Below are 71,714 nucleotides of genomic sequence, written 5' to 3'. Positions count from 1 at the left end.
ACAGAGCATGAACGGGGGAGGGGCAGAGAGAGAGGGAGACACAGAATCGGAAACAGGCTCCAGGCTCCGAGCCATCAGCCCAGAGCCCGACGCGGGGCTCGAACTCACAGACGGCGAGATCGTGACCTGGCTGAAGTCGGACACTTAACCGACTGCACCACCCAGGCGCCCCCACAGTATTATTGTTAATAGGCAAAAAAAAAAAAAAAAAAAAAAGTGTGCATAGGGGAGGGGCAAGGTATCTTAAATGTCCAAAAATAATAGATTAAATAAAGTTTTATGTAGTCATATAGTAGAGTACTATGTAGTACTTAAAAATATTTTTATAGTGGGGCACCTGGGTGGCTCCATTGGTTAAAGGTCAGACTCTTGATTGTGGCTCAGGTCATGGTCTCACAGTTTGTGGGATCAAGTCCTGCATCGGGCTATGTGCTGTCAGCCTGCTTGGGATTCTCTCTTTCCTTCTCTCTATTCCCCATTCATGTTCTCTCTCTCTCTCTCTCTCTCTCTCTATCTCTATCTCTCTCTCTCCCAAAATAAATAAACATTAAACATTTTTTTTAATGTTTATTTATTTTTGAGAGAGAGACAGAGCGTGAGCAGGGGAGGGGCAGAGAGAGAGGGAAAGAGAGAATCCCAAGCAGGCTCCAGGCTCCAGACTCCAAGCTGTCAGCACAGAGCCCGACGCGGGGCTCGAACCCACGAAACACGAGATCATGACCTGAGCCGAAGTCGGACGCTTAACCGACTGAACCACCCAGGTGCCCCTAAATAAACATTTTAAAATAAATAAATTAATAAAATATTTTATAGAAAAATACTAGCATGGGAAAATGTTCACCCTAACATATTAATGTGAAAAAAGTAAATATATTATGAAACAGTATATACAGCATATCCCCAAAGTGTGTGTGTGGGTTCATGTATGTAAAAGGCTAAAGGACATACATCATAATGTTAACCTCAGTTATCTCTGATCACAGAGTAACTGACAACTATAAACTTCTCCTTTGTGCCTCTCTATATAAAATCCAAATTCTTTGGAATTAATACGTATTGCTTTCAGAATCGGGAAAACAAGTTTTATTTAAGAAACACTTTTCTGTTATATATACCCAGTTAGAAATGAAATACAACGTATTTAAACTAAAGTCTGCTGCTACATTAGGCAGAGGCGCAGAAGTTTCGTTTCCTTTTTCTTTGAATGAAACAAGTCTGCTAATAATACAAGTCTGTTATGGAACAAAGCCTGCTAATAATAACATCTGGGGTAGGCGTGGGTAGGAAGTTAGAGAGAGAAAAAGAGAAAAGAGCTACTAAGAATCGGAAGAGGTGCAAACAGTGCAAAGGGGGGGGGGTTGAAATGCCAGTTTAAGCCACAAAGATGCACACACACACACACACACACACACACACACACGGGGGAGGGGGAGACAGGAGACAGAGAGAGAAACAGAAAGAACAAAGAGAGAGAGCACTTTGGCCAGCAGGTCTGAGGAAGGCCTTCCTCCTACGTGTTCATGCCTCCCTCCAGCAGAATCGCCTTGCGACATTGTGGGACGAGCCTAGCTCTGCCCAGACACACGCCACACTTAACCGCTACCAGCAGAGTCTCTCCGTTAGGTTAAGAGGCACTTCCTAAAGCGAGAATTCGCCTTGTCCCTTTTAAAAATGGGAAGCCACTTGGACCAGTGAGCTGACAAGCCCCCTACACTTTCATGCGAATTAGTCGCATCAATATATTTCGGTGTGCCGCAGAAGAGACATGGAGTTATAAGAAAAAAACAAAAAGAAAATGGTATCAGGATTCCTGGGCCTGAGAGAATCTACAGGAAGCTTACACTTCCCCTAGAATGAGTTAACTTATGAGACAGCTGACTTGGAGGCATGCGGATTCGCTGACTTACGAGACAAGGACCAAAGTGGAAAGATGCAGAAACATGGTGGGGGGGGGGGGGGCGTGGAGGGACTCGGACAGAGGGCTGTGGTAGTGAAAATATTTCCGGGAAATCTTTGAGACTCCTCCCTTCACAAGACGGAGGGTTGACTGCCTGGCTCTTGGGTGGGGGCAGGATGCGGTTACTTGCTTCCGAGGAATAGGATCAGGCAAAAACGGCAGGGGATTTCAGGGAGCAGGTTGCAAAAGGCACAGTGACGTCCTTCCTCCCCTCCCCTCTTGCTCTCTCTCTCTCCCTCTTCCTCTGTGCCCTGCCCCACTCACTCTCTGTCTCTGGTCACTTGCTCTGACGACAGCCAGCTATCATGCCATAAGGACACTCGAGCAGTCCTCAGAGAGGCCCACATAGCAAGCCAACCGCATGTCAGTGAGACTTTTTGGAAGCGGTCTCCCACCCCGGTCAAGCCTTCGGATGACTGTAGCCCTGGTCGACAAACGGACACACCACAGGCCACGCCTAGGTTCCTAAGCCTTGGAAACTATGTGATCGCTTATTTGTTGTTTCAAACAGCTACCGTCCGGGATGTATTTTTGCACAGCTAGATAACGAATACAAGAGAAAGAAGGGAGAAAACACGAAGACTGGGTAGGCACTGGACTGTATGCTTTTAGCCTGATTTCAGGTTCACTTCCTCCCCCCACCCCCCAACATCTTTTGCCCGTGTTTGAGGAAAAGGCCGAAGGGGAAAAGAAAGACCGCGAACTGGGGCACCTGGGTGGCTCAGTCAGTTAAGCGTCTGACTTCTTCGGCTCAGGTCATGATCTCATGGGTCGTGGGTCCGAGCCTGGTATTGGGATCTCAGCTGTCAGCATAGAGCCTGCTTTGGATCCTCTGTCTCCCTCACTTGTGCTCGCTCTCTTTCTTTCTATGAAAAATAAATAAACATTTTTTTTTTTTTTTAAATACAGTGTGGGGCGCCTGGGTGGCTCAGTCAGTAGGGCGTCCGACTTCAGCTCAGGTCATGATCTCTCAGTCTGTGAGTTCAAGCCCCGCGTCGGGCTCTGTGCTAACAGCTCGGAGCCCGGAGCCTGCTTCGGATTCTGTGTCTCCCTCTCTCTCTGCCCCTCCCCTGCTCATGGTCTGTCTCTCTCTGTCTCAAAAATAAAAAACAGTGAGCTGTCACAGGGAGGCACGGGGAGGTGTGAGGAATGCACTCCTTGCTTCAAAAAGGTCTCCATAGCAGTAGAAAGGTAAGCATGCTTTATTTTCTAGGTCAGAAGTCAAATGCGGTGTCTCTTTGGAGACAGAGACACTCCCAGGACACTGGGGAGAGAAAACTCACAGAAGAACCCAGCATCCAGCCTGCTGGTGACCACTCTTCCTACCACAGCACGTTGAGGCACCCACAGCCCCACCCATTCATCTCCTGGATCTCAGACACTCTCCCGACCCACCCCTGCTCAGGCCTACAGACCCCATCGTGTGTATTTCAGTTCAAGATGCTACCGAGGAGTAACGAGGAAGATGAACATGAACGCCAGCAGGGAATCCAGCCAGCACATGACTGCCCACCCCAGCACAGTACATCAAGACTGGTCCTTCTGCCTGTCAGTCCCAGATCGAGTGTCTGTAAGTCCTGGAAGTAATCATCTGCAACAGACATGCAAGGACTTGTGCTATTACCCCTTATGCTACAACAAAGCTTCCCTAAAGACCAGCTCCCTTGTTCTAACAGCCCTGTCGCTTTCACAAACGACTACAGTCTGCATCCCTCTGCTCTTTTCCTTCAAGCTTCAGAAACTAAATTAGGACCCGGCTTCAATAGCTAGTGCGTTTAGGTAATCAAAATGATCTGGTAAGCCCATTGATTTCTGACCGTTCAGGTTTTACAAACAGAAAGTCCAGAGACATTGTGCTCTAGGAGTTCAGGGTAAGAGCCTGGAAATTGGTGAGTACGTGGGGCTCCCTAACCTCCATTTGTGAAGAGGGCAGAAACCAAACCCCGGGGGTTTGGGGACAACGCTGTCCTCCTGTCCAGGCGGTGGGGCTTCCTTCCTTCTCCACGGTGGAAATCAGTCCTGCCTGATCAACCACTCAGGCAAGTCTAGAAGCAAGATCCAGGAAATGGGAGTGGAAACTAAATCTACACCAAAGAGCATTGTTAAAGTTTTAGTATATCCATTCCAAAGACAGGAAAAAATGTAGTGATTACCTATGCTGTGCCCGGCATTGCTGGGTGTTGGGGCTGCCGAAAAAGCACCTGGGGTTTCTGCCCTTAAGGAACTGGCTGTCAGCTCATGATAAACCATACAGGAATACAAAAAGCACTGAAAAGAGTGACTGCAACCACCCGCTTTGTAGAGCAGATGCATTTGAAGGATGAGTAGGAGTTCGCCAGGAGTCAAAAAGGGGCTTTGAAGGATGAGTAGGAGTTTGCCAGGAGTCAAAAAGGGGCTTTGAAGGATGAGTAGGAGTTCGCCAGGAGTCAAAAAAGGGCTTTGAAGGATGAGTAGGAGTTCGCCAGGAGTCAAAAAAGGGCTTTGAAGGATGAGTAGGAGTTCGCCAGGAGTCAAAAAAGGGCTTTGAAGGATGAGTAGGAGTTCGCCAGGAGTCAAAAAAGGGCTTTGAAGGATGAGTAGGAGTTCGCCAGGAGTCAAAAAGGGGCTTTGAAGGATGAGTAGGAGTTCGCCAGGAGTCAAAAAGGGGCTTTGAAGGATGAGTAGGAGTTCGCCAGGAGTCAAAAAGGGGCTTTGAAGGATGAGTAGGAGTTCGCCAGGAGTCAAAAAGGGGCTTTGAAGGATGAGTAGGAGTTTGCCAGGAGTCAAAAAAGGGCTTTGAAGGATGAGTAGGAGTTCGCCAGGAGTCAAAAAAGGGCTTTGAAGGATGAGTAGGAGTTTGCCCGGAATCAAAAGGGGAACAAAACCATGGAGAGGCCAACAGGTGTAGCATGTTTAGGGGATTTTGGAGCAGAGTGACCAGAATATAATGAGATATGACGAGGTTGGAAAGGAAAGGGTCAGAGTTTGAAAGCTTTTATGTACCATACTAAGTTTATGTTTTACCCTTTTTGACAGCCTGGCATTTAGTCTGCTCATAAAATAAAGATCTTAACTAAAGCCTTGGTTCTAAGCTTTATCAGACCTCTTAAGAATGAAAAGTGGCTTTCTTATTTCTTTCCCTTCCTTTCTCTTATTTTTAACCTTTAGTGAATACTTTACCCACCATGATTTCTTGTTCTCTCTTACCCTGACGTGCAGCTGCCTAACAATAGAATAATTCATTTCTTTATTTCTCAATATTGACCTTTGGAAGGTTTTTAGGTTTTTTAAAAATCTGAATACTTTCGGCTATTGTTATTCAGGGAAAGCCGGAGGGCACTCCAAGCACAGCGGAGAGGTCAGCTTCCGGAAGACAAAGGGGGCTTGTTAGATCTAATCATGGGCTCCCCACCAAGAGCACTGGGAGCAAGAGAAAAAATGCAGAGGCAGAAACTGAACTGAATTCTATGTGCACAGGAGGAGTGAGTTCTAGGGCACGGTATCCATGAACTATCTCCCACAATAAATAATGCAATGCTTCAGAATCTCCTTCCCCCTCTTCCTATTTGTTCCAGGTGGCTTCAAATAGGAGCAATATCCTAAAGCCTCCAAATGTCATCTCCCCGACCCTAGCTCCCTTGACGCATACATCCACCTGCCTGCTCAACAGCCCCACGCACACTTTACAGACCTTCCTCCCTCAGGTGGCAGATTGTATTTTCTGAAGAGAGAACCACAATATCTCCCAGCCCATACGCTCTTCTACTATGTGATGTTGACCCCTCCCCTTGAAACTAGACTGGTCTTTGTGACTCCCTCAAGCAATAGAGAACAGGAGAAATGGGCTCTGAGACTCCCCAGGCTAGGGCATAAAAAACGTCATGCACTTTCACCTTGTTTTTGGAAGGCTCACCCTTGGATCTCATCCACCAGGCTGTGAGGAGACCACCAGCCACACGGACAAGTGAGGTGCGGGAGTTCTGGCTGACGGTCCCAGCCGAGAGCCCAGCCCGGCCACACGGGATTGACGAACCCCAGAGCGTTCCAGCCAGCATCTGGGTGCCCCAACTCACGCCACCTGCACCTACTAAGTCCCCACCGAGCTCTGTCCAAACCACAGGTTTGTGAGAACTAATGATGACCGATGTTTGAAGCTACTAAGCTTGGGATGGTTTGTCACTCGGCAATAGACACAGTTACTGGGCCTACTCCTCCCGCCATCTTCCCTCTCTCAGATAGTAGAGCCCCTATCTACCCCACTGCTCAGGTCAAAAAAACCCAGATTCATTTCTCTCTCACATCCCACATCTCATCTATCAGTAAATCCAGTCGATTCTGCCTTCAAAAGATATCCAGAAGCCATCCACTTCCATCGTCTTCCATCCAAGCCTCCATCATCTCTCAGGGTTGTTGCAATGGCTCCCCAACCTCTCCCCCTGCCTCCAGGCCTTGCCCCGCTGTGGCCTAGTCTCCCCATAGCCATTAGCAGTCTCAGAGCCTCTTGGGGCTAATTCACTCAGAAGAGAGCCAGTCTCTTCTCAGTGGCCTACAAGAGCCCATACGCTGCCCTCCACCCTTTGCTGAATCACGAATGCATGGTCCTCACCGCCCCAGCCTCCTGCTGCTGTCCCCCAATGTCCAGCACACTCCCACCGCAAGGTCTTTGCCTTTGCTCGTATCTCCTTATGGAAGGTTCCTGCCACATATCCAAAGGCTTGCTCCTTTCCTCTCCCTTCAGATCTCTGCTCAGAATGTCTCCTTATCAAAACCAGCCATGATCACTCTCCCCCAAAATGGGGACCGCCACCTCCCTGGCCCCTCCCCAGCACTCTGGACTCTGGGTCACCACCTGTGCTTCGATGGCATCCATCACTCCTGACATAGCACATATTAATTTGTTCACGTTCCGTCTCCTCCCATGAGCAAGTCTGCTTCACGAGGCCAGGGACTTTGCTTCGTTTACTGCCGCATTCCCAGGAACCACGCCAGAACCTGGCATTAATGGGCATGCTGTGAAAACTTACTACTCAGACTTACTAATTTACTAATATTTACTAATTGGAATGCTATGAATATTTACTAATCATGCTATGAATATTTACTGATGGAGGAATGAATGAATGAATGAATGAGTGAATGCATGATTTTGAAACTAGCCCCAACGGACACTATTGACACAGAGGTGAGTGAATTAGAAGAGCCTACCTTTGTGTCTGCTAATTTGCTCCCCTGGCTTAGATTTAAAAAAAAAAAAAAAAACAGCACAACAGAATCTGACTTCTTTAAAAGAAAATCCACCAACAAGCTGACAGGGAAAATACCAACGGGTTGTCTTCACTGCTGGACATACTCTGCTATTGAGTAAAACATTTAGAAAGTACCCTGCATCATCCACCTCTGGGCTTCCTGACATTCTTTGAAGACATTAGAGCTAAATAATAATAGTAATAATAATAATAATAAGCACCCAAGTCAACTATTTCACTGAACTGAACATTTATAAATATAACCTTGATAGAAGATGCCTTCAAGGTAAAACAGTGCATACCAAAGTCGCCTGGACTTTCTGCTGCTCTAGAAACCATTTCCTATGTTAGGTGCAGACTATGTGTGACTTTATCTGTATTAAGAAAGAGAAGTCACAAATTACAACGAGACCTTACCTTATTGCGGTCCTTATTATTTTGACACCTGGAAAAATGTTTAATTTTATTTTTTAACGTTTATTTATTTTCGAGACAGAGAGAGACAGAGCATGAACAGGGGAGGGGCAGAGGGAGAGGGAGACACAGAATCTGAAACAGGCTCCAGGCTCTGAGCTGTCAGCACAGAGCCCGACGCGGGGCTCGAACTCACGGACCGCGAGATCGTGACCTGAGCCGAAGTCGGACGCTCAACCGACCGAGTCACCCAGGCGCCCCTAGAAAAATTTTTAAATCACATAAGCGATTCATACACCTTACACAAAAATTGGAAAACATAAATAAAAAGCGAAAAGAAAAACAGTTCAAAATCCCGCTCCCCCCGGAAATCACAATTATTACCATGTTGATGCACCTGTTTTTACCATATACATATTTGTACACACATATTTACATTTTTCTTATTAAAATGGAACCATATCGAAACAACTGCTTGTTTCCTTAACATGCAGGCAGGTTTCCCAGATGAGTGGGGCCTTCACAAGTTCTCCAAGGGGGGTTTCACTTTTCCCATATGAAGCATAGTATGTTTCGGGAAAACAAGCCAGTACATAGGCTCAGGGCATCTGGATCCTGGTCGCCAGTCGGCAGAGTCTTAGATGATCGGACATCTGGTAAAGACACTGTAATTTTCGGAACCTCAGTAACAGGGAGTAGCAGGGAGTTACATAATATTATTTGTGTTTTACAAAGATCTCTGTGGACCATGACCTTAGAACCTCTTGAAATTCGATCTAGGATAGTAGTCTGTGTCCTTGTATGTGTGCTTTACTGGAGGAGGGTCCCCTAGTCCTCTTTAGAGCTCAGGGGGCCTGAGGCACAAAAAAGGGTCAAGGACCACTGCTGAAGGCAAGAACGTGGTGAGCGGAGCAGGCGGGGGCGGGGGTTGGAGGAATGAGGAGATGGAATATCATGAAAATACTCGAGGTGACCCATGGAGAGGACCACATGGTAAGTTAGGACTGAGGCCTCCTGCCAACAGCCAGATGAGAGCGCCATCTTGGAAGTGGGTCCCCTCCACCCCCGGTCCCAGCCAGCTTCTTGAGTGCATCCTCATAAAAAACCCCAAACCAGAAGCACCCAGTTAAATTGCTCCAGATTCTTGACCCACAGACACTGTGTGAAATAAGAAACGCCCATTGTTTGAAGACGGTACACTTTGGGGTAATTTGTTACAGACTAACCATTTTCTGATCCGTCTCATGCATTCCAGCTCCATTCCTGGGCATCACTGCCTTTGGCTCATTTGAGAATCAAGTTTTCACGATATTCTCCTTCCTGATATTCTCTTTAAAAAAAAAAAAAAAATCAGATTGGCTTGCATACAACACACGGTGCTCACTCCAACAAGTGCCCTTCTCAATGCCCATCGCCCATTTTCCCCTCTCTCCCCACCCACCCTCAGTTTGTTCTCTGTATTTAAGAGTCATCCTTGATATTCCACATGTGGACCCAGGAAAACGAACTGCAGGGCCTAGATCTCAGCCACCGCACTATACTACCTCTTGCTACATAATAACATCACATTTTCACAGTGCTCTACCGTGAACAAAATGTGCTTACATACGTGATCACCCTTCACCCTCACAGGAACCTTGGGGTAGGGGAACTCTTACTTTTGCATGTTTCCATTGGCGATTGATAAAATGGAGGCTCAGAGACACTGGAGTGATTTGTCCACGGTCACACAAGTTGTTAAGTGGTAGCTGGGGTCCTGACTCAGAATCCCAGACTCTCTCTGCATTAGCTCGCTGAGGCCGTCATAACAGCGAAGCACAAATAAATGTCAAACGGGCAGACACTTACTCTCTCACAGCTCTAGAGGCAAAATCAAAGTGTCCACCCAGTTGGTTCCTTCCGGAAGCTCTGAGGGAGATCTGTTCCTTGTCCCTGCCCGAGCTTCTGGTGAGGCTGACAATCTTGCGTGTTCCTTGGCTCAGAGCTGCGTCACTTCAGTCTCTGCCTCCCTTCTCACGTAGCCTTCTCCTCCCCTGTGTCCCTCTCCTCTTATAGAAGGACAGCAGCCATATTGGATTTAAGAGCCCACTCTCCTGGCCTGATCTTAACTTACTTCTTAATTATATGCGCAAAGACCCTAGTTTCAAATAAGCTCACGTCCACAGGTATCAGGGGTTAGGACTTCAACATATCTTTTCTGGGGAGGTCACAAATTAGCCCACACCACTTTCACGAATTACATTCTTGCCTAATAGACAATCCACGGAGAACCATCAGACCAGGCCTAAAGCAGAAGTAATCCTTGCTGCTGAGGTCTTGCGTTGCCAGAGCCAAGGTTCCTGGAGAGTACATCGAAGTACCCACAAGGGGGCACCACTTGACCAAGAAAGTAACAAAAATACCTGCGCTCTTATTAAATCCCTCGCTGAATTTGTTCCTCAACTTTTTTTTGTTTCCTACGTTTATTTATTTTGAGAGTGTGTGCATGAGCGGGGGAAAGGGCAGAGAGGTGGAGGCGGGGAGGAAATCCCAAGCAGGACCTGCCATCAACACGGAGCCCGCCACCAGACCATGACGCGAGCCGAAATCAAGAGTTGGACGCCCAACCGACTGAGCCACCCAGGCGCCCCATCTTAATTCTGTTCCTTAGATCAGGATCTTCAAATAGGCCAGCCCAGGGGCGCCTGGGTGGCGCAGTCGGTTAAGCGTCCGACTTCAGCCAGGTCACGATCTCGTGCTCCGTGAGTTCGAGCCCCGCCGCGTCAGGCTCTGGGCTGATGGCTCGGAGCCTGGAGCCTGTTTCCGGTTCTGTGTCTCCCTCTCTCTCTGCCCCTCCCCCGTTCATGCTCTGTCTCTCTCTGTCCCAAAAATAAATTAAAAAAAAAAAAAAAAACGTTGAAAAAAAAAATTTCAAATAGGCCAGCCCAGAGAGATTCAAAGATTTCCTGATTTCCCAACGATGATTTCCAAGTAGCTTCAAAACTCACTGCTCCCGTCGTGTAGCAGTGGACCTGCCCTGTGCTGGTAGATTTTTCAGGAAGAGAGAAGTAGCTCCTCAGGGTCCTTACCACGGGGCACCCTCTGGGGGTTCCAGAAAAGCTCAATTAGAGGGGCAAGAATCTCCCACTGAATCCAAGATTCAAGTGAAATCACTCGTGAAAAAATAAGTTGAAGAGTATGATGGCCACCCTTCCAGGGACGGACCAACCTTGCCTCTCTGAGCTAATTTTCAATGCTAAGCAAATCTGTCCACGAAAAGTCTGCATGAGGCCACCACTTCCTTGTGGACCCCATCACTCCACCCCTTCTTCCATTCAGACGTATGCTCCAGCCACCTTGTTCCCACAGAGCCCCTCAAGTTCCGAAACCACTTCTCCTGCAAACAAAATTTCCATTCCTTTAAGCTCGGTAGTGAGGAAAGACGCCTCTTGACTCAAACACAGTGTGAAGCCTTCTAGGCTCAGCAAACAAAGGAGGCTGGAAGGAAAACCCATAGAAAGAGCCTCGGTAAAAACCATCTCTGATTCCTAGCCCTAAGTGATTCACCTGTTCCTTGGTACTCTGGCACTTAGCCTCCACACAGCCTTAACATGGACTGGTCTGAAATGGTTTAAAGGCTCCATATATTTTCCACAGTCAGCTCTGCTGTTTACAGGTGGTAACAGCATTCATTTGTTCATTCATTCATTCATTCATTCGTTCATTCAATTCCACAAATACTTTGAGGCACCTAAAATGTGCCTGGCACTAGGGCAGGTGCTAGAGGGGGGGAAAGAGTGAGAACAATGAAGGTCAAGTCTCTGCACTCAGAGAGTTTACATTCTAGTGTCAGAGGCAAACTCCTTGCCCGGTGAATCCGGAACTCTTGCTAAATTATGGGGGCAAGCAGAGGAAAAGAAAGAAAGAAACCAGATTGAGCTCTTAAGGAGATTCACCATCTCAACAGAGGATCGAGGGTAAGTCTTTGAGTCAAGATCCTCCTTAGGAAGGATCAGTCGGTAAAGTGTCCAACTCTTGATCTTGGCTCAGGTCACGATCTCGCGGTCCGTGAGTTCGAGCCCCGCGTCGGGCTCTATGCTGCCAGCTCAGAGCCTGGAGCATGCTTCAGATTCTGTGTCTCCCTCTCTCTCTCTGCCCTTCCCCCCACTCATGCTCTGTCTCTGTCTCTCTCTCAGGAAGGAATAAACATTTTTTTTAATTTTTTTAAAAAAAGAAGCAGCAGCACACTTCACCCAGCTGTTGGATGGAAATGGTATTGACTGCTGTTTGGGCTCAGAGAGCAGCAAACACAAAGGAGATTAAAAGAGGGAGAAGGACAGTCTGTCAAGATGTCTGCAGTCAGGGGAAACAGTGGTTAGTCTCCGCAACGGGAAATCCCTACCCAATCTCATACGACATATTTTCTCATGTGACAGCCAGTAATCCTCTATCAAAGCTTCCTACGTCAGCCCAGAAGGCATTGCAAAGGGACGTGGAAGAAGTTTGTGGGTGATATAAAGGTTCTATATCAAGGGGCGCCTGGGTGGCTCAGTCGGTTAAGCAGCCGACTTCGGCTCAGGTCACGATCTCGCGGTCCGTGAGTTCGAGCCCTGCGTCAGGCTCTGGGCTGATGGCTCAGAGCCTGGAGCCTGCTTCCGATTCTGTGTCTCCCTCTCTCTCTCTGCCCCTCCCCCGCTCATGCTCTGTCTCTCTGTCTCAAAAATAAATAAAAACGTTAAAAAAATTAAAAAAAATAAAGGTTCTATATCAAGATTGTTTTGTCTTTTGTCACACAACTACGTATAATTTGTCAAAACTTACGGAATTGTATAGTTAAAATTGTTGAATTTTATTGTATATAAATTATACCTCAATAAAGCTGATTAAAGTAAACAAATCAGCTCATAACATAAAATTCTGGCTAAACGTATTTGGTAATCAGGAGGAAAATCCAAAAACAAAACCAAAAACCACTCATTTTGCAATCTTTTTTTGAAAAAAAGATTTTTAACATTTATTTCTTTTTGAGAGACAGAGTGAAACAGAGCATGGGTGGGGGAGGAGGGGGGGTGGGGGGGGGACACAGAATCTGAAGCAGGCTCCAGGCTCTGAGCTGTCAGCATAGAGCCCAACATGGGGCTTGAACTCACGGTCCACGAGATCATGACCTGAGCCGAAGTCGGATGCTTAACTGACTGGGCCGCTCAGACGCCCCTACAATCTTTTTAACAAGAAACCAGACTGGAAATAGGCCAGTTGATTCAAAATGTGTAGAAAAGTTTAGATCTAAAGATTTAGAAAAGAAATGGAAAAATAAAACAAAGATAATTGTAGTTTTAACAGAAAATGGGAAGAAAACACATGTATTCTAGTATCCTCAGTCGGATAGTTAATCTGAGCTCTAAAACATGATTAAAAGAGGGGTGCCTGGGTGGCTCAAGTCGGTTGAGCGTCCGACTCTGGCTCAGGTCATGATCTCACATTCCGTGAGTTCGAGTCCTGCTTCGGGCTCTGTGCTGGCAGCTCAGAGCCTGGAGCCTGCTTCCTATTCTGTGTCTCCCTCTCTCCGCCCCTCCCCTGCTCATGTGCTCGCTCTCTCTCTCTCTCTCTCTCTCTCTCTCTGTGTTAAAAACAAATAAACATTTAAAAAAGTTTTAAAACATGATTAAAAGAAAAGAAGAACCAGAAAACCCTCTTTACTGAATGCAGAACAAAAATCAAAAGGACTCAGGAAAAAAAATCTCAGAGTACCAATGTTGTTAAATGCAGAAATAAGCAGAGAAGCATTCCCATTAGAACTAAGATTTGCTGGTAACTTTCCAATTAAAAGGTGAAGGTGAGGGACTATTAGATCACCGAACTAAGCACTGTGCCCACAGCTCTAGCCTCTACCCTTCATACTGTTACACGGAACATTTGCAGTATATTCTTGTTGGGTAAACACAAGTCTGTTTGCCTTTAGAAACAGGTTCAGAGACTTGAGTGGAGTACTGGAGAATTGGATGTGACCTTCAGGGTTCATGTTCTAGCTTAGAGCTAGCTTGAGCTTATGCTTAATTTATAGAGGTGCTCAGGGAATTTTTTTCTCCAGGAAACACGTTCCCACTCCTGTCTCCGTCTTTATTTAGCATCATAGTGCAGTTAAAAAAAAAAAAAAAAAAAAAAAAAAAAAAACCCTGGCCTGGAGCCATCCTCGACTATACAAGGAGGGTGAGGAAAACCACCTTGTCAGGAGACGGTCAGGGAAGTTACATAAAGCATCCAGTACAGGGCAAGACCCCAAGGGCACTATTTTCCATAGGTTCCCTTCCATTGAACAGTTTGATGCCTTGCGAAGTCACGCTTGTTTGGGATGTTTTGATACTGCATTTTCTTCCCTGTTACACACTGTCGATGAAAAGGAGAGGTGTCTACTTTAGTGTGGGTTTAGAAAAAAATCCAAACAAACACACTAGCCCTGAGAATTGGGGCAAACTATATAATGCACCTGGACCTTTGTTTCCTCATCTACAAAATAGGATAACATCTCATGAGTCTGTAGGAAGAAGCAGGTTTTGCCATAATACATGTGAAGCAGGAGAATCTCAAGCAGGCTCCGTGCTGTCAGCACAGAATCCAACGTGGGGCTTGAACTCACGAAACTGTGAGATGGTGACCGGAGCTGAAATCAAGAGTTGGGTGCTTAACCAGCTGAGATACCCAGGTGCCCCGCCAAATGCTATTTTAGGCACGAGGACAGACCTGAGAATAAGAGAGATACAACCCCTTCTCTTATAGACCGTGCCATCCAGAGGTAGAGTAGACAACATACTAATAAATGATATATGTGTTAGGTGGTGGTAAATGCTATGAGGGGGCACCCGAAGTAAGGAGTGTATGAAATGGTGCGCGGGGGGGGGGGGGCAGGGGAAGAGGGATCACTGTTTTATATCTGAAAGGGAAGGCCTCACTGATGAAGTGCCATAAAAGCAGAAAACATAAAGGCCACGAGGGCACAAGCCATGTAGAGATCTGGGACAAGCGCATTCCGGGCAAAGGAAAGGGCACATGCAAAGGCCCTGAGGCCAAAATCTTCTTGGTGGGTTCAAAACACAAGAAGGCCTATGTGATCAGAGATGAGAGAGTAAGTGTGAGAGTGGAAGGGGAGAAGTTGGGAGACCGTAGACGATCTTTCAAGCCAGGGTAGGCAAGATGAAGGGCTTTGAGCAGAGTGGCAGGATGGAACTTATATTTCCCTTCCCTCCTTCTCCACCCACCCACCTGCCCCCAACCCTGGCTGCCTTTAAAGTGGTATTGTTCTTCTTGCTTTTGTTTTTGTTTACTTACAGTCACTAGGATCGCTCTGGCAGCTGTGTAGAGAACCGACTGCCAGGAGACAAGGACCGAAGCAGGAAGGCCAGTTAGGAGCATAATGCAGAGAGAGGTGACGCAGGCTTGGACCAAGAGGGAACGACCCAGGGGTAAAGTGGCCTGGTTCTGGATGTCTTGAAGGCAGAAAACTTGCTAATGGACCAAACGGAGGCATGAGTGACAGTGAGGAGTCGAGGAGGAAATCAAGATTTTGTCCGGCACAAACTGCCACTTAACTGAGATAGGAAAGATTGCACAAGTTCGGTTGGGGAATTTGGATGTTTGCTTTTTATTCTTTTAGCGTGAAGAAGCCTAACAAACGTTCAAGTGAAGGTAGCAAATGAACAACTGTATGTAGGAGCCCAGGCAAGAGAGAACTTCAGGAAGCATCAACTTTAGATGGTATTTAAGGCCTTTGCAGCTGGATGAGATCCACTAATGAGTAAGTGAATTGGACACGGGAGGAGAAGGTAGCACTCCCTGAGCTCGGGAGACGGTGCTGGGAGGCCACGGAAGCTGAGAGGTAGCTAGGGTCGTCAGGGCCCAGTAAGGGAAGGAGGGAGCTGTGCAGAGGCACAGCACCAGAGATTTGAAAGGGTTCCCTTCCAGCCCTCACCTACTGATGGGTGCAGGCACCTGGGGGAAGTACCCAGGGCCAGGTAGAATCACCTCTAGGGGCGCCTGGGTGGCTCAGTTGGGTAAGTGTCTGACTCTTGATTTCAGCTCAGGTCATGATCTAGTGGTTTGTGAGGTGGGGCTCTGGGCTGACAGTTCTCTGCCCCTCCTGCACTTGCTCGCTCTTTCTTTCTTTCTTTCTTTCTTTCTCTCTGCCTCTCTCAAAATAAATAAAGATTTAAAAAAAAGGATCCCCTCTAATTTTTACATCAATCCCCAGCACACACACAAAGCCCAGAAGAATTCCTAATCCTTATATATTATACATACAATTAAACAAAGTAAACTCCTCAATGTCTGGCACCTGATCAAAAATTACCTGGCACGTAAAACAGGAAGACACCACCTACAACAATCAAGGGGAACTGTGTCAGAAATTCCTCAGATGATAACATTGGTAGAAAATGACGTTAAGAGCATTATTATAACACATTCTATATGCTCAAGAAGCTAAAGGAGAAAATGAGAATAAGTACTGAACATGATAGGCATATATGCAAATGGAACTTCTGAAAATGAAATTACAACGTCTGAAAGGGAAAACACACTGGGTAGGATTAACAGAGTAAATATCGCAGAAAAGATTAGCGGACTTAAAGACATGGCAATGGAAGTGATCTAAAATGACACGGAGAAAGAGAAAAGGTTGGCAAAAAATGAACAGAGCATCAGTTACCTGTGGGACAAATTCACATGGCCCGGTATATGTACGATGGAGTCACCCAAAGAGAAGAGAGGGAGGGGCAGAAGAGACATTTGAAGAAATAATGGCTGAAAAAAACAAACCAACGAGCCCCGCGTCGGGCTCTGTGCTGACAGCTCAGAGCCTGGAGCCTGCTTCCGATTCTGTGTCTCCCTCTCCCTCTTTGCCTCCCCTGCTCATGGTCTGTCTCTTTCTGTCTCTCAATAAGAAATAAGTGTTAAAAATTAAAAAAAAAAAAAGATAGCATCTTTCAAAAAGGCAGAGATTTAAAAAAAAAAAAACCCAATGCATACAAAGGAATAAAGAATGGCCATAGACTTATCAGAAACAATATAAGCCAGAAAACACTGTTAGAAGGTAAAAAAAAAAAAAAAAAACTTCTGAGAAATCTAAACTTAAGAAAAACATCACTCAAAATAGAAGTGAAATAAAGATATTTTTAGATATATGAAAGCAGAAAGAATTCATCCCCAGCAGACCTGCCCTTCAGGATCTGCAAAGAGAATTACTTCCAGCAGAAAGGAAATGATACCACATGGAATCTGAATCGACACAAGGGATGGAAGAGTGCTACACATAGTAACTAGGTGGATACATTGAAGTATTTATTTAAATCGATTGAGGACAGGGGCGCCTGGGGGGCGCAGTCGGTTAAGCGTCCGACTTCAGCCAGGTCACGATCTCGCGGTCCGGGAGTTCGAGCCCCGCGTCGGGCTCTGGGCTGATGGCTCAGAGCCTGGAGCCTGTTTCCGATTCTGTGTCTCCCTCTCTCTCTGCCCCTCCCCCGTTCATGCTCTGTCTCTCTCTGTCCCAAAAATAAATCAACGTTGAAAAAAAAAAAAATTTAAATCGATTGAGGACAGAATTTTCTGGAAATTCTGGTATATATGTGTATGCGTGTTTTATAGATCTCATACACACACATGCAATGCACACAGACACACGCACACACAGGAACATTATTCATTCTCGAAAAGGAAGGAAATTCTGGCACATGCTAGAACACGGATGAACCCTAAGGACATTATGTTAAGTGAAAGAAACCAGCCACAAAAGGACACTGTTTGACTCCATTCATACGCGGTACCGGGTTCTTACACTCTGCATAAAATGGCATGGCACTTGAAGGTGGACTGTGACAAGTGAAAAACCCGTACCATGAACCCTAAAACAGCCGCTGAGATAACCTTCCCAGAAGGTATTCCTAATCAGCGACAAAGAAGATAAAATGGAATCGTAGAAAATGTCTCCACTGAAAAGGCCCACAGTAGTGACATCCCAGGGGCACAGGCAGAGCTAGACAGCTATACCAAAAATCATCACTTGTGTACTTCAAATGCACTTCAACAAAGTTGTTTCAAACCGAAGCAGACTGAGCTGCCTCGACAGGTACAAAGCCCTGTGGTGGTCATCACATCTTTCCAAATACACCCTCTTCTCCTTTCCTTCTGGGACATACGATGTGGTACTCCCCACCCTCTTCGAAGTCAGGTGTGGGAACGTCACTTGCTCTGGCCCATGAAATATAAACGGAAACGATTCTATCCATTCCCGATGGAATCTTCATGAACGGATGCACAATCGGTGCTGGTTCCTTCTCCTGCCTGGCTAATGGTGGGAGCGTGTGTTTATACGAGACTTGGGTCAGCCTGGGTCTATGAGTGCTCACACGGAGCTGAGTCTCTGCCACCATGAGTGGGGCAGGTGGTCTGAGAGATGAACGCCATTGTGTCAGTCATAGGCGTGTTGGGAGATCTTTGTTACTGCAGATAATTTAGCCCATCCTGACTGCATATTCCCGAACAACAGGCGTGTCCAATGAGAGATGTGGTAGTCTCGTTCGGCCCTGGAGAGCAAACTGGTCTAGGGGCCTCTGAGGTCTCTTTCAACCTGAAGAGTTATAGGTCACAGGTGTCACCAGCCTGGGTGTTTAACTGAGGCCACCTTTTCAAGCCTCTACCTACCTGGGCAGAACCTGGGTCCTTCTTTTTGTTGTTGTTGTTTTTTTAATTTTATTTGAGAGAGCATGCAAGCAGGGGAGGCAGGGGAGAGGGGCAGAGGGAAAGAGAGAGCGAATCTTAAGCAGGCTCCACGCTCACCACGGAGCCTGACAAGGGGCTCGATCTCACGACCATGAGCCCATGACTTGAGCCAAAATCAAGAGTCAGACGCTTAACCGACTAAGCCACCCAGGTGCCCTTCTTAAAGTAACACCGAGGTATTTCTGAGTCTGCAAGGACCCAGACATAAGGTGGCTCATGTTCTTCAACTCCAGCCATCAAGGAAAGTCACCAAACCACACCGGCTGTAACCAATGCTCTCCACCAAGCCTAGCCCCACCAAGGATGCCATTTCCTTTCATTCCCAATGCCATCACTTTCTGGGCCATCAAGTCTATGCTGGATTCTCATTCCTAAGCCTTTTTAGGGCTCCACGCCATGGGACTGGACCACTGGTCTCGGTCCAACCCTTGCCTAGGAGTCTAAAAGGCCCCTTCAGTCATTGTCCATCTGTGCTCACTGTTTCCTACAGAGACCACTGTCCCTACCCCTGTGGTCCTCTGCTGGTCCTGGAGAACATGAATCCTTGTGAGGCCGGCAGCCCCCTGAGATTCCTAATTGCTCATCTCATGTGAAGCATTGCCAGGGAGCAAGAAGGAAAGTAAAGGAGGCGTTGGAGGAGCGGATCTTCTGGAAGAAATCCTTCTCCCTTCATTTCCTGTGGACATATCCCCAGTGTGCTGAGGCTTTTGGAAACTTACTTTTACTCCATCACAAACCCCCGCCCCCCCCGAAAAGAAAGGAGAAAATAACTGGAGAAAACACTAATTTTGCAATAAGTTCTCCTGCCACAATCAACAGCACCTCAAAATCAAAGGTGGTCTCGAAGAAATTTTAGGAGAAATTTGGTTTCTCTCAAAGATCCACAGTTACTGAGATGCAAAGAATCTTCCACACTGCTGTTCCAAAAATGTGGCTCCTTCAAGCCTCAGCTGTTGCATATTTCCTTTTCTAATTGTGATATGTGCCTTTGTATTTGCAAACTAGATTTCTTTGGGTAGTTTTTCCAAAACAAAGAGTTTTCCCCAAAGGTCTAAGTCTTCATGTCCACAGAACAGATAACTTCTCTCAGCTTTGAAACAGCAGCTTAATTTTTTTATGTCTACCACTCTGTCCAGGTTTCAGAGATCTCGAGGTCCAGTTTTAATCAATAACCCAAGCAATCACTGTAACTCGGTGATTTCTTTCTTATCCACAAAAGCTCCTGGCAGGAAGAAATCTTAGATTTAAAGAATGGGACCCCTGTCTTTCGTTGGAAATAGTTTCCATCAGATTAGCCTGCTATACTCAGGAGTGTAAATCCGAATTAACACGCAGAAAACCAAATTAAGAAAGCCACAAAGTATCTCAGCCACCGAACAAGAAATATATGCAAAATAATTCTAGATTATAGTCCTCACAATATTTCAGCATGGGGCTTCTCTGTGATTTAGAAGCAAGGATATCTATTTGCTATTAAGACCAGAGAGAAGAGTAAAATGTAGAGCCAAATGGCCATTGGGGAAGAGGGGAAAGTTCTCAAAGTCTGATGCCAATTTATGAGGAGGATGGAGCCAAACGGACTCGAAAAAAACGTATTTACTAGCCTTTTCCCCACAGTGCACGTTACTTGCGAGCTTAGCCAAGGCATATTTTAGTATCCTACTACACCTTTTGAATAAGGTTGGGTCTTAGGACACAGGATGTGACTCTGGTCGTGCTCAGTCGAAGCAAACTCCCAGCCAAAATTCTCTTCCTAATAAACATTTGCCTCTGCACTTCCAGCAGAAGGGGATTCTGAATTCAGCTTTGCGCCTTAAATCGGAATACCCAGCCACCGAATCCTAACCTAAGCTGAGGTCCGGGAGATGCTTCTCGGCTGCCCGTAAGCCAGATTCCCCCAACATGGGACGCAGAAGGGCCAATGTCTACAGTCTTCGGGGGACTCTCTCCAGCACCAGGGCACCTTAAGTTCTGACCGTTTTCTCCAGACACCAGCTTAGCCCCACAGGAGAGGGCCTGGCAGGTCTGCGTAAAGCTCAGTTTCCCGGCTAAGCCAGCCTCCTCGGCCACAGGGGCTGGTCTTCCAGCTGGACGACTGGGGCTACCGCCTCCTAGTTACCCATTAACCACGTTCCCCGGTTGACCAGAATAGATTAAAGAAGTCTTTTCCTGCCTGAGAGCCGCTAACGACGACGACGACAAAGTCTTTACCGCGGAGGGCCAATGCGGCAGGACTGTCTTCCCACTGCAGGCATTTTGCCGTCCCTGCCCAGGAGCTAGACCCCACTGTCCCCAACACTCGGTCACCCCACAAGCCTGCGGATCGCAGGCCCCTCCCCACCCCTGCAACCCGACCTCGGCCAGCCGCAACCCTCCGTCCGCGCCCTGCCCCACCCCGGTGCTCCCACTCCAGCCCCCCGCCCCCGCCTCCCGGCGCTCCCCGGCCCCGCCCCTGGCCCGGGCCCCGGCCTCCCCGCGCCAGCTGCCCCCCGCCCCCGCCGCGGTCTGCGTGCGCACGCGCGACCACGGAAGGGCCGGGCCTCGCGCCCCCTTTCCTCCTCCTCCTCTTCCTCCTCGTCCTCCTCCTCCTCCTCCTCCTCCTCCCAGTCCCCGTCCGGGCCCGGCGGGGGGCGGAGGCCGTGCGCCTGCGCGGAGCCCGCAGTCCGGCAGGGCCGCAGCCGCGGGGTGGCCGGCCGTTGCCGTGGGGACCGCGGGCCCCTCCCTCCTCCGCTCCCCTGCCGCTCGCCGTTCCCACCGAGGCGCGGAGGACGACCCCGGCCCCCCACGCCCGCCGGCCCGGCCGGAGCTGCAGCCGGTGACCCGGCGAGAGGCGGTGCCGCTCCCAAGATGTCGCAGACGGCCATGTCCGAAACCTACGGTACGAGGCGGCCGGGCGAGGCGGGCGGGTGCGCGCGGGGCCGCGGGTCTCGGGGGCGCGTCTGGGCCGCGGGAGGTCGGGGGCGCGGGGGCGCGGGCCCGGCCGTGCGCCGCCCGTTTACGTGATCTGCTTTCTCAAGTTTCCTCCGGCCTTTTCTACGCGCTCACACGCGGAGGGTTTGCCAATTATCAGTAGCTCCGGGTCTGGAAAGCCAGTTGAAGACTTTCCTCTGCGATGTTGGCCCCGGCGAGGGGCCGTGAAGGACTTAGGGCGACGCCTGTATTTCAGTGTGTTCTTCGAATATTCCAGCATGACCTTTCCTGGGTTGGAATTCCTTTCTTTGCCCTGGGATTACAGTGAGAAGTAATCGATAGACTAACCCGTGTCTTCGTGCGGAGACCTCTTGCCTCATTTATTTCTCCCTTTCTCCGTCTCTCGGGTGTTTAGTCCTTTCTGGGTTGCATTATGGCTGTTTATAAATGTGCCTTTTTAAAATCCTAAACACCCTGGGAGCAGAGCCCTATCTGCTTAATCTTTGCTGCCCCTGTAGCACCCACACCTGGATGCTATAAGGGAATCATTTTTTTTGAGTAATCGAAAGCCTTCCCAATTCATCTACTGTGTTGTTGTGCTTTGTTTTAGTCCTGCGTGGTAAAAATAACTAATATCGTACGCGTCTCCTTTGCATCAGGCTCGAGATGTTTACCAGTCTCTGATTACTTGTTCGGAATTGTGCGTTCTCAGATTAAGACTTTGATTGGGAGTGTTACAATCCCAGGGAGAGGTTCAAGTTCAAAAGTATGTACCCGGACTCAGATCACTTGTGGTGGCCCGCTGCTCCTTCAACAGACACGCGTGGAATGGCAGGGTGGAGCCAGCAGGGTGCTGCAAATACCGCAGGCCACGCGACAGGCGTGGTTCTGGTCTCATGGAGCATGCCGTCTAGTGGCGGATACAGGGTTAATGCCATCAGGACACTAACGAATGAGTAGTTCAAACTCCGGGCCGGAGTCCTGGAGGATTGTGCCTTCGGAAAGTATGTTAGAAGGAACCCTGGCCCAGAGTGGGGAGCCCAGGAGGTAGTAACTGGTCAGGGCGGCAGAATGGCAGATGCCCAGGGCTGGAGAGAAATGGAGTTCGAATAAGGGGAGCCTAAACAGTGGTACAGAGGTGAGGGCGAGGTGGAGAGAGCCTATGGAAGGTTCCATCTTTCTCCTAAGAGGGGTGAGGTCACAGTGCATTTGCTTCACCTTCAGCCTCTCCTGTGACTTGTGATTGCCCTGTTCTTGGTGCCCCTCGGGGCATTACACCCATTCCTAGAAGGCTTAGGACATCCTCCAGGAACCCGATGGCTTTTGAAGTGTTGTCAGAGCCACAAATGGTCCCGTTCATCCGTGTGGTCGGGTCCTCCCTGTACAGAACCACAGTCGGGAGATTTTGCAAAGGAAATACGCTTCTCTAGCGATTTTTGGTTGTCCTTGTGCTTTGCTTTATTTTCGAGTGCTCCTTACCCCACACTTTTTTTCTCTGACCTGGATAGGAGCGTTAGGGAGGGGTGGAAAGTCTGAATAAGAAAACCAGGTGGGGATTATGAGTGAGGAAGAAAGGACTGGAAGAGTTCGGGAGACGGAGCTTTTACATTTCATTTGTGTTATATGAACTAACCTTCGTAAAATATCGCATATCTCTGCTACACTTTAGATGCAGTTAATTGAACTTTTGAGCATCACAGATTAACTGATTAAATGATGATCATAAGGGGGCGCCTGGGTGGCTCAGTTGTTTGGGCGTCCGACTTCAGCTTAGGTTATGCTCTTACAGTTCGTGGGTTCGAGCCCCACATCGGGCTCTGTGCTGACAGCTCAGAGCCTGGAGCCTGCTTCGGATTCTGTGTCCCCTCTCTCTCTGTACTCCCCTGCTCACGCTCGCTCTCTCTCAAAAATGAATAAATGTTAAAAGAATGTAATAAATAAATAAATATCATAAGGCTTTAAGCAACAGTATTCTTTTGTCATGATTCCATCCAAATATGTTTTTACTCACAATTTAATCTTTTTCTCTAATAGAGAAAGTTAGAAGAAGCTAATGGAATAGAAAATTGGTTTTTAGGGGCACCTGTGTGGCTTCAGTTGGTTCAGCATCGGACTTCGGCTCAGGTCACGATCTCGCGGTTTTGTGAGTTCGAGCCCCGCGTCGGGCTCTGTGCTAACAGCTTGGAGCCTGGAGCCTGCTTCGGATTCTGTGTCTTCTCCTCTCTCTCTGTCCCTCCCATGCTCATGCTCTGCCTCTGTCTCTCAATAATAAATAAACGTTAACAAAGAGAAGAAAAGAAAAAGAAAGTTGGTTTCAGAAACAGCAAATGTGGCAGTTGAAACTGCCAGCCAAAAGTCGTAAGCTGTCACCTTCATTTATCATTGACCATATTTGCACAGCATTGTTCCCCAAAAGTAAAACAATCAGGTTCCACCTTCCAGACGTGTGCCTCTTGGCTAGCTGGTAAAGCAATGTTTGCCCAACCTTTAAACTCCTTTGTGCTCTATACTTACTTTCTCTTCCAGAAAAGGAGGCTCTGTGTAGCTTAACGGCAATAGGGTGAAAAATAAAGAGCCAGTGCTTATAAAGTACTAGTGATGAGCTATATCTGCCTTTAATGCTTTTTAGCAAATTAAGGCACTATGTCTTCTTCCATAGACTGAGTAGTAAACATTTTGCCCGCCCTGAAACTAATAACCACACGAATACTGTATGTAAGATTGTAACACACAGTTAAAATCTAAAACAGATCTGTTTCCGTTGGAAACCCTTGTCTAAGTATATCTAAACTGAAACAGTGTTTCCCCAGTGTAGATTTCAGAGCATTCTTAAAGCCAGTTAGTATGGCTAAAGAACTCCCGCCATCTGAGACTTGGGAGGTGACACAAATTGGCCTTAAGTAATTCCTGACACCAAGATTTGCGAGACAAATTAACAAGTGGATTAGGTAGTCCCAAGCAATGATGGCCAAAAAGGGGCTAAAAAATATAAGTGGTGCAGAAAATGCTACGGGAAAAAAAGTAAGGACTAAAGCAGGCTAAGACTGAGGAAAAAAATCTAAGATCAGTCTCTACACTTTGGACTTTATGCTTTCTACAACGAACACGGTTTAATGAAACAAGAACGCAAATTGTTAGTCGTGTGCTGGGTTTATTACAATATAGTCTTCATATTTTTGTTTTGTGCCTTATTTGGAAAGCACAGTATTAGAGTATTTACCACATCACTTGGAGAATTATCAAGATGTTTTCTTTTAGAAATATGTCATTGTAGGCCGTCGCGGGTTGAATTGGATCCCCCCAAAAGATACGTTCAGGTCCTAACCCCAGGTACCTGCGAATTGTGACTTTATTTGGAAATAGGAATGATGTAATCAGGTTAAGATGAAGTCCTGTTGGATTCGGGGAGGCCCTAATCCAATGACTGCTACCCGAGTAAGAGGGGAGAGATTTGGGTATAGACACGTGCAGGGAGAATGTGATACAAAGGGCAGGCTGAGACGCCAGTGGCCAAGGACCACAAAGGGGGTGGGCACCCACCAGAAGCTAGCAAGAGGCAGGGATGGGTCCTTCCCTAGAGCCTTCAGTGAAAGCATGGCCCTCCTGACATCTGATTTCAGACTTCTAGCCTCTAGAACTGGTGGACAATAGATTTCTCTAGTTTTAAGCCATCCGGCTCGTGGCATTTTGGTATGGCAGCCCTATGACACTAAAACATAGGCCTTGGTAGTCAGAATATGACTCATGGAGAAATTTGGGCTTAATAGGGGAAGTAGAGTAAGGATATTTGGGGTAAAGGAAATAACATCTTCAAAGGGATGTGGTGCCAGTAAAGTATAAAATAACTTACTGTTAGAGAAATCACCAAAATAACCATTACCTGAGTTTCATAAAAGACATAAACGTCAGTCAAGGAAGCGTATAACAGCGGCATAAAGGACCTTTCTCCAAATCGAATCTATTTATCATTTCTAATGTTTGTGTTTTCCTTTCCTCATGTACTGAAAACGGGTGACCCTTTAAAGAACGAGAACGTGGGGAACACTACACCAGAGGTCCTCAAACTGCTGGGCCCCCGAGTCCCCTGGTGCGTAGAGTTGCAGTTCTGATTCAGTAGATGGGGGGTGGATGGCGGCTCCACGGCTGATCAGCTCCCAGCCCACGCAAGTGCTGTTGGTCCGGGGACCTGATAGAAAGTCGAGATCCTACGCTATATAACGGCTCCCGTGCCCAGACCTTTGAAAACTTGTTCGTTCGCTTTTTGGTGGTGTGTTTGTTTGTTTGTTTGTTTGGGGGCACTCTTGAGATCAAGGCTGCCCTTTGGTTTTTTTTCATTAATTAATCTATTTTCCAATTTATATCCAAGTTGGTTAGCATCTGATGCAACAGTGATTTCAGGAGGAAACCTTGTTCTTTAGAAAAGCAAAAGTGGACGATAATTTTCACAGTCACTTGAACTATAAAGCATTCCCTCCCAATCCTTGCCTGTGACTTCTGCCACTCCTGAATCTCTGTTTCCAGTCATATCAGTCCCTCAGGCTTAAGAGCCTGTTTTGAACTCCATACCTAACTATTCCATTTGGAGGGCCTGGGGGATCCTAACACACTGCATCCCAAACCCAACCAACCCATTCCTACTCCCCAGCCTTCTATTTGTCCCTGGTACCCATCTGCCTGAGAGAAAGTTGGAATCTTTAATATTTCATCATCCCATCTCCTGAGTCCAGTTGGTTTCTGTCTTTTAAATAGACCCCTTAACGTAATTCAAGTTACTGTTAACCCTAGAGGAGGCAAGGGAAGGTTAGCGGGGGGCCAGATTGGTGGATTATAAGGCAATGCCTGTCTCCAGCTTTGGGGTCACAGCAAGCTGAGTAGCTGGACCAGTTGTTTGCTGCTGGTGGTATGGCGTCCTTGTAACTGGCGGTAAAGCAACCTCTGTAGCTCCCCGCATGCAGGAAGGGAAACCGACCGCCGGGGCAAGGGTGAGGTGGGTTCCGGTAGGGGTAAGTTAGAAGGGGTCCTGGTAAAATCTATCCGGGGACCCAGACTACTGGCAACTTGGGCCACAGCTTCACGGGAATATCATCATGATTTAAGTAAATGGTGTTTCCAAAGCTTCTTGTGCTCCTTGAAAAATAATTCCACGTAAGCCTAAAATGTGAACTTTCCTTCTTAACTTAGTAATAATAGTAATGCCTCTTCTGTTAAGAACCACGTCACCAATGTGTTTTGAAAAGTATCTCACACTTTGGGCCCCGAGGCATGGAATTAGCCATAACAGGGTTCTTTCCACTTTTAGCATATCTAATCAGGCAAGCGTTTTGCTCTGAATATTTCTTTGGAATGAGGAGAAAGCTGATGTTGTTCCTTGAACGGCTTCTCATAATCCATCCTCTAGAGATTGGTTAGGCTGATGGAATAGATTTTCTTTTTTCCCCGTTCCTGAAAACTCCGTTAGGATACATGCCAGTGAAAACAGTTTGAGAGAAAAACCTTTGAATCCTCTGTGCTCTGTGTTCTCTGAATATCGCTGCTTTCTCTACCAGTCTGATCTTAGTAATGGCCCATGCTCTGTATGTTTGAAGAATACTTTTGTGCTTCTCTGTAGCTGTGAATGTAATTTAAAAGCTAAAATGACATGCAGGGTACTGTTGCTTAAAGGGTGGATAAAGTTGGGTAAATGTGAAGAGTAAATAGCACTGTAACAGATGAATCAAATAAACGCCGTGTAACTACAAGTTTTCTCCCTTTGTAATCCCCCTCTGAGCTCCCGAAACCAGAGTAAATTAATGTGGAGAGATTTGGCCAATACCAAGAAGTCCCTGAGAATGATGGCTGTGACACCTGGAGAAAGACGGCTTTGTACTCTGCCACAGCCAAGTGCATTCCTGCACTACTCAGAATGGCAGACTCCTATATGACAACGCGTAGTTATCTTAGTCTTCGTTTCTTTCTGTCTCTCTTCTGTGCTGCGTCTTTGGCATCTAAGTCCTTAAAAAAGCAGCTAACGATATTTAGGTGTGCAGGGTAGGGTACACCGTTCATCAAGGGCTAATAAATTATGGGCGAGTGGACGCCCATATGTTAGAGGGAGGCTTGTAATTTTTCAAATGTGAATTTTTAAGCATGCAGAAAAAATTTGGAACTTAAAAACAAAGTATCTCTCTCTTTTGTTATCATTTAAAATGTTACTGTATGTGGTGTGCTCCCTTAGTTATAACACTGTTTCTCTTGTTCATTTGCTTATGCCCTGTTATTGCAGAAGCCCTCATAAAATATATACTATCTTTGCACTAGACTTTGCATGTCTTTTTTTTTTTTCTATGTTTATTTTTGAGAGAGAGAGAGACAGAGCAGAGCATGAGCGGGGGAGGGGCAGAGAGAGAGGGAGACCCAGAACCCGAAGCAGGCTCCAGGCTCTGAAGTGTCAGCACAGAGCCCGACGCGGGGCTTGAACTCAGGAACTACAAGATCATGACCTGAGCCGAAGTCGGAGGCTTATCTGACTGAGCCACCCAGGCACCCTGCATATCTTTTTTTTTTTTTTTTAAGATTTTATTTTTTAACTAATCTCTACACCCAGCGTGGGACTCGAATCCACAAGCCCAAGGTCAAGAGTTGCATGCTCTACTGACTGAGCCTGCCAGGTGCCCCAGGACTTTGCATATCTCTTTTATAATTTGCTCAAATCTCAGTTGCGACAAAGAGAATGTTTCTTTCAAGATGAGACCATGAGCTCTTTGAAAGCAGGGGTCTGCTGAGACGTCTCTGTGTCCCTGGTGCTCCTGGACACGGCCTTCTGGGACTGCTAAAAGCACCTTTGATTTGATTCCGTTTGAGAGGTGGCGTTTTTCTTCTGAGTTACAGAGTATGAAACAAAAGGCCAGGTTAATAGGAAAACCGACTGTAAGACATAGGTTTTTTTTCTTTATGGTAGAAACCAAGTAGTCTTTACATTGTGTGTAATATAAACGCAACACTAATTAAAACGTCTTCCACAGACCACGTTTGCTTGACTTAAAGAGGTCACACAGGGCATCCTTTAAAAAATAGATTTCCCTTCTGAGAACTTGGATCTGAAATCAGTTCACAGTGCCCGGGGGGGGGGGGGGGGGGGAGGGGGGGGGCAGAGAGTTGTGGAGGTGCTTTCACGGCTTTCTGGAGCTTCAGGGCCTCACGGCTGCCCGGTGGTGAATGTACCTAGGGAGAGAACAGGTTAATCAAGTGGAAGGAGGTTGGTCGACCGTGGAGGTGAACGAGCCTTGAGGGCAGGCTTTGGTGTATCCATCAGGCACTTCAGGGGAGACTGGCACCCCGCTCAGTGGCCCGGGAGCACTTGGGGGCAGACATAACCCTGTTGTGATGGCAGATGTCTCAGATGATCTGAATGTGTGGTTCCTAAGCATTCAGATGCCTGGCACTTGGTAGTTACCAAGCAGCCAGTGGTTAGGTGAACTCCCCTAGTCCTAAATCCCGGCTTACTTGACCGCCTTTTGATTTTAAACCGATTATCTATGACCAAAAAGAAAAGAATTTTTGAAATTGTGCGTAACAGTTTCTATTTAGTCGATAATAGGTGATGAGCCCTTCGGGTCGTTTCATCAGGCGGAATGCTTCCAACTGCAGGGGGCAGAAAACCCAACTCACAATGCTGGAGGTAATATGGAAATGTATTTTTTTCAAATAACTGTCAGTGAGGAGGGTGTTCAGGGTTGGCTGAGTCGGGAGCTCAGCTGTGTGGACAAGGACCTGTAGCACTGTCATTCTCACCCCTGCAGAGCCATAAAATGACTACTCTTTGTAATCCGAGTTTCTTTCTTTCTTTCTCTCTCTCTCTCTCTTTCTCTCTTTCTCTCTTTGTTCTTTCTTTCTTTCTCTTTATTTATTTAGAGAGAGACAGAGTGCAAGCGGGGGAGGGGCAGAGAGAGAGAGAGAATCTCAAGCAGGCTCTGCACTGTGAGCGCAAAGCCCCATTCCCGGGGCTCAAACTCGTGAAACTGAGATCATGACCTTAGCTGAAGTCAAGCGTCAGATGCTTAACTGACTGAACCACCCAGGCGCCCTTCGGTCACTTTCTTGTTACGTCCGTAGGAAAGAGGAGCTCTTCCCTGCATTGATGGAGTAAAAGTTCTCACTCTCCACCCGGTTGAGCCACATTGGGTCAAGTCCCTGTCCCTGGACCCATTATGTGGCCAGTGTCATAACACTTTGCACTGATTAGCTTAAGGCTGTATATTTTTCTTTTTAACATTTTTTTAAGTTTATTTTGAGAGAGAGAGAGAGCGAGCAGGTGAGGGGCAGAGAGAGAGGGAGAGAGAGAATCCCAAGCAGGCTCTGCACTGTCAGCACAGAGCCCAGTGTGGGGCTCAAACTCATGAACCTCAAGATGATGACCTGAGCTGAAGCCAAGAGTCTGACGTTAACCAACTGGGCCACCCAGGCGCCCCAAGGCTGTATGTTTTTCTAATCCAGTCTGGCAGGGAGGAGGGGGCTGGGAATGGCCATAATTGGCTTAAAATAACCAATGGCTGTCTCCAGCTTTGGGGTCACATTCACCTGTTCCTTTGGCTCCTTGGGGAGTAGCTGTTAGGCAGTTATCTGCTACGACAGCATCTACCGCAGCCTCCAAAACATGTAAGCTGCAGTTCCCTTTCAACTGTTTGTTCCAAGTAAGGATCTTCCTGAAGAAGATGATGGGCTTAAACGTTCCTTCACACCTCCCCTCCTCCGGTGAGGAGGCAGTCCGAGAAAGCAGCACAGTAGTAGAAAGCGTGGGCATCCACATTGGCCGTATGCACACACGTTAGAATCCCTTGTCTTCTTAGAAAACAAGAAATTTCTCCTGTCGTTTTGCAAACAGGATACACTTGCACTCGTTCTGAGTTCTTACGGTCTTTGTGAACGCGCTAAAAATATTTGGTGTTTTGAAGACTAACGTTCCTCTTCAGAGTCACTTTGACCGTGGTAATACTTGGGGGGGGGAATGGAAGTTGCTATTTGGTGGCCATCGCTATTTTCCCACTTTTCGTATATTAGCACCTTGAATAATTTTGTCATAAATATGTATATAATCTAGGATACTATATAAGAATGAAGTCCAGGGGCTCCTGGGTGGCTCAGTCAGTTGAGCGTCTGACTTCGGCTCAGGTCATGATCTCACGGTTTGCGAGTTCAAACCCCGTGCCAGCCTCCGTGCTGACAGCTCAGAGCCTAGAGCCTGCTTCAGATTCTGTGTCTCCCTCTCCCTCTCCCTCTCCCTCTGCCCCCCCACTCTGCCTCACTCACATTCTCTCTCTCAAAAATAAATAAACATTAAAAAAAGGAGAATGAAGTCTATATTTTAGATTATCCTTTTTTCAATTTCATGGAGACCTCCATAAGTCTAGACATTGACTGGTAAAGCTTTATTGGTAAAATTGATTGTGAAGTGTCTTTTGTTACTATGTAAACAAGTTCCTTTAAACGTTTACAAGTATAAAAGCATTGTGAGTTAGAAGTGACCCATCTCTGTATTTCCTCTGGGACCTATTATACAATAATAATTTTCCCTATTACATTTTGCCAAGAACAGTGTTATTTCTAGCTATTGCATGACCAAAGAAGCTTTTAGGTCAGTATCTTTGAATATGTACCGATTGAAGATTCTTCTGGTATTAACGTGTTGCTCTGTTTCCATGGTTGTATAGGAAATTTTTCCTTACTGAAAAACCGATGGTATGCCGAGCCTAAATTATAACTCTTACCTCTGGATAAAGATGAAGTTAGGGCACGTGGTTGGTTCAGTGGTAGAGGATGCACCTCTTTTTTTTTTTTTTTAACGTTTTATTTATTTTTGAGACAGAGAGAGACAGAGCATGAGCAGGGGAGGGTCAGAGAGAGAGGGAGACACAGAATCGGAAACAGGCTCCAGGCTCCGAGCCGTCAGCCCAGAGCCTGATGCGGGGCTCGAACTCACGGACCGCGAGATCGTGACCTGAGCCGAAGTCGGACGCCCAACCGACTGAGCCACCTAGGCACCCCGAGGATGCACCTCTTGATCTCAAGGTTGTAAGTTGAAGCTCCACGTTGGGTGTAGACATTGCTTTAAAAAAAAAAAAAAAAAAAGATGAAGTTCTAATAATCTATGCAGAATAATCTACTGGACTTTGTGTCCAGTGTCTCTGATCCTTACAACAACAGTGTAAAGGTAAACACTATGTCCCACTTGCAGGTGAGGAAACTGAGAGGTTCGGTGCTCTGCCTGAGTCTCAGAGCTGGGAGGTGTAGAGCCAGAATTTGGGCTCAAATTTGCCTTGTGTCACATTCTCAAGGGTAGTTGGGTTTTTACTCTGCATATATCTTGTACAGAAATCTCTTCCATAAAATCTCCGCTCAGTGGTGACGCAGATTAAACATTGCCACTGGATGTCATTGGTCCCCTGCACGTTCTAAACAAACATGGACATTTAACATGAGTCAAAATCTTATCTCTGAACTCAGGGTCAAACCGGGGGGTGGAGGGTAACGGGGACCAAAGCTTATACCTTCCAGACCAACGCGGAAGACCTTTAACATTCACAAGGGATGCTTTCACAGATCTTTGTAAACGTGCAAATACTGTTAACGGTATTCAGGTTTGCTCCAGAGTCACAAGTCAGAAAGACAACATTTTGTGTATGTATCCTCCAATAAAAATTTAACTGTTCACCTTCTCTTTTTTAATTACACCAGTTGGAGTGTTCTCTGAAATATTTGACGAACGACTTGCCCTTACTTCTTAATGTGGTTTTATCTTCTCGTGTATCAGAATCAAATGGAACATCCTACTCTTGGAAGTATCCAAAACTGGGCACCTGGGTGGCTCAGCTGGTTGAGCTTCCGACTCTTGATTTCAGCTCAGGTCATGATCCCAGGGTCATGGGACTGAGTCCCTTGTCAGCTCCGTGCTGAGTGTGGAGCCTACTTAAGATTCATTCTCTCTCTCTCTCTCTCTCTCTCTCTCTCTCTCTCTCTCTGTCTCCCCCTCTCTCCCCCCCTCCTCTCCCTTCCGCCCCCACCCCTCCCCCCCCCCGTCCTTCCCTCAGTCACTCCCCCACCCCTCCCCCACTCGTGCATGGTCTCTGTAAAACAAATGAAAAAAAAATGCTTGAAGTATCCAAAACTTGTTCCCTGCTTAAAGATGATTGTTTTTATTAGGTCTCTTTGTCTCTGTGCACCACACTGGTCACTGATTTCCTTTTCGGGACAGTTTTGCACATTGGGAGAATTCTTTCTGTTTTTATGTTATTACATCACGTAGAAAGCAACTAGGAACTCACAGCTTCAGTGCTGGTGGCTGACCAGGCTCATTCACCTGCTAACTACCTTGCATCCACACCCCCGGGCCCCACAGCGGACTTGATCCAAATGAGGTCTTCTGCAAAATCACAGAGCCCGTCACCGGACCTTGAGCAACCATCAGTCTGCGGTGCAAATGTTAAATCCACAGACGTCACGGTTCCTCTCTGCTGGCATTTAACTCAGAGTACCAGAGTCGGGCTTTAGGCTTTGCCTTCTTTCCCACCTCCCTTGCCTTATTTTTACCTGCCCTTCACAGGTCACGTGTTCTTCCACCGCCCAAGCCCTCTCTCTCTCCCAAACCAACACTTCAAGCTTCTGCAGCTTAATTCCTGCCTGACCAGCGTTACCAGAACGTTTTTCTCTTTGAAGCTCGTGCCATCTTGCGTTCTGTGCCCTACTCGATCCTGCTCATCGCTGTGATGTGGTGACCTCGGGGCTATGCCTCATTCTACAAGGTCCCCTGGTGTAGGGTCTCATGCCCCGCCCCCGCACCTCACCGCTCCTGGGTGACTGCAGTGTCCGTGCAGAGGGGTCAGTCCGCAGCTTAGTGTCCATTTCGTCACTTCGTCTCTAGGCACCTTCTCTTCCCCGCCCCCCCCCCCCCCCCCCCCGCCAGGTACTCACTTCCCCGGCTGCTCATTGGACACAGTCGCATGGCACCTGCTCCCCTTCTGTCACGTGATGAGCTGCTCTCTCTCCACACGTGATGCCGTCGCCTTTCCTTCCACCCGTCCCTTCTTGGTCCTTCAACCGTGCAGATCCCTGGCCCTGGCTTCCCATCCCGTGTGACCTGCCACCGTGCAGACAGAGCGCTCTTTAGATTAAGCTCACTGCGGATTTGTGGTCTGCTTCGAAGGGGCTCTCGGTAGCACTTGGCGATTCCCCTCTCATCCTGGCCATCTTGCCCTTTGTCCCCACCTTCGCTAGACCCCTTGTCTCCTGTCCAGTAGAAGACAGGGGAGAACGTGCCACGCCCAGGAAACCACCTCTCCTCCCCTGCCCTTCTCCAACCCGTGAAGTGACTTACCTCCACGCTCGCTCGTCCTCTACCCTTCTGTTGCAGTCTTGGAAGAAGGGAGGTCTCTCTTCCTGTCTGCGACCAAGCCCTCCCTCCCACCTTGGACTCACCCCTCGAGTCTTCAGACTCACGCCACCGATCACCCTGGAGGTTCCACTTTGTTCGCCCTACACTCTGCAATCCCCCCGGATGCCCAGGCTCCTTGTGCGGCTGTCAGTACTTTTCATCCACAGCGTCCCGCCTCTAAATCTTCAGCCGACTGGCTTTGCCCCGTCTCAGGCGAGGATGAATTCACCTGGGGTGCTGGGGCCTCCTCCCTTGGGCGCACCGCTCCCCCCACATCTCCACTGTGTCAGCTCACCGGTATTTTAAGTTTCACCTCTCTGTATTTGCATTCATCATTTTGCCACGAAATGGATTCCTCTTCCAAACCTTCAGTATCTCTTATCACAGGTGTTGGTGTTCCACACCAGCTGGTTGCCGAAGCCAGAAACCAAGGAATCCTCTCAGATGGCCCCACTGTCCCAGCATGCCACATTTCTTCTGCCGGGAAGTGCAACGTGGAGCCAGTCCTGTGGCCCGGGCCACCAGCCCTTGCCTCCTTTCTGACCTTTGGAAATCTTAAATGCCAAACCATGGCTCATGGGAGAAACTAGGAAGGCAAAGGCCGTCTTGTCTGCTCACTATGACTTAATTTTCTGGAAGATTCAAGGTCGTCGTTGGCAATCAATTGCTGAATAAGTGTGCTGTGCTCTTAGAGTCACTTCCTGGCTCATTTCCTGGTCCGTGGTTGCCTTTGCTGTGAGCACTTGATTGTCCTTGTACCTGAAGTTCACAGTCCTACTTAGTATATACGCTTCTAACCTGCTCTGGTCTGAGAAGTTCGAGGTTCTTGAAAGGAATGTAAAGACAAGTCAGCAAGTCCCCAATGAGTGAGGTTTCTCCCATAGAGTTAATCCTTTGGCTCTCTGTTAGCTATTTCACTTGGCGTGGAGGCCATTTGTTCCTGATCTGTACTTTGTCTGTGTTCCTGAATTGCTGACTTTTAAATAGGAACTGATTTTTATGTATGTGATACCTTTCCTATTACCACATTTAAATTTCTTGTGAAAAATTAAAAGTACATTGGTAGCATATATTCATTTTAGATTCTCTGCTTTGGGATATGGTCTTTCCCCCACTTCTAGGCTTAATTCATGCCAAGGAAACCCTCATCAGGTGAATGGAATTATCATAGATTCGATGCAGAAAACTTCTTTGTGATTTTGAGCCCCCAAGTTAGCAACCATTATAATAAAACTGCATCAGGTCTGCTTGAAGTAAACCTAATTATTTCACAAGTTCTCTTTAGGTGATCTTATACAGCCCACCTGGGCATTTTTCCTTCCTTAATTACTCTGTAATATGGTTAGTTACCTGCTCCTAATTAAAGCCTTTTGTAGCCGTTAAGCACCGTCCGCTTGACATATAAAACGTATATGTACTTTATATTTGATGTGTATGTCCTTCAGTTTCAAAGAGAAGAGAAAAAGAAAGTAAAACCCCACGGTGATAAAAACAAAATAAGTCAGTAAAATCAATTCAAATTCTACCCGACCCATGGACATGGGGGCATGAGGCCATCAGACGTCAAATACTACCTCTCTGAAGAGAGAACATCAGGCTGTACTCCTGACCCCGGGGTTGAACATGAGCACACGGGGCCTCCCGTCTCCTGGCGCTCAGTTACAAGGAGGTGTGTGAAATCCAGATCCCCTTGTAAACAGGAGGGGCATTAGCTGAAACTCCTCACAGAGTTGGATTCTTCTCACCTACAAAGAATAACTCATTACCCATTGTGGTGCTTGGTTTTATCTGGGTTAGCCAAACAGCTATATCTCCAGGCAGAAAATAACATACTGACTGGACCGCTTGGCTTTGTAGCTGCCCTCCTTTCTTCTGGGTACCATTTCCTTCTTGAAGCACATCCGTTGGTAACTCTTCCAGTTTAGGACTGTGCATAGTAAACTTATAGAATCATTATTTGATATGTTACCTATTCTTTTTTTTTTTTAATTTTTAATTTCTATTTATTTTGAGAGAAGGAGACAGAGAGGGAGCACATGCAAGCACAGGGGAGGGGCAGAGAGAGAGGGAGAGAGAGAATCCCAAGCAGGCCCCATGCAGTCAGCACACAGCCTGACATGGGGCTCGATCCCCCCAAACCCAAGATCGTGACCCAAGCCAAAATCAAGAGTCAGATGCTTAACCAACTGAGCCACTCAGGCGTCCCTATTGTTTTATTTTTTATAAAGCTTTTTATCTTGAGATAATTATAGATGCACATGCAGTTTTAAGCAAAATTACAGAGATCTCATGGCCCCTTTGTGTTTTTCCCTGGTGGTAACATCTCGAAAAACTTGTAAGACACCACAACCAGGATATTGATGTGGCCACAGCTGCAGGCACAAAACATTCCTATCAACACAAGGATCTATTGCCCTTTATAGGCACACACTCTTCCTTCCTGCCCCCACCCCCTCTGGAGGCCCTGGCGACTACTAATCTGTTCTTTATTTCTATAATCTTGTCACTTCAACGATGCTATATAAATGGAATCATGCATGCATTGCGTAATGTCTTGGGATTGACTTTTTCATTCAGTGTATTTCTCTGGCGATTCCTCCAGGTGCCTGCATATGCCAACGGTTCATTCCTTTTTACTGCCCAGTAGGATTCCCTGGTATGAATGTACTAGAGTTTGTTCACCTGTTAAAGAGCATCGGAGTGTTTCCAGCTTGGGGCTATTACAAATAAAACCGCTGTAAACATTCATGTGCAGGGTTTTGTGTGAACATAAACCTTAATTTTTCTGGGATAGATGCCTAGGAGTGCAATTGCTGAGTGATACGGTAGTTGCGCGTGTTGTTTTTAAAAACTGCTATTTTCCAAAGCAGCTACACCATTTTACATTTCCACCAGCAGTGTGTGAGTGATCTGGGTTCCGAGCATTCTTGCCAGCATTTGGTGCTATCACTATTTTTTATTTTAGCCGTTCTGATAGGTGTGTAACAATACCTCACTACTGGTTTTAATTTGCATTTCCCTGATGAATGGTTAATGATGAGAGACATATTTTCACATGCTTATTTGCCATTTCTCTATCTTTTCAGTGAAATATCTCTTCATATTATGTGCATTTTCTAATTGGATTACTTGAGTTTTTATTGTGGAGTTTTGAGAGTTGTTGTTTGTTTGTTTGTTTAACGCATATAACCTCGATGCTAGTCCTTTGTTGGATATATGTTTTGCAATCTTTCTTCCATCCTGTAGCTTATCTTTTCATTCTCCCAACAAAACTTTCTACAAAGCAGAAGTTTTCAGTCTTGAGGAAGACCATTTGATCAGTTTTTCTTTCTCTGGCTTGTTTTGGTTTTGTTGTTGTTGTTGTTGTTGTTGTTGTTGTTGTTTTTCCGAGTCAAGTCTAAAAACTCTTTGCTTTTTCCAGAGATCATGAAGAGTTTTCTCCTAATTTTTCCTAAAAGTTTTATAGTATGATGTTTTACCTTTAAGTCTGTGATCTGTTTTGAGTTAATTTTGCATAAGGCATGAGACTTAAGTCAAGTGTCATTTTTTCCCCTTATAGATGCCCAGTTGCCACAGCACTATGTGTTGAAAAGGCTAACTTTCTGGCACTGAATTACTTTTGCAGTTTTAACATCAGTTGGATGACTTCGTGTACATCTATTTCTGGGTTCTTGATTCTGTTCCATTGATATGTGTCTCCTCATGTCAATACCATTCAGTCATGATTACTGTAGCTACATAATAAATTTTCAAATCAGGTACAGTGGTTCCTTCCACTTTATTCTTCTTTTTCAAAGGTGTTTCATCTATTCTAGTTCCTTTGTCTTTCCATATAAATTCTAGAATAAGCTTGTCTGTATGTACCGAAAAGTCTTGCTAGATTTCTAGTAGAAACTATTAAACGTATGTATCAATTTTGGGAGAATCGACATCTTTACTGTGTCCAGTCTTCTAATCCATGAACATGGTATATCTCTCCCTTTATTTAGATTTATTTTGGGTTTTTTTCCATTATCATTGTATACTTGTCAGTATAGAAGTCCTTTACATGTTTTCTTATATTGAGACCTAAGTATATTTTTTGAGTGATTGTGAGTGGCATTATATTTTTAATTTTGATGCCCATGTGTGTGCTGTTAGTATTAGAAATACAGTTGATTTTTATATTCTCTAATCTTCACCTTGATGAATTCGCTTATTGATTGTAGGAGGTTGTTTTGTTTGAGAGTCCTTGGATTTTCTATGTATACCGCCATATCATCTGCCAATAGGAACAGTTTTATTTATTTTTGATCTGTGTGGCTTCATTTCCCTTTCATGTCTTATTGCCCTGGCTGGAACTTCCTGTGTGATACTGAATAATAGTGGCGGGAGCAGATATCCTTACTGTGTTCCTCATCTTGGGTGGGGGGGGGGGGGGGGGGGGAGTAATCTTTCATCATTGAGTATAAGGTTAGCTGTACAATTTTTGAAATGTTCTTGATCAATTTGAGGAAGTTCCATATTTATTTTTTTGAAGGTTTTATCACAAGTGAGCATTGACTCTTGTGAAATGCTTTTTCTGCACCAATTGGTATGATCGGCTGGCTGACTTTTCTTTTTAGCCTAAATAGAGTAGCGACATTGATTTTCAAGTATTGAACCATCCTTTTATCCCTGAAATAAAGCCTACTTGGTCATAGTATATAATTTTATTTAAGTTTATAAATGTAAACATTACCGAATTCAGTTTCCTAGTATTTTGTTAAGGATTCGTGAGAGATATTGTTCTGTAGTATGTTTTGTTTTAATACTGCCTTCTTCCGGTTTTGGTGTCACTGTAATATATGTGAATAAAAATTTTTAATATTTTTATAATGTGCAATTATGTATTTAATAATACATACTTAATATATTTTTAAGCTTAAGATATGTATATGTATATAAAACATAACATATTTAATATATAACATTAAATATATAACATTAAAATATTTAAATAAAAATGTGTAATAAATTAGGTAATAATAAATATCAGCTTCATAAAATGACTTGGGAAGGGTTCCCTCTTCTATTTTCTCAAAGAGGTTATATGGAATTGTGTTCTTTTTTAAATATTTGGTAGAATTCCCTAGTGAAAGCATCTCAGCCTGAATATTCCTTTTTTGTGAGTTTTAAAATTACAGATTCAATTTCATTAGTCACTGGAGGGCTATTCAAATTGTCTATTTTATGTCGGGTGAGTTGTGGTACTTTGTGTTCTCAAGGAATTGGTCCATCTCATCTAAGCTGTCGAATTAATGTGTATAGAGTTGTTCGTGTTATTCCTTTGTTATCTTTTTGATGTCTGCAGGGTCTCTGGTGACATGCCCTGTATCATCCCTGAGATTGACTATTTGTGTCGTCTTTTTTTCCTTGTTATAGAAATGGATTAAAGATGGCCCTGTATATTGGTCCCTCTGTTGTTTTCTTTCTCCTGGCAAGCTGGGACATCCGTTCAGAGTCTACCAGCACTAACCTCAAATTCTTACACACACAGTTGCTTAAAATTCAGCCCAAATAAGCATATTTTTAGCCATTTAGAGACTTCCTGCTTTGCATACCCTGTGAAATTACATGCACCATCTGCTAACCTTTGACAAACTCAAGGGCTATGAAGGATCTCAAGCTGCTAGCTGCCCCGCCAGACTGCTGGCGACATCATCTAGACACATAAATCCCCTCTCAAATCCCTTCTCCCCCAGAAGTCCCCTTGCCCTATTCCCCTTCTGGGCATCTTGTCTGGAAGTTCTCCTGCTGAGAGGGATATCCCCTCCGATGCAGCCTGTCCAAGTGTGCCCAAAAAAGTTTATTGTGCCACCTCACAGTCTTGCCTTTTTCCTTGGTCAGACCTTAATTCCTTGAACTCATTACGGTTTTGCCAGAAGCTTATCAATTTTATCGATCTTTTCAAGGAGCCAGCTTTTGTTCATGGGTTTTCTCTTTTGTTCTCCTATTTTCAGTTTCATTGATTTCTGCTCTTTATTATTTCCTTCCTCCTGCTTGCTTTATTTTGCTCTTCTTTTTCTAGGTTCTTGAGTTAGAAACGTAGATAATTGCTTGTTACTTTCTTTTTTTCCTAATGTATGCATTTAGCGCTCCAAGTTCACCTCTCGGCACTGCTTTTGCTGTATCCCACAAAGTTTGATAGGATGTGTTTTTTTTTTCCATTCGGCCCAATATACTTTTTCGATTTCCCGCGAGACTGCTTTAAATCATAGATTATTTAAAAATAAATAAATAAATAAATAAATCATAGATTATTTAGAAGTGAATTATTTAGGAGCACCTGGGTAGCTCAGTGGGTTGAGCGTCCAACTCTTGATTTTGGCTCCGGTCATGATCCCGGAGTTGTGGGGATTGAGCTCCACGTCAGGCTCTGTGCTCAGCATGGAGCCTGCTTAAGATTCTCTCTCTTTCTCTCTTTCTTTTCTCTTTCTCTGTCCCTCTTCCCCACTCGAATTCTCTCCTTCTCTCAAATAAAAGTTAAATAAATGTTAAAAAAAATTTTTAAAAGAAGTGGATTATTTATAAGTATCCAAGTATTTGGAACTATTCCTTCCGTCTTCATCTTATTGATTTCTAGTTTGATTACATTGGGGTTGTAGAACACATTGTATATGATTTCAGTTCGTTTAAACGTGTTGAGGTTTGTTTTACGGCCCAGGATATAGTCTAACTTGATGGGTCCCTGAAAAGAATGTGTGTGCTCCTGTTGGGTGGCATATTCTATAAATGCCAGCTGGGTCCGGTTGGTTTACTGTGTTTTTGTTCTTTATGCTTGCTGATTTTCTGTCTCGTTCTCTTGGTTGTGAAGAACTCTCGGTGGTGTTGAAGTCTCCAACCATAATTGTGGGTTTCTCTGTTTTTCCTTTAAGTTCTCTCAGTTTTTGCTTGATAAGCTTTTTAGCTCTGTGATATACACATTTAGGATTCCTAGTCTTTTTTTTTTTTTTTTTTTTGAGATATAAATGACATAGCATTGTATTAGTTGAAGGTGAGGATTCCTGCGTCTTACTGGTCGATTTATCCTTTTATCGTTATATAATAACCCTTTTGGTCGTAGGCAGTTTCTTTGCTATGAAGTCTGTTTTACCTGATAATAATATTGCTTTCCTTTGATTAATGTTTGCACGATACGGCGTTTTCTATCCTTTCACCTTCAGCCTGCCTGGGTCATTATTTTTTTTTTTTTAATAGATTTTTTTCAACGTTTATTTATTTTTGGGACAGAGAGAGACAGAGCATGAACGGGGGAGGGGCAGAGAGAGAGGGAGACACAGAATCGGAAACAGGCTCCAGGTTCTGAGCCATCAGCCCAGAGCCCGACGCGGGGCTCGAACTCACGGACCGCGAGATCGTGACCTGGCTGAAGTCGGACGCTTAACCGACTGCGCCACCCAGGCGCCCCAACCTGGGTCATTATAATCAAAGCGAGTTTCTTGTAGACAGCCAATAGTTATGGCATATTTTTAATCTAATCTGCCAATTTTTGTCTCTTAATTGCTACATGTATACATTACCCAATTATTGTAATTACTGATATATTAGGACTTATTTTTGCCATTTTTTTATTCTGTTTTTCATTTCTCTTTCCAGTGTTCCTGTGGTTTATGTGAACATTTTTAAGAATTCTTTTTTATTTATGTATACTATTTTTGAGCATCTCTCTTTGTATAGCTTGTTTAGCGGTCGCTCTAAGTATTACATTGTATATACATCTCAGTCTACTGGTGTCACCACTGTATGCATTGAGGGAAATATAAAAAACCTTACCTTCTTTGACATCCCTTTACAGTAACCCACCTTTAACAAAATTGTCTGAAATGTTTCCTGCACTCATATTTAGAATCACATTGGACACATTGGACAGTGTTAATCATTGTTGCTTAAATAGCCAGACATAATTTAGAAAACTCAACAGGACAAGAAGAAAAAGCCTATTGTAGTTATCCATGGTTTTGTGTCCCATGGTCCTCCTTCCTTTGAGGATAGGTCTGTTGCTGACAAATTCTGTAGTGTTCCTGCCCCCCTCCCCAAGAACGTCTCGATTCCCCCCTTCATTCCAGAAGGTCACTTTCACCATATATAAGGTTCTGGCTAGAGAGTTCTTCTGTTCCAGCCCTTGAAAAATATTGTGCCACTTCTTTCTGGCCTCTCTGGTTTTTGATGAAAACTCTGCTGTCATTTGGATGACTTTTTTCCCTGTTAGGTAAGCTGTGATTTTCTCTGGTCTGTCATTTTTCTCTGGCCGCTTTCAAGATTTTTTTTCTTTGTCTTTAGCTTTCAGAAGTTTAGTTATGATGTACATTGGCATGGATTTATTTGGATTCATCTTCTCTGTGATTTACTCAGCTTTTCAAATCTGGGTTTATGTCCCTTGCCCGATTGAGAAAGTTTTCAGCCATTGATTCGTTGAGCATCTCTGCAACCTTGTTGTCTTTTTCCTCTCCTTTTCTGACTCCAGTGACACAAATATTAGAGCTTTTTTTTTAGAGTCTCAAAGGTCTGTGAGGCTCTACTTATATACTTTCAGTCTGTTTTCTCTTTGTTGTTCAGAATTGGATATTTTCTATCGTTTTGTCGTCCAGTTCACCAGTTGCTTCCCTGCCCCTTTCCATTTTGCTGTTGAGCCCATCTGCTGAACTATGTATTTCAGTTACTGTATTTTTCAATTCTAAAATTTCTATCTGATGGTTCTTCCTTATGTTTTATTTCTTTGATAAGACCTTCTCTTTGCTGAAGATTTCTGTTTTTCATTTGTTTAAAGAGCAGTTAATGTGTAAAAGTTTTCTCTCTTGCTAGGTTGCCCTTGCCTAGTCCTATGGCCAGAGAGAGCTGACTTTTGTTTATGTTTTTTATTTAATGTTTATTTTTGAGAGAGAGAGAGAGGCAGAGCGTGAACAGGGGAGGAGCAGAGAGAGAGGGAGACACAGAATGTGAAGCAGCCTCCAGGCTTTTAAGTTATACTGAGCAGGAGGAATAGGGAAAAGTCTCCTATTCTATCTCTTGGAAGCAAAAGTCTACCGTGGCATTGAGTATAATAGTGTGTGCATTGAATTCTACATTAGACAGTTTTTGGTTTTGTGCTCCTTCCTTCAGTACTGGGAAGGTATTATCTCATTGCCTTCTCCTGTTTGGGGTAAGGAACTTAGTTTCTTCATAGGGAGTTTTTCCATTCTTTCTGATCGCCTTTATAGTGTTTGTCTGTAATGAGGTGTTTAAGTGTGGAATTACTCTCCCTGACAGTCCCGTATCTGGGCCCCTACTGCTTTTTTTCTGTTTCTTCTCTGTTCCAAGCGTCTAGAATTTTCCTTTCTTTCCTGAAAACTCCGCTGTGCATTTTTTGGGGGGGTGGGGGGGGGAGCGGGAATGTGATCTATTTTATCCAGCATTTCTAGATGGTGACACTAAAGGGTTTTCCACTAAAGCATGAATACTTAACCTGTTTGAGCTACAAGACAGAGTATAAAGCGTTTTTGGAGGAGCTTTTACATCTGGAGACTACATATCTTTTGTCCAGCAAGGTGCAGCTCAGTGGATATGTTACCCTTTTGCCTTTCGGAGCTATGGGACAACCCGGGTAGCAGTTACCATAGTAAAGTACATTTAGCAAAATTTCCAAAGGAGAAGAAAACAGTGGAACAAGAGTCAAGCCAAAGTCTATGTTTAGCTGTCCGAGGTTTTGTTCCAGGAGCACGTAGATTTGTGATCCTCATTTTTCTGTGTAGACATAACACATAAACATTTCAATTTGCGTATACAGATTCTTTTCTTTTTCAGTACTTGCTGTTGCCTGCATATTGGCAGCATCTTTATTTAGCCCTCACCCTTTTCTGTTTCTAACTTACAGGGTTGACTCTCGAACAACACAGGGGCAAAGGGTGCCAACCCTCCGGACAGTTGAAAACCTTCATATAAATTTGACCACTCAAAAACTTAACTACTAATGTCCTCCTATTGACGGGGAGCCTTACTGATAACATAAAATACCAGTTGACACGTATTTTCTATACTGTACGTGTTATATATCACGTTCTTATGATTAGGCAAGCTAGAGAAAAGAAAATGCTACTAAGAATATCACAAGGAAGAGAAAATATGTTTACAGTACCGTACTGTTAAAAAGATCCACACGTAAGTGGACGCACTCAGTTGTTCAAAGGTCAACTGCACAATGATTGGGCTTTACATCTTAAGTAGAAGAAGATATTGAAAAAGATTGAAAGGTTCCAGTGTTTTCATTTTAACCTGGCAATCTTAACCATCTTCCCTTCGACGTCTTAGGTTATAGAAGCTGTTTGATGAAAATGATTAGATTTGGCATGTTTTAGTGTGTGTGTGTGTGTGTGTGTGTGTGTGTGTGTGTGTGTTAGAATTACGTAAGATTTGCCATTCCCCCCATTTTTAAGTCTGCAGTTCATTTGCATTTAGCACATTCACATTGGAGTACAACCGTTACCACAGTCTGTCTCCAGAACTTTTTCATCTTTCCAAACTGATGCTCGTTTCCATTAAACAACACCTCCTCGTTTCCCCTCTTCCCCAGCCACTGGCAGCCACGGTTCTACTTTCTGTCCCGGAGTCTGATTACTCTAGGTACATTATAGAAATGGAATCATACGGTATTTCTCCTGTCGTGACTGGATTGTTTCCCTTAGCGTAATGTCTTTGAGGTCCATCCGTGTTGTGACATGTGTCAGAATTTCCTCACTTTCAAGCCTGAGTAGTATTCTGCTGTTTGTATGCACCGTATTTTGTTTATCCATTTATTTATAAATAATGCTTCTTCCTGACTACTCCGGATAATGCTGCCGTGAACCTGAATGTGCATGCTTTCAAAACACACAACGAGAAGCATAAAACTTGTTATTTTTAAGCGCCGACAATCCTCATAGCACTATCCACTAAGCTCATTGCCTGTAACCTTGTGGAAATCGTGAGAGGTTGAATCGGCCTAATCTGGGAGTGATGATGAATATAGGTCTTAAGAAACAGGGCTAGGCTAAGCTTCAGCAAAGAAATGGGCTGTTGGAGCTTCCTTGGGGGAAAGAGGGAGCCAGGGCTCGGAGCGCTTCGTCTGGGTTTTCAACGTTTATTTATTTTTGGGACAGAGAGAGACAGAGCATGAACGGGCGAGGGGCAGAGAGAGAGGGAGACACAGAATCGGAAACAGGCTCCAGACTCTGAGCCATCAGCCCAGAGCCCGACGCGGGGCTCGAACTCACGGACCGCGAGATCGTGACCTGGCTGAAGTCGGACGCTTAACCGACTGTGCCACCCAGGCGCCCCTCGTCTGGGTTTTCAAAAGATGTATGGAGGCAACACTTTCAGAGGTGCAAACCAGGGAACCCGCAGTACAGACTCATCAGGGCCACGCAATGAGTCCAGCAGCATGGGGGCTAGCGGTCGATGGGTTCTGATCAAAGTGGGAGGGGTCGGGGTGGGAGGGGTCCTCTGCAGCACCTGGGCTCCGCATAACTCAAGTTCTTTGCTAACAGCAAAAGCAAAATGGATTATTAAGGCATCGTGGGGCTACCGATGCTACATCATGCTGATGAAATAACAAATTGCACTGGAGAGTCTTCATTTCCATTTCGTGTAAAATAATATCCCAAATTAAACATATTACTCTGTAAAGAAGAAATGAGAAATTCTTTCTACGCTGAATGAGACAGATTTCACCCTTGGAATACTGACTCAAACTTGGCTCAAGCTGTCCTTCCCACAAGTTACAGATAAGGGGATAGAAGCAAGACCACAAAAATCCGCAAGGGCGGGGGGAAGCGTACCTATTTTTTTTATCTTTTTAAAAACTTTTTTTAATGTTTTTATTTTATTTTTGAGAGAGGGACAGAGTGCGAGTGGGGGAGGGACAGAGAGAGGAGGAGACAGAATACGAAGCAGGCTCCACACTCCGAGCTGTCAGCGCAAAGCCCGACACGGGGCTCGAACCCACAGAGTGCGAGATCACAACCTGAGCCGAAGTCAGACGCCCAACCGACTGAGCCACCCAGGCACCCCTGGAAAGCATACCTATTTTTAAAAGGAAAGGAGTGAACTTCTCAAAGCCTAGAAGTTTCCCAGGGTTTTCCTTTTGTACAGAAACACTTGAAATTTCTAGGCTATTTTTTCTTGTCACTGCTTATGCGTATTTCTTAGAATAGTGACTCGCAGGGGCGCCTGGGTGGCGCAGTCGGTTAAGCGTCCGACTTCAGCCAGGTCACGATCTCGCGGTCCGGGAGTTCGAGCCCCGCGTCGGGCTCTGGGCTGATGGCTCAGAGCCTGGAGCCTGCTTCCGATTCTGTGTCTCCCTCTCTCTCTGCCCCTCCCCCGTTCATGCTCTGTCTCTCTCTGTCCCAAAAATAAATTAAAAAACGTTGAAAAAAAAATTTTTTTTTAAAAAAAGAACAGTGACTCGCAAAGGGACAAATTTTATACATTACAAGAACAGTCGCCAGACTTCCAACATGAAAGGAAGTTGTCCCAGGAGCACAGTTTGGGAAACCACTGAATTGGCATGTAAGCCAAATATCCAAGAGGTGAAAAGGTAAGTTGACACGTGTATTGTTGTTTTCACAGGGTAGTTACCTCTCTTTTCTGTTAACAAGTCAGGTCTTACTAACTTTTCTTGTTTTTAATCATAGTCTAAGAATAAACATAGCATGTTTTAAAGGTTTTTTTCATAGTCTCTTTTTGTTTTTCAGATTTTTTGTTTAAGTTCTTGGTTATTGGAAATGCAGGAACTGGCAAGTCTTGCTTGCTTCATCAGTTTATAGAAAAAAAATGTAAGTGACATCAAATGGTCAGTGTTTCATGCATGTCTTTTTCTGAGAGTGCTCCTTTGCTCAGATTTGTTTGTAGTAAAACTTGTGAATATTATTTCAGCAAAGAGTTATAGTTTAAAATGTGTTAAAATAACGTTAAAAGTTTATGTCGTATTAAGCTTTCAGCAACATGCCTGTGGTTTTCGTCAAGTTATTTCAGTTTGCTGATGGCTCATCGTTCGGCATATTATCATACCATCCATTTTCCCACATACTCAGATACATTCCAGACACTGAGCTACAACATGGTGAAGCGGAAGGCAAAGGAGGAATGTCATTCCCTGACAGGGAGCCAGCGCCCAAAAAGCCCTAGCGGCACATTGTAGATAAGCCAGTCATGTGGGGTCCTCGGCAGCCTTGTACTACAGTGAAGGCAGCTGTTGTCCTCAGTTCCGTTTCGCAGGTAAAAGGCGCAGGTTTAGAGAAGTGGGTGTGTGCTCTTGGGACGATCATCCCACCACCTTGGGAGGGTAGTTGATTAGACTCAAGCCCGGACCTTTTGACCACAGACCCATCTTTTTGCCATTGACTTGGCGCTCTTTTGGTAAGGGAGGTTGGATTTTTTACTCCGACGTATTGTAAAAGACTTGTTAGACCTAGAGACCCTGAAAATAAACAGTGCTCTTAGAGCCATGGAAAGAATGGTGGGGAATGACCTGTTTCGCGGCAGGTGGGTAAAGGCACGGAAGCAGAATTAACTGCCCTTGCTGAAGTGGGGGTGGGTAAAATGGGCAAAGAGACGGCAGAGGGTATCCAGGCAAAGAGCTTCGAGGAGTAAAACTGTAGATGTGTATTCTGCTATTTCCATTTTCAATCTCCAAGGACTTGTTGGAACCTCTGTCCAGTGACACGGCCCCAGCATGGATTAGTCACAGAGCCAGTCCTTACCGAGTGGAACACATATTCCCCCCCTGGGGGCCCAGGTCCCCTCACAGGTTGCCAACACTGCATGGTAGCATCTCAGAAGAGAAGGCCCCCAGGACATTGGGCCCAGTGCCCACTTGCTTATTAATCCTTGTGTCCTCTCTCTGTGGCGAGCTCTCCCTTGATCTCCTCCCCTAAGGCCTCGCCACAGAGACCGGTACCTGTGTGGTGTTAGTCCGCGTGGTCTAGAGCATCACTGGAAAGGTTTCACTTTATTCCTCTTGTGGCCATGTTGTAATCAGGATGCCCTCCGACTTTAGCCATCACCCTTTGAGCCTTTTACTCCGAGGTTTCTCGGTAGCTTGAATTCTAGAACGTCCACACTAGCTCCGCACTGTCTGGGACAGGCCTGTGTGGTCAGTATGAACCTGTTTTGTGCACCCGCACGCATGCGCGCGCGCACACACACACACACACACACACACACACACACACACCAGGAAACTCAGCACCCCGTCACGTGGCATCCCTGACTTTGGCCCTACGGCTGTAAAGTGGAAGCCAGTCACAGGCCGTGGAGCCACCAAGTGGAAGCCGGTCATGGGCCGTGGAGCCATCCTCAGCGTTCATCGCCACAGCAGTGTTCCTTCACAGACCGCTTACTCAGGGTGGGCTTAGCAAGCTGCTTATCTTGCCCGCCTCCTGGCACAGAGAGTATTGACTTCTCCAACAAGTTCACTCCAAGTTATTGCCACACAGTACTGAAATCCACGATAATACGCGTAGAGGCTTCGGGTTTGGGGTTCGTTTGTTTTTGTTTTTGTTTTATCTTTTCCTCTTTTTCCCTTCATCTCTGGTGTCCATCAAGTTTCTTTTGGGGGCTACAGTGTTTTTCCTCCCCTTTGATTTCTTTGGAATATTTATCCATTCAAATAGTGGGAATTCTCACCTCTTCATTACTGACTGAGGTGCAGTGGGCCGTAAGCCCTTTCGGGGGGCACCCGAGTATTTTATGCAGTCACCATTTGTGAGTACCCTCCCCGTGGACGGGTAGATGTGGTTCTCAGGTGGTGTAGCCATTTCCAAGCCTAGACTTTAAAATGTATGGTTTGTTTTGGGGGTCTTGCAAAAGAGTCTTATCGTCTTCTTCAGAAGAGGAAGTGTGTGTGTGTTCTGTTTAAAACAGTGAGTGCTTCGTATCAACTGACTGTTGGAAAAATGAAAGGCTACAGTAAATTACATTTCCGTTGACTTTAACCCTTGATTTCACTTGTTTAAATCTGTAAGCCTGTTTCCTTAATGTTCTAAAATTAAATAAATTGTTCTTTTTCTTTTTCAGTCAAAGATGACTCAAATCATACAATAGGAGTGGAGTTTGGTTCAAAGATAATAAATGTTGGTGGTAAATATGTAAAGTTACAGATATGGGATACAGCAGGCCAAGAACGATTCAGGTAGCTTTCTCTCTAACTTAATAAAAATATTTGAAAATTGGATTTGAAATAACCAATTATAGCCTTTTAATATGTGTAGTTGTCTTCTCCCCTACACAGATTTCAGAACCTTCACCTCTGGAAGCTTAAAGAGCAGCTTCTTGTCTTAAAGGACTGTTTTCTCCAGGTGGCATTGACTTGCTAAAGAACCCGTTAGAATCTCTTTTGAGCGAACGCATCCTAATGTAGAGGCTGAGTTATTCTTTGGGACTAGCGAGTACATTTGGAGGATGTGACATTGTGTATTCTGCAGTATACTTTGAGATTAAAATTAAGGCAAAGTAATAGCACAACAATTTCTTCTCTATCTTCCACTTTTAAAGGAGAATTTTTAAAAACCTCTTTTGCGGTTTTATTTTGTTTTACATTAACTAGCACGTTCTGACGGCTGGTATACGTTCCACCAAATATTCTCTCCTGCACATTTTTATTACACTATAGTCATAACTGATGTTTGAAGTTATGACCCCAGATCACTGCATAGGAGGTTACATGTTTAATAGTCTGTAACTACTAAAGCAAGAAAGTAGATTGATATTTTAGGTGTGTTTTTTTGACAGATACACAAAGTCAAAACAGAACGGATATTCACGGTCTTAAAATTCAGTTAAGTAAAACTCACTCTCACTATAAGCATTTCATTTCATTAAAGTCAGGAGTATATTATATTTTAAATGTTCAATAATTGTTTGCTTCAGAAATATCGAAACCATTTTTAATCACGATCGTTCTTCTGGAACCACTGATCAAACACGCAGACTTGTGTTTTCTCAGCCCCGAACCCTCACCGGAATGACTATAAAATAACAGAAATGGCATTAACTTGCAAACACCCAGAAAGGGAGGGCACGTGATTAGGGGATGGTGACTGACTAAAAGCTACATCTAAGTGCCCATATTGGGGGAGGCCAGGGAGCTGGAGGCCACGTCCTCCTGCTGAGTCCCAAGAAAGGTCAGGATTTGGAAGCTTCAGGTTCTACAGGAGGGAGGTTTAAAGTGTTTCTGTATGTGTGCACACACACACACGTGATGAGAAGTTCAGTCTCTGAGTTAAAGCAGGGTCTAGACGCGAAGTCGTAAGGCGCAGCAGAGGACAGGGACGAGGGAAGGACTGAAAAGAAGGAAATCGGTGAGAGTCTGCGAACCCTCGCCCTCTCCTCCCACCTCTTCCCTGGCTGCTGGCCGCCAGGTGCGTATTCAGGAGAAACAATTTTTCTCTGCAGAAGAATGAGTAGCCCCAGAGGAAAGGCCTAAAGATATTAACATGTTGGCGTCTCCAATGAAATAGCCCAATCTCTGTGATTTTTCTACTGAAGAAATGAGATTCCAGATGTATCGGGCCCGCCTTAGACCAAATGCAAATGAATGGGGCAAAAAATCCCAACTAGCGTGCGTGTCGTGTGGAATTTCAGAGGACAAAGAGGCAGCGGAGGTACAAAAAGATCCCCAGAAGAAAAACACAGTCACATTAAAGGAGCAGAAATGGGAATTGCATTTCACCATTCAACAGCAGCATGCAGAAGCCAGAAGATAACTGAAGCCTCACCTTGCCAACCCAGCATGAAAAATCCCATTCCGACCTTCGAAACTTAGCCAAACTATCAATCAAGTGTGATAGATAATAAAGTCAGAAGACCTTCAGATATTCAAGAGTAGGAGAAACAAAGGTTATCTTTCACACACTCTTTCTTAGAAACTTCGGGAGGGTATGCTTCATCAATACAAAGAAGTAAACCCTGAAAGAGGACGGTGAAGTCCATCCACCCAGCTGGGGAGAAGAACAAGGAGGCACCGCAGGCCGGTCGGTGGCAGGCAAGGGTGCTCCCCGGGAGGAAGAGGAGACGGAGGGAAGGGGGTGGGAGGTTATGAGTGTGCTAGATTCTTATCAAAGCAGGAAAGCAGGAAGCCCTGAAACTCACAAGTCGAATAGTTTCATAAGCATTTTACAGAAAGATGAAAGCAAATGGCGGAGAAAGGAAACGAAGATCCATGAGAGTAGGGACGTTTGTGCGTTTCTTTGTTGCTTCTCCAAAGCCCTGGGGAGAAGATAGCACGTAGGTGTTCAACATGTATTCTGTTAGTGACTTCATTTAGGAAAAAAGTCAAGCGCAAGGGAAGGAACTCGCCTTGGGAGTGGGGCTCCCAGGAAGAGTGAGGCGGGAGACAGCGGAGTTTCATGTTGAGACTGTCAGCGGTATTTCCTTTTCAAACTATGTACCTGTATTACTCTGCTGTAAATTACTTTTGAGAGACATTAACTGCCTCAAAAAAGTACTCTTAAATGCTTAAATTTGTATACTTGAATAATTTGTTAGACACCACATGTCAAAATACCGTGTTTAAAGTGAATGACGCAGCCGATATAATTTAGTTTATCTTGAGGAAATCTCTTACCCCTTTCTCTGGAAACTAGATGTCTGCTAGTTTCTGGAAACTAACATAGAAAAGAGTTGCCTCCGCGTATGTGGAGAAGAGGCCTCCCTCCAGTCCGAGAGGCGGCCCCAAGAAGCACTCAAAATGCGGCCCTTCTCACGCTGCACCTGTCGCCAGGTCTCCAAGCATATGCCGTGCAGAGCGCAGTCTACGGGTAGAAAGGAAAAGCCTCAAGCTGTCTGTGTGCCTTTGGAGTTTAAGAGCCAAAAAATACATTTAAAAATAGCTGCCCTTTTCCAAGTATCAAACTAATCATGAGTCATCTTGTTTGTTTTTGATAAGTTCCCCAGTTTTCTTTTTGCCCTAAAGATAGGCACTGTTCTGTGATGTGCATTTTCTGACACCAAACGGGGGGTTCTCCACACCTGTTCTCCAGTTTTCCGATACCAACTCGGTGTCCAACAATTCAACTCCAATTCTGACTCTCTCTGGAGTTAGCATCTGACCCCACAGGCTAAGGGGTCCCACAGACCTGCTCCCACTTCATACACTAGTCCTAAATTAGGTGCCCAGGCCATCCTCCCTTCTGCCCAGCAAAATACAAATTCACAGGTGCCCACAACACATCCCCCAGGTTCAGTGATTTGTTAGAACAGCTCACAGAACTTAGGAAAGGACTGCATTCACTGTCACCGGTTTATTATAAAGGGTACAACCCAGGAACAGCCAAGAGATGCATTGGGCAATGTATGTGGGAATTGGGTGCTGAGCTCCCAGGCCCTCTCCGGGTGCTCTGCCCTCTCTGCCCCTGCAAGTGATCATGAACTCAGAAGCTCTCTGAACCCTGTCATTCAGGGGTTCTTACGGAGGTGTCTGTAGGTGAACACGGTTGATTCAGTCATCGACCGTTGGCAGTTGAGGTCCATTTCCAGCCTCTGAGCACAGGAAGCCTTGTAGGTGTTGACGAGGAATTTGGTTGCTCAGGAAAATGGACCAGGGGACACAAGTGGCCGTGGGGACACGCGTGGTAGCGGGTGACTGCAGGGCTCCAGGCGGAGACCGGTGGTTTGTGTTAGGATGGCCCTGGTGAAGCTGGAAGAACATGGACGACGCAGGAGACGTCAGTTGGTGAGCCAAGACCTGACTGGTGGGTCCAGTGTGGAGAAGGTTGAGGATAAAAGCAGAGTTTTCTGGCTGATAAACAGAGGGGCGGTGGCGTTCCCCACCCCCCAAACCAGAATGGACGTGGCGGGTAGGAGCCAAGACGTCCGTCCTGTCTTGTAAATGTTAAGTGTGACGTGTTCATTAGGCAGTCACGAGGGGGCGTTGGGGCAGCGGCCGGATCTTCCAGAAGTAGCCCGAGCCGCAGATTACTCTCGGGTCAAGGTGTGACTAGAAGAGAGAACCCGGGACTGAGCCCCAGCTCCGAGGAACTCTGGGACCAACAGGGCAGGCTGGCTCGTGAGAGCGTGACCCCGAGCTGGAGGAGGAGAAGCGGCCAGTGAGGGAGGAGAGGGGGGCGGCTGGTTCAGGGAGGGGTGAGGCGGGGTGGAGGGATGAGGACCCAGAAATGCCGCCGGACTCGGAGACGCGGAGGAGCGGACACGGACGCCAGAGCAGTGGTGAAGAGAAGGAAACAGCTGCTTGGGGACAACTGCTTTGGAGGAATTGGGGCGCAGAGAGGAACGAACAGCGGGACGGTAGCCGAAAGGACTGTGCCGCACGTCTTGCTGTTCGAGATGGGACGTAGCGGAGCACATTTTATGTTGCTGATGGGGGGTGGAATCTAACAGAGAAGGAGAGACTGATACTGCTGGGGAGAAAGCGGGTTACTGAGAGAAAATAATCCTGAGGACCGCGAGAGCGGATAAGATGTGTCAGAGGCACTCAGTTGGCATAGGCAAAGCGCCTTTCCTTGTTAGGAGTGGGGAGGGGAAAAGAAGGTGAGTACGGGGGCGGTGGGGGCAGTGACTTCCCACCCGAGGACTTCCCTTTTCCCGGGAAAAGAGGGGGGCAGCTACGCAGGGCCATGGAGAAGGCCTGAAACTCCCCCAGAGGAAGCAGGGCAGGAGTGCTGGGTGCTGAGCGCCCGCCTAGGGGTTCTGATGGCTCCCTAAGACGCTTTGCCCCTCCTTGTAAGCTCAGAGCCGATCTTGGGTGCTGGGGGAGAGCTTCATCTACCTGTTAGGAAATGTCACCGTTGTCTCAGCCGCACGTCCCCCCACCTCCCCAGCGTTTCCGTGACGTGATTTCAGACAGACGAGCCCCCCCCCCCCCCCCCCCCCCGTGCGCTCGCTCAGATGTCTGCATCATTTCTGTTTTAATGCAACACCTGTCCCTGCGTGGTGGTCTGCAAAGCAAAAATAGGTGACGGTGTTCAGTGGGAGAGGATCTTGATTGGCCGGAAGTAAGAGTAGTGTAACTCTTTCAGGTCTGTGACGAGAAGTTATTACAGAGGTGCCGCGGGAGCACTCCTCGTCTACGACATCACCAGGTAACGTGACCCCCCCCCCCCCAATCCCCACCCCCGGTGGAAGAGGCAGCCCTGCTCCCCGGAGCCTGGTCTTGCCAAAGCGCACCTGCGTGCAGTGTGTGCTTTGTGCCTGGGATTCTGGGATCCCCTCGGCCCCTTCATCCGGGGCTTTAGAGGTGTCTGAGCCAGCCGCTGCCGCCCCTTTGCCACGTAAGGAAATGCAGCAGTGAGGTTTTAGATAAAGCATCCCCAGCGGTTCATTATGTTTCTTAGCTTGATGCTTTGACACATTCCTCAAGGTTCCCAAAGTGAACGTTTCGGTGTGGTAAATTATTAGAAGTCATCGATGTCGACGAAAGGCGAGGGCCCAGGCTCTGGGCTCTGACCGCCCGGGTTCGCATGCAGCTCTGGGCGGCTAGCTGGGTGGTCCTCGGAGAGGGTGCCGTAGCGTCTGGACTTCAGTGTCCTGGTCCGTTACAGGGAGCGCTGATAATTGCGTAAGACTTGGGAGGTTTGCAGCTGGTTAAATCGGTTGGTGTTAAGGCTCTTGGCACATCATAAGGATCTGAGTGCACTGTCACCCACGTATCACGAATTAAATTAGAAATCTGGTTCCTTGGTCTCACTTGCCCCATCTCGAGGGCTCAGTAGCCTCACGGGACTGGTGGCTGCTGAATTGGACGGTACGGATTATAGAACATTCTTGTCCTTGCAGAAGTCCCATCAGACAGCACTGATCTCAGTGTGTGCCGGCACCACCTTAAAAATGTCATCTATACCCTATCATCTGGCAGCTCTTTCCAGTAGGAACTTGCCCAAAGAGTGTCACCTTGCTGCTGTGACACCCAGTCTGTGTGTGCGGAAGGAGGCACACTGGCAATGAGGTGGCAGCTCCTGGCCTGGCCCGGCCCTGCCGCACTTGCTCAGGCAGTGAAAGGCTCAGCTTGCCAACTGCAAAGTCATCAGGCTGAGTAATCTGCCCGCAGGGCAGATGTGTCCCTGAATGTATCAGGACAGAAGACGGCAGATGGCGGAGCTGGTCCTGGAGTCCGACGGACCCAGTCAAGTCCTGGCTCCGCCACTGTCTGCTTGTGTGACTTTGGGCAACTTAATTAATCTCTCCCGGCCTCAGGCTTCTCATGGAAAAGGGAGGTAGAGTTTATGCACAGAGTCTTTATAAAGAATGTGATAAACTCCTACAAAGTACGAGCATGCCGCACAGACCTGCTGCATGATAGCAGCTACCTGTTAGAACTTGCTTCCCCACCTTGCACACAACTGAGCCTAGAGCTAAGAGCTCGATAAATACTAGCGAAATGAATAAAGGAACTTCTGTTTCCTTTTGCACCGATTGGGCAAAAACAAATAGCAAAATATCTGACTTGCTCTCTCCATTTTTCTGGAAGAAAAACAAACAAACCCTATGGCGTGGTGTGTAATCGAGCATTCAGGTTACCCGAGTAGCCTTAAAGGTTGTTGACATTACCCTGACATGTTTAAAAGCAGTGTGAGTAGTGTGAATGATTGGAAAGAGTTGCTAGTTTTATAAAAAACATGTATTATTTTCACAATCTTATATTATGCAGCCGAGAAACCTACAATGCGCTTACTAATTGGTTAACAGATGCCAGAATGCTAGCGAGTCAGAACATTGTGATCATCCTCTGTGGGAACAAGAAGGACCTGGATGCAGATCGTGAAGTTACTTTCTTAGAAGCCTCCAGATTTGCTCAAGAAAATGGCAAGTGACCTTTTATTTAATACTACCGCTTTTCAAATGGGCGGATCTGGGGGTAACAACATTGCTTTCGGTTTACCGTATCTACTGAAATTTTAGGATTAAGCCGTACTTAAGAAATGTGAGATCTCCTGTGGTTTTTAGTAAATTTAGACTTACTTAACCTATTTTCACTGTATTCTGCCCGCCAGGTTACGATGAGGATAAAAGCAAGTGTGCTAATACTGTGTAATGACCTTTCAGTCCGAGGTCTTTGAACAGCCCAGGCTTTGGTCTAAAGTGAAATTTATACTATTAATTTTTAAAGGCCCTAATCAGGTGATGTCCTGTCCTTTTTTCTCTTCCCCCCCTCTAATGTAATTTGGAGCTAAGTTGGTAAAATGTTAGATCTAAATAGAAGAGGAAGCAGTGGAAGAGATACTAGGCTTATTGGCTTTATTTTAGTTACATTAAATTAAAGTCATTTGGTTCTAGATGCCTTGGAAACCTCTATGACTTTCCATACAGAACACCAGAGAGCGACACATAAAATTAATGGTTGCTTATAGATCACAAAACGATCAGAATTTAGACATTTTAAATAATTTTTAGAACCAGTCAAGAACTAAAATATCCTAGCGCCAATTGTCCCTTGGAGTCTAGGACTACCAAATTATACTCTTACAGATCGACTGGCGTTGTGCTAAGAAAATAAGCATGGGAGAAGAACCTAAGCCATCGTGAGTTTGGAAAGAACCCATTTAGAAATACAGAAGCAAGGCGAGCCCGCCTCCCCACTGGGGTAGTAAGCGCCCCGACGGATACGAAGAGTGTTAATTCATAGAAGGCCTCTTCGCTGTCAGAATGACAAGCTGCCGTGTAGTCCCCTCCAAAATGAAAAACCTTTCGGTTGTATCCATGGTGACATGAAGACTGTTTGGAGGATCTCCATCTCGTGTCGACAGCTGGGCCCTTTCCAGCAGCCTGCTTCCTTACCGAACGCGGGAGCTTGCACGGTCTCTCCAGTAGACTTAAGTGCTAGCACAAGGCGTCTCCCGCTTTTCAGGAGAGCGTAGATGTCTTCTGACATTTAAAAAGCCGTATTTACATTTATTGATTTTATTTGCAGAGATATGTGGTTCGTAAGTAATAAATTGCTTTTTTGCCTGCCGTTCGAAGAGAATTCTGAACAGGCTGTCCGTTACTGAATTGTGACCGTCCTCTAAACATGGCTTCGTGTTTTGTTTGATGTCACTTTTAGAGCTGATGTTCTTGGAAACAAGTGCACTAACGGGGGAGAACGTGGAGGAGGCCTTTGTACAATGTGCAAGAAAAATACTTAACAAAATTGAATCAGGTAAAAAGTTTTCCATCAATAAACTTTTCTTCAGCATATTTTACTGTCTAGCCCGGTAGTATCACCTTTTAGTTTTCCAGGAGTGATTTAGTCCAGGAGTATTCTCTCTACATCCGCCAACCTAAAATTGCCACTTATGGTTTTGAAGGCGTTGTGCACATGGCTGAGGTGAGACCCCACCCTTGTTCATAGTGGCTTCCATGGCCCACTGGTGACAGAGGATGGGCAGTCGGGGCCTCAGTGGGTGTTGGCTTTCAGAACCCCGGCCTTTTTGGGATCCATCGCTTCGAGGAGGAAGATTGGAGCTCTGTTCGCTCTCTGACAACAGCTTACTAGCCCTGCTGGGCCACGGTCATGTGGCGTGATGGTGGACTGCCTGCGTGAGGTTAAGGAAATTATGGGTACATGCACGATGTTGGTACTTGCAGCTTGTACCTCGTGGATAATTTATTTCTGAAGCTAACTGAGCATGCTTCGGTAGTAACGCGTCTCGTTATTGTGTTGTATTTGTCGCTTCAGTAAAAATGAGTTTAAAATAACCTGGGGCTCCGGGGTGGCTCTGCCAGTTAAGTGTCCGACTTTGGCTCAAGTCATGGTCTCACGGTTCGTGAATTCGAGCCCTGCTTGCGTTCTCTGCTTTCGGTGCAGAGCCTGCTTCAGATCTTCTGTCTCCCTCTCCTCGCCCGCTTGCACACACTCTCTCTCTTTCTCTCTCTCAAAAATAAACAGTTTTTAAAAAAAAAAACATAAAAAAATAAAATAACCCTAGTTTAGGCAGCCAACAAAATAGTACATAGTTGTCATTATTAGAGTTGAGTTTTATTAAGATACTGAAATTATATGTAGACGTTCACTTTTTAATTGATTCACTCAAATATCTGAAGGTTGGTTCTTTGTCAGGTGCTAGGATACAAAAACGAATTAATCACAACCCTTGCCCTCAAGAAACTGTCTTTCATGAGACACATCAAATTTACAATACAGTGTGGAGGATATAATAATTGGGAGGCGCATAGAATCCTGGGGTCGCACAGAGAAGGGGAACCTGCCCAGCCAGGTCACGGAGGTGGTGTCCCTCCAAGAGGAGGTGATAACCGAGCCCAATCTTTCAAAATGTAGGAATGAGCCAGCCTAGGGAGTGGAGAGGAGGGTAGTCCAGCAGAAGGGACAGCAGGAGTTGAGACTGGCAGAAAATGACCGTAAAGTTGAAATCACTAGAACAGAGAGACTACAGTGGGGGGGTGGCAGAGGAGAAGGTTGGAGAGAGGCACCCACCAGGCCAGTGATTCTCATCCAGGATCTGGAACTTTGTCCTGTGGGTTCCTGAGTCTCACCTCTGGCTGTCCACTAGAGTCACCTGGGACACGAAAATTCAGATCCCAGGCCCCACCTCTTGAGATGCTGATTAATTGGGCCGAAGCATAGTCTGGGCATCAGCATTTCTAAAAGCCCTCGTATGTGATTGACTCTAGCACTCCTCCAGGATTGAGAACCACGGCTCTACGGGATGGGAAGCTATTCAGGGATGGGAGCAGTGAGTGGTAAGGTCAGGTCGGGACCTGAGATACGTCATGCATGTAGGCGGCCACGTCGAGGACGGAGTGAAAGAACAGGACTAGAGACCAGGAGAGCAATTAAGGCATTTTTGAGTAATCCAAGTAAAATATGACTGATTAAAGCTTTAAGGAGGATGTGGAAGTAAAGATTAGGAGATATAGATGAATCTAAGAAATATTTTGGTAGCAGCGTCATGTGACTCCAACGCTAAATAGTAGGGCAGTTGGTTTTGGGGTGAGGGGGGCGGTGAGGCGGTGGGGTCAGGAAGGCATGAGGAGCCAAGGATAACTAGATGTCCCACTTGGGTAACTCGGTAAAGAGATGTCATTAAGCCAGAGGATAAGCGGGCTCAAGGGAATGAAGGGGAGTCCGTTTCTGATGGGTTCCCTTGGCAGTGCCACTGGCACAACAAGCACGTGCAGTTACAAGCTCTGGGGAGAGGTCTGGGCTGGCGGTATCCATTTGGGAGTCATCAGTACGTTGGAGTAGTCGAAACTACGGAAGGAACGTGATCGTCCGAGAGCCGTCGAGAGTGAGAAAAGCAGTGATCAAAAGCAGAGCCTTGGAGACCGAGAGAGAAGAGGAGGAACCTACGAAAGAGAAGGAAATGGTCAGAGATGTCTGGAAAGAACCAGGGGAAAGCGGGTATCATTTCAGCCCAAACACTAAGCGAGTCAAAGACTTGTTCGCGATCGAGTGAGATGGAGACCAGTCTGATAAGCTAAGAACTAAGCTAAGAAATAGCCACAGCGGTGGGTAATAGGAAGTCACTGATCATCTTCATCAAGAACAGCTCCAGCAAAATTATGAAAATAGAAGACAGCAAACGAGGAACAAAGAGGAAGTGAGAAAGCAGAGTGAGTTTTGATTCCTCTCTTGAGGAAGAAGGTACTGGTATGGCAGGGGACAAAGGAGTAAAGAGGTTTCAGTGATGGAAGACATTTTAGCATTTCTAAGTGCCGAGAGAAAAAATGAGGTAGAAAGTAAAGGAGAGGAGGTAGGGAGAGGGCATGACAGAGAAAGTAGGGCACTGGGTGAGGTAGTGGGAGAGAGGGTCGAGGGCCCAGATACAAGAGAGGGACACTTCATCCTTCTGGATTTTCTTGATCTGAAAACAGAATATTTTTTCTTTACGAAATTTGGCACAAAAACTGTTACTTTTAAAGACTCTATAACATACGTTGTTATTAAAATTGACTTGGTGTTGAGTATTGCCAAGCTCAGCCTGAGGTTTTATTTAAATTACCTTGCCGCCTTAATACTGCATCCATGAATATAGTACACATAAGTTGACTCATATAAAACTTTCAAGGTCTATTTCTTCTGAGATCCTCAAAATCATAATTATGTCTAGGTGAAAGAATATAAAGATATTAGTTAAAAATTTTCAGCAGTATTTTTAAAATATGGTTCAAAAGCCATCATTTCCTCCTCTTTTTTTTTTCTTTCTTTACGCAAAAGTTAGCATACTATAAATTCTGCTGCGTCTTGCTTTTTGTACTTACTAGATCTACGGATGATGACAGATCAACGTACAGAGACTTCCCTATACATACATATGCTAAGGTACACATGTACGTATTTTGTGTGCACATGTAATATTCAGTTGTCTGTGTTGCCATAATTTACTTAACCAGTCTACTTTGGACATTTGGATTATTGCCGACATCTTGCTGTCACAGATAATACTGCAGTAAATAACCTTTTATATTCTCGTTTCGCATGTGTGGAGTGTGTGTGTAGGATAAGGTCCCAGGAGTGGAATTGCCAGGTCAAAGAACCTAAGCATTTGGATATTAGGTCGAGGCTGTCACATTCCTGCTATATATGAGGAATGGAGCCCCACTAGAATGAATAGAAGTGCTTATTGCACTAAAGCCACGCCCACGGGGGATATTACCACACTTGGGTTCGTACCATTCTGGTAAGTAGGCAGTGGTCTCCTTGTAGTTTAATTTGAAATTAATTTAGTTTTGTGTACATACTACGTTCACATAATTCCAAATTCAAAAAATACAAAAGAGGATACAGTGAAAGTCTCCCTCCACACCCCTCTCGCGGCCCCTAGCCATCTAAAACTCCTTCTTTTTTTTTTTTTTTTTTAACGTTTATTTATTTTTGAGACAGAGAGAGACAAAGCATGAATGGGGAGGGTCAGAGAGAGGGAGACACAGAATCTGAAACAGGCTCCAGGCTCTGAGCCATCAGCACAGAGCCCGACGTGGGGCTCGAACTCACGGACCGCGAGATCATGACCTGAGCCAAAGTCGGCCGCTTAACCGACTGAGCCACCCAAGCGCCCCTAAAACTCCTTCTTAAAGCCAGCGGTTATTATCACTTCTTTATATATCCTTCCAAAGGTATTTTTATGCCCATGCAAGAAAATGTGTATGTGGTTTTACTCCTTTATTCAAAACATTGGGGTTTTTTTTTAATGTTTATTTATTTATTTTGAGAGAGTGTGAATGGTGGAGGGACAGGGAGAGAGGGAGTGAGAATCCCAAGCAGGCTCCACACTGTCAGTGCAGAGCCCGGTGCAGGGCTCAAACTCATAAACCGTGAGATCATGACCGGAGCCAAAATCAAGAGTCAGATGGTCAACTGACTGAGCCACCCAGACCCCCCTCAAAACACTGTTTACACACAGTGTTCTGCACTTTGCTTTTTTCACTGAATATATTTGGGGCACCACAGAAACATAAAAACTTCTTTTAAAGAAGACTTGCTTGGTCCTCAGGTGAGCTGGACCCAGAAAGAATGGGCTCCGGTATTCAGTACGGAGATGCTGCCTTGAGACAGCTGAGGTCACCACGTCGCGCACAGGCCCCAAGTGCTCAGGAGTGTGGTTGTTAAAAGCACGGGAGTGCACAGGTAGGTGCTCACATCACAGCATCTTTGCTGACACAACCTTGTACTCTTCCTTACTTGGGCGTTCTATACATGCTTAGCTGTAAAGGTTGCTGTCGCTTTTTGCAGCTACGTTGAAATGGAGAGGTGATTGTATAATTAAAATTAGGTATTTTCAACAACAGCGTTGAAACATTCTTCTCAAGCTCACATGGAACATTCACCAAGATAGACGACATTCGGAGCTATAAAACACACCTTAACAAATTTAAAAGAATAGAAATTACACAGTGTCTTCTCTTAGACCGTGATGGAATTGAACTAGAAATCAATAACAGAGAGATAACTGGAAAATCCAAAATCTGTGGAGGTTAACACGGTTTTAAATAACTCGTGGGTCAAGGAAGAAATCTCAAGAGGGACTTAAACACATTTGGAATTAAATGAAAATCAAAACACTGCTTATCAAAATGTGGAATGTGGTGTAAGCATTGTTAGAGGGAAATTTATAGCATTGAATGCATAATTAGAAAAGAAGAAAGATCTCAAAATCAGTCATCTAAGTGTCCACCATCAGAAACTGGAAAAAGAAGAGCAAATTAAATTCAAAGTAGGCAGAAGAAATAATAAGAACTAGAGCAGAAATCAATGAGATGAAAACCAAGAAATCAATGGAGAAAAATGAACAAAATCAAAGCTGATTTATTGAAAAAGATCAATACAATCAATAACCTTGTAGCCAGGCTAATTAAGAAAAAAGAGAGACATAAATTACTAATATCAGAGATGAAAGAGGGGAATCACTGCAGATCCTATGGACATGAAAAGGATAGTAAAAGAACACTATGCCCACAAGTTTGATAATACAGATGAAACAGACCAATTCCTTGAAAGACCTATTTGCCAAAACCCAAGAAAAAAATAGACAATTTGGCTAAGTCTACATCTGTTAAAGAAACTGAACCAATGATTAATAATCTTCGAAAATAGAAAGCACCAGGCCCAGATGGGTTCACTGGTGAGTTCCACCATTTAAGGAAGAAGTTACACCATTTCTCTACAATCTCTTCCACAGGACAGAAGCAGATGGGATACTTGCTACTCGTTCTACGAGACCAGCGTTACCCTAATTCCAAAACCAGACAAAGACATGACAAGAAAACTACAGACCAGTATCTCTCATGAATATAGATGCAAAAATCCTCAATAAAATTTTAGCAAATCAAAGCCAACACTGTACAAAAAAGAATTCTGTGCCACTTCCAAGTGGGATTTATCCCAGGTATGCCAGGCTGGTTCAACATTCCGAAATCGGTTAATGTAATCCATCACATCCATGGGCTAAAGAAGAAAAATCACCCGATCACATCAAGAGAAAAATCATTTGACAAAATCCGACACCCATTCATGATGAAAATTCTCAGTAAACTAGGAATAGAGGGGAATTTCCTCAACGTGGGGAAGAGTATAGAAAACTGCTAACAGCATTAAACTTGAAGCTTTCCAATTCATAACAAGACACAAGGAAGGATGTCTCTGCTCACCACGCCTTTTCAGCATCATCCTGGAAGTTCTAGCTCATGCAGTAAGACAAAAAAGGAAATAAAAAGTACATAGATAGGGAAGGAAGAAATTAATGTCTCTGTCCACAGACAACATGGTTATCTATGTGGAAAATCCAAAAGAATCCACAAACTCCTACGCAAGCGGTTATACGGCAAGGTTATATGGCAAGATACAAGGTTAATAGAACTCAATCACTTCTCTATGTACCAGCAATGAACAAGTGCAGTTTGAAATTAAAAACACAATACTGTGTATATTAGCATTCAAAAAAAAGAAATACTCGGGTCCAATTCTAACAAAATACGTGTAAGATCTATATTAGGAAAAACCAAAGTGATTCTAAAGTTGACACGGAGTGACAGAAGACCCAGAACAAGCAGCACTGTATTGAAGGAGAAGAACAAAGCTGGACGACCATAGATCCGGGACTTCAAGACACTATTCAGCTATGGTCGTCCGGACAGTTTGGTATTGATGAAAGCATGAACAAAGCGATCAGTGGACCAGAGCAGAGAGCTCGGAAATACACCCACGTCAATATAGTCAGCTGATCTTTGATGAAGGAGCAAAGATGGTCCTTTCCACAGATGGTGCTAGAACAAGTGGCTAGCCACGTGCAAAAAAAAAAAAAAAAAAGACTCTAGACACCACACACACACACACACACACACACACACACACACACACCCCTTACCCCCCTTTTCACAAAGATTAAATCAAAATGGATTACAAACCTAAATGTAAAACATAAAACTATAAAACTCCTACAGGATAACGTAGGAAAAAACCTAGGTGATCTTCATTGTAATGATGACTTTTTAGATACAGCACCAAAGGCGCCATCCACGAAAGAACCAGTCAATAAGCTGGGTTCCGTTACAAAACTTGTGCTCTAGGAAAGACACCAAGAGAGTGAGAAGACAAGCCACAGACTGGGGGAAAATATTTCTGAAAGACATCTAGTTAAGGATTGTTATCCAAATAATACAAAGAACCCTTAAAACTTAACAGAAAACAACCCAGTTTATAAATGGGCCAAAGACCTTAGCAGACACCTCACCAAAGAAGACGTACTCTAGGTGGCAGTGAGTATACGAAAAGATCGTGCACATCATACGTCATCAGGGAAATGCAAATTAAAACAACGATGAGGTACCACCACAGCATACTTACTAGAATGGCCAAAATAAAAGACGCGCACAACACCCGATGCTAGCAAGGACGTGGAGCAGGAGAACGGTCATACGTCCCTACCGGGAATGCAAAATGGTCCGGCCGCTTTGGAAGACAGCGTGGCAGCTCTCACAAGACTAAACATTCTCCTACAATGTGATCCGGCGGTCTCACTTCTTGGTATTTACCCAGAGGAGTTGAAAACACAAAAATCTGCACGTGAATGTTTAAAGCAGCTTTATTCATAATTACCAAAACTTGGAAACAAGTAAGATGTCCTTCCGCAAATGGATCACTGAAGTATGGTACATCCAGGCAATGGACAATTCAGCGCTAAAAAAAAAAAAAAAACAACTCTCAAACCATGAAAAGGCTACATATACTGTATGCTTCTAACAAGATGACATTCTGGAAAAGGCAAAACTATGAAGATAATTAAAAGATCAGGGGTTGGGGTTGGGGGGGATGAATAGGCAGGGCCTAGAGGATATTTGGGGCAGTGAAAATACTCTCTATGATACTGTAACGATGATACATTTCATTATATATTTGTCCAAACCCATACAATGTACAGCATCAGGAGTTAACCATAGTCTAAATAATGGACTCGGGGGGATGACGATGTGTCAGTGCAGCTTCATCCCTGGTAACACATGTTCCACTCTGGTCTGAGATGCTGATCACGGGTGAGGCTCTGCATGTATGAGGGGCAGCGGGTATTTGGGAAACTGGGAAATCTATGAACTTTCCCCTCACTTTTGTCGTGAACCTCAAACTGCTCCCAAAAGTAAAATCTTAGTAAGAAGAAAGTCCTAAAGCAACCACTACAGTAACATGACGAAGAGTTTTGGCTCATTAACCAACATAGGAATGAGAAGGAAATAAACACATAATTAATCTAAATAACCAAAAAGAAGGCAGAAAGAGGAAAGGGAGAGTAAGGAACAGATCAGACAAATAGAAAACAAATAGGAAATGGTAGATTAAACTCCACAAATTAAAAAAAAAAAAAAGATGTTCTGCTTGAAAGAATGTAAACTTTCGGCTCTTAGAAAGGAAGGGTGGTCGTTGATGGGAGTAATTGAGATAGAGATTCTTCTGCCTTTGTATCAATACGGAGACTTTTTTGGGTTAACTGCAGTCTAAATGTGTCTGTTGCTAAAATAGGCTTTTTTTTTAAATAAAATTTGCAAGTAGAGATCATAGCTCTGTAAAGCTTCCCTTTTCCCATTTGCCACAGTGGACTTTTTTATGCACCTGCAACATCATCTAACAGGTGTACATGACGTTTAAGTGGAGTAGGAAGATCTGTTCACCAAGTCCCTATGGGACTTTAAGCTGTATTTGTCTGCACATTTATAGTTATGCGGATTTCTAAATCGTTCTTCATATTTTTTAGGTGTTCAGGTGTTATTTGGGGCACAGTTGTCGGAGCTTGAAGAAGAAGTTTTTTACCACCGTCTTTTTCTACTTTATACAGAAGTAGATATTCCTGCGAAGAAGAATAATTTGGGGTAATATGCAAGCTAGTAGATGTGGCACAGCAAATCATATAATAAATCTCATTAAATGGACGGTACCGTTAGAGGTATACATGTATGTAAAAATTTTCTGGTCCATATTTTCCCTTTCATCTTTGGTTTAAATCCTCACTGTGTGCTGTATATAGACTCTTACTCAATACGTCTCCACGGCATGGTATCTGATGTAGGACCTGATAGAACGTTGCTCCCAGTGCAGTCTAAAATTTTATTTTCCTTAATCGTCTGAACTAAAACCTGTCGATGGCGAGTGTACTTTGATCATCCTGTCAGCTACATTGCACAGTTGGTTATATTGATGGCCCGGTATTCGAAGACTCTGGCATTGACGGCCAGTGAGATGCTTATTTACTTCCCATTTGCCACGGTCCACAAAGTGTTTACGTAACCCACACTTGAAATACTAGACCAGTAGTTACTCAGACACGGAAATAAAATGGAAAATGGAGTTTTTCCATGAACTTGACGCTTTCCAGCGCTCTGTTGATTTTACAGCACCTTCGTCCAGATCGATTCAGGAAGTGTAGCCAGAGTACCTGCTGTGTTTTAGGCACTGTGATCAGCACTAAGGATTCTGTTACCTTTACCCAAACTTACCAGGAAATCGATTCTACTTTCGGCTGTCGGTAAATGCGACGGACGGTATAACTGGGGCCGCTCACCTGTTCCCCGTTTGCTGCTCTGTCTGGTCTCCCTGCTGGAAAACACTGTTCGTTACTGTGCTTTTCCTAGGATTCGGTGTATGACGTCACTGCCTCCTTTTTAAGTCTTTTATTGTTTTGTGTTCATTTTAAGGAAACCCACTAAATCAAGTTAATATTAAAGGAATACCACTCATCAAGAAATTTCTGTATAGCTTTTGCTGAATACTTAAATGCCTTACTACGGTTATCGAGTTGACATGTTTTTAATTCACATAAGGTATATCAAAGTGTAATATATATTGTATTACAAAGACTTGTTCTAATATTTTAAAATGTCGATGCAAAAAACATATAATAGGACTTTTCTTTAAAGTTGAAATACAGTATTATTTAAGGCCAAAAGGTTAAAAAGCATTCTTCACCTTATATATGTTCTTTCACTGTGACTTTTCGCTGCAGACTGATTGGTGGATTTCACTGCCTTTCAGTTAGAAGCTGCCACTGCTTTTGTTGTTCGATTTAATCAACAGAGCACAGTGGCACTGGAAACTCGGGGAGGTGACTTGGGTAAAAAGATCAGTATGTATCTGTGTTAGGCGTCTTAATTTTGCTTTTTTTTTTTTTTTAATGCCTGGAATATTTTTGTTTTGAAAAGTCAGAAAATGAAGTAAGTTTTCAGACTGAACCACTACATGGACCTCGCTGGAAGAATGTTCGATTCGGCGTCTCATTTATGATAGTTCTGCAGGCTGCTCACTTTTGAACAGCTCTTTGCATGGGATAGGAGCATGTCTGTTCTGCCACATCGCTTGATTCAAAAGCAAGAATTTTTAAAATAAGATGTTAATTTGGTTTACAAATGAGCCTATTAATTAAACCACAGGTACTGCATAGAATTCCACATCGTTTGACCAATAAAAGTTGCTGGAGAACCAAACCATGGTGGTTCTTAATAAAGGCCTTTCAGGAAAAATGAAGAAGGGAGATAATTTAGTATATTGGTCAGTGGAGTGTTTTCCAACGCCCTCAACCAGTTCTCTGATTCTCCAGAGGTATGAGCGGGGCGGCCTACAATTCAGTTCCAATATTCTATACCTAGAGATAGCATCAGATCCCGCAGGTTACGGGCTTCGTCTGCCCCACCCCAACACACACACACACACACACACACACACACACACACACACTTCAGATACCACTAGCACAAGGATGTGTTCTTGTTCCCCAACCTGGAACCTCATCACATCTTGTTCAAGAGTTCAATCTCCAGCACCCACCCTTCCCAAGTTGAGGTGGTGGGCCTGGAAGTTCCAGCCCCTCTAATCGTTTGGTCTTTCTGGTGACCAGTCCCATCCTGAGGCTCACGGGACCCCACCCTAAGTCACCTCATTAGCATAAACTCCAATGTGCTCCAAAGTGACACTTGGTGATTAATAGCAGACACCCCCATCGTGGAAATTCCAAGGGTTTAGGAGCTCTGTGCTGGGAATCAAGGACGAAAACCAAATACATGTTGTTATATCATACGCCGGTAAATGTTATGTATATGCTTTCCACAACTCACTACGTTTTCAGGATGCTCTCAATTCACATTTCTAGAGAAGTGTTTTTTCAGTCGTCCTCGAAAATTCTCTAAACTCCATTTAGACTTGAAATTGTTTATTTTACAAGCCCAGCATTTAGTGAAAATGAGAGCATCCCAGGGTGGGAATCTGTAATGGGTTTTTTTTTTTATTAAAAACATTTTTTGGGGGCGCCTGGGTGGCGCAGTCGGTTGAGCGTCCGACTTCAGCCAGGTCACGATCTCGCGGCCCGTGAGTTCAAGCCCCGCGTCGGGCTCTGGGCTGATGGCTCGGAGCCTGGAGCCTGTTTCCGATTCTGTGTCTCCCTCTCTCTCTGCCCCTCCCCCGTTCATGCTCTGTCTCTCTCTGTCCCAAAAATAAATAAATGTTGAAAAAAAAACACCATTTTTTGGGACTTATGAAAGAGTCTTTGAAGTCTCAAGGAACAGTGATATTACTCAGAGTGAAGAATCTGATGTTAAAATAAAAAAAAATTAAAAAAAAAAAACTTAAATGATTAGCAATTCACACTGCAAGCCAGTAGGGGGTTCTTAATTTTCTGTGAAGTTTATCCGTTTTTGGGTTTTTTGGTTTTTTTTGGTTTGTTTTTTTTGGTTTGTTTTTTTTGAGGAGAGGATTAGAAGGACTTTCAAACACCTGTGAATTTTTTCATAATTTTTTTTCTGTGCCACTTGTAGAGTGAATCTCTTTAAAGACTAATCATTCCGCCTGTCCGTGGACAGTCACAATGTGTCCCAGCTAGCCGTTGCTTGGTTAATTCCCAGTTGTATGAAATTCTTCAAGGAGTTGTTTTTAGACTTTCAGATTTAGCCGAGAACACTCACCAGGCTCAGGAAGACCCGTGGCTGAGGAAGTGACGGCCATCGCCCTCTCAGGTTAGAAAATACTGCTTGTTGGACAAGAACAGTGTGATCAGGGGATCACCTTTGTTTCATCGACCTTTGCCCCACATTTTAATGCTGTAGCATTTGGAAACACCCAAGGCATCTGTCGTTTCACCCAAAAAATAGTTGAGTGTGCATCTCTGAGAAGAGTTTGTGATTTTATATAACACCAGAGCATCGGGGACTTCTCGAAAGATCCTGATGACAAAGCCAAGAGTGGTTATGTTTATTGTTACCTTGCACTTACGTAAAGTTTTCTGCCATGTGTGGAAAAAGCAAAATGCACGTCTTTCATACAGTATTATCAGAGCATGTGGCTGATTGTACCAGAAGCTCTGTCCCTCAGCAGGGACAGCAGGGCAGCAGGCCTGCTCCCCACGGCCAGCATAGCATCGGAGTGGTCGGTGACCTTGCCGTATTGGTTAAGTATTTCCAGCATCCCCTCTGCCGGTGCAGTAGCATGAGAAATACTTCATTGAAATCATCCTAATGTGCTTATATCCCATTATGAAGAATGCATTTGACTTCGACTTACGCCAGCCAACTATGAGGTGGGTTGAGCCACACCATAAACTTGCAATAATGTCAACTTCTTTGTGTTAGAGGACATCGTCCCTAAACTTCTGTGTAGATAAGCCTCTGCTCTGACTACTCGTTTCTGTAACTTCTGGGTGATGTGTAAGTTTCATTTTAAAGAAAGCTGGTGTGAAGCACACAGATTGCTAAGTTTCTGAGTATTTTGCAGCCCCAAATATGGAAAATATCCAAAACATGGAAATAATTGTGTTCACTAAATATTTAAGGACCAGCTAACAATGTATGAAGGTGACATGCTGACTTCTTTATGTTGGGTGGAGGGCCCTCAAATCATTTTACATCGAATTGTTTTGGTAAGTCAGAGTAAGTCTCCCACATTATTCTCTTTTCCAGAAAGGTCATTGTAGTAGTTTCCACGGCCATAAATCTACATCACATACCCCATAGTACCTGTTACGCCCATTTCCTGGGGAGAATGGTGCTTTTATATGACACTCGTGTTTTTCTGAATGCCCCCTGCTTTCTCATTGCCGCGGTGCCTTTGCATGGACTGTTTTCCCTTCCTTGGACCGCACCCCACTGGCTCTCCAAGTCAGGTTGTGGCCCTGTTGCCGGATAGGGGGCAGCGTAGAACTCCTCCACTGGGAGCTTTCTCTAAGCCCCTCCCACCCCCGGACACCTGCAAACACGCTCTGCTCCTGTCATTCTCGGTCCTAACCTTTCTTTTGTCCTAACCTTTCATTTATCTATATGTTATCCTTATTTGTCTTCTCTCCTGGGCTAAGACCTCCCTGGGACAGCGCTGCATTTGTGCGCCCGCTGCCTGGAACGTAGGAGTGCTTGTGGGAAGGACACATGATGAGTCAGGTCTGCCCCCAAGGCTTTCTAAAGTACTTGGATGTCCAGTCTGTCCACTGCAAGATCCCCTTTTTCAGACTCTCCAAAAGGTGGTCATACGATCCTGCTTAAATTCCTTTCTGTCTGGGAGGGAGTTTCATAACTCCTAGCTCGCCTTTCCAGATGAGAGCACCGAGACGGTGCAGTAGAAGTCCCCAGCCTCTGTCCCCCAACAAAGACCGACTCAGACAACATTAGACAACTGTCCACAAAATCCATTCCAAGCGATCTCAGGAGTCCACGGAAAAACGCCAGCATAGTGGGACAAACAGCCTGAGAATAACTACAAAAAAAGGGAAGGAAGAACTTCATTTTGCCTCTGTCATCTCATCCTCCAAGGAGGAGTGCCTCCAGCACTGGCTCAGCACCGAGAGAACTCCCCAGCCTTTTGGGGCACCACACAAAGGACCCACTTCGGGTCCCCCCGCTCCCAGACGCTAGCAACACTGAGACCTACGGGCATGGCTAAGAACGAGGAAGGGGGACAAGGGCTATAGTAGCAGCCACTCTGCAAGAGTAACCACGGTTGCCAGCGACCTGCTCTTCCGGAGGACCCCAGCGGCTTTCACCACTGAAGAAGTAAACAGCCCTCCCACCTACATGGAGCCCCTACACATTTCGTCCTTTTTTGCCCCCGGGGCCAGATGCCTGAGTCCCGCTCTGCTCCTTCCCGGTGCCCCCCCACCAGAGCCCCGGATCTGCACTGGCAGCCTGCCCAGGCCTCGGCGGCTAAGAGTGCAAGATGCCAGCCCGGATCCCCTCCCCCCCCCCCCCCCCCCCCCCCCCCCGGCCACAGCTGACTCCCACTGCCATGCGCACCCTCGCGGCCAGCCCCACCAGCGGTGCGTTTGCAGACTGCCAGCCTCTCATCACTGGCCGATCCTACCACCGTGGAAGTGCACACCGACAGCCAGGGACCCCCAGCTGCTTGCTTATGGGCCCGCAGTTGGCCCGAGCCCTTGCTGCTGGCTGCGGCCCCAGCCCCTGCCACCACACGGGCAGCGGCAGCTGGCTTCCACAGCCAAGTGCGTGCACACCACTAGCCTGGCCACCACTACTGCCTGCCCTGGTCCCTAGCTTCTCAACCTGGAGGCGGCACTGAGGATCCAAACAGCCCTGGAAGCCACTGCGGCACCCCCACGGCGTCCACCGAGGCTCATGCGCTTGATGCTACAGGCCTCGTAGCAATGCAACCCGAACCAATGCAGCATCAGACCTGGAGCTGCCACACGCCCTTGCACTTGGACCTTGCACCCTGCGCTGCTAGCCTTGGAGACACAGCCTGCTCCAGCGGCCCCCACTCGCAGGTGAAGGTCTTTCCTTACTGAAGCCGGTCCATAAAGTCTGGAAGAGGTGACTGCTTCCTCAAATGTCTACACAAGGTAATGGGGATCACAAAGAATAGGGGGATCATAACACCACCAAAGGAATACCATAAACTTCCAGCAACTGACCCCAAAGGAATGGAGATCTATGAGTCGCCTGATAAAGAATTCGAAACAGTTGTTCTAAAGATGATCAAGAGGACGCAAACGGTAACAAAATCAGGAAAATACAGGAACAAAATAAGTCCAACAAAGAGAAAACCTAAAAACCAAAAAAAAAAAAAAAAAAAAATTGGAGCTGGAGAATACAATTATTACACCAAAGAATTCAGTAGAGAGCTTCAATAGCAGACCGGGCTGAACAGAAGACAGAATCCACG

General features: G+C 45.4%; 1 protein-coding gene across 1 annotated transcript; it reads left to right on the top strand.

The window, feature by feature from the left end:
• The first annotated feature begins 20,850 nt into the window (after positions 1–20,850).
• Positions 20,851–67,868, top strand: RAB4A (RAB4A, member RAS oncogene family). The gene is made up of 8 exons (XM_047825643.1): positions 20,851–21,223; positions 46,384–46,464; positions 48,707–48,821; positions 53,665–53,727; positions 55,293–55,447; positions 56,685–56,780; positions 61,075–61,208; positions 65,323–67,868. The coding sequence occupies exons 1-7, from the start codon at positions 21,193–21,195 to the stop codon at positions 61,188–61,190; spliced, it is 657 nt and encodes a 218-aa protein (XP_047681599.1). The 5' UTR covers positions 20,851–21,192; the 3' UTR covers positions 61,191–61,208; positions 65,323–67,868.
• The last annotated feature ends 3,846 nt before the right edge of the window (positions 67,869–71,714 follow it).

This window comes from Prionailurus viverrinus, chromosome D2, assembly GCF_022837055.1.
Source record: "Prionailurus viverrinus isolate Anna chromosome D2, UM_Priviv_1.0, whole genome shotgun sequence".
NCBI lineage: Eukaryota > Metazoa > Chordata > Mammalia > Carnivora > Felidae > Prionailurus > Prionailurus viverrinus.
This window is presented reverse-complemented; position numbering and strand designations above follow the sequence as displayed.

Coding starts and splice junctions, on each gene's coding strand:
- RAB4A (XM_047825643.1), top strand. CDS start 21,193: ATGTCGCAGACGGCCATGTCCGAAACCTACG. Junction 46,465..48,706: donor TCAGTTTATAGAAAAAAAAT/GTAAGTGACATC, acceptor TTTCTTTTTCAG/TCAAAGATGACTCAAATCAT. Junction 48,822..53,664: donor GCAGGCCAAGAACGATTCAG/GTAGCTTTCTCT, acceptor TAACTCTTTCAG/GTCTGTGACGAGAAGTTATT.